This window comes from Oncorhynchus tshawytscha, linkage group LG11, assembly GCF_018296145.1.
Source record: "Oncorhynchus tshawytscha isolate Ot180627B linkage group LG11, Otsh_v2.0, whole genome shotgun sequence".
NCBI lineage: Eukaryota > Metazoa > Chordata > Actinopteri > Salmoniformes > Salmonidae > Oncorhynchus > Oncorhynchus tshawytscha.
Window position 1 is genome coordinate 33,517,564 of NC_056439.1, and position 72,089 is coordinate 33,589,652.

The following is a 72,089-nucleotide window of genomic DNA, read 5'->3' on the forward strand; positions in this document are numbered from 1 at the left end:
TATACAACAATTAGATGTAAACCTCATATCTGAGGCTATTTTATATAAACAGCGTTATGGTAATGTGGCCGCACCGTCTCCCATGAGCCTCACCAAAATGTAACAAACAGACCGGTTCATAACTGGATTCTTCACCGATCTTTTATACCTTCTCCAGAACATAAATGTTGTTCGGACCCCAAGTTCTGTGAGGTGGAAGAAATAGTAGCGAGGCTATATACAGTAGCGAGGCTATAAAAGTAGCGAGGCTACATACAGACACCGGTTCGTCAGGCTGATTGAGGTAGTATGTACATGTAGATATGGTTAAAGTGACTATGCAGCGTAAAAGAGGGGTGTTCAGGAGTCTTATGGCTTGGGAGTAAAAACTGCTGAGAAGCACAGAGCCACATCTAGTTAATCAGTTGGTCTTTAGGTCCTTCTTTTCTGTTCTCAACATACTTACAGCTGGACTTTTGATCTGGACATCATGGATATTATGGACATTTGACAACCCTGTTCTGGCCTGTTTAACTGCGAGAACTGAGGAAAATAAGAGTCCTCTAAGACTATTTAAGAGGGCTTTCGCGCAGACATTAGGAAATGAGAGGGAAAGGCCAGTAAGATCATGGGAGTGATGAGGTTTCTGCTCACTAACATCCACAAATCCCAATCTTCAATTAGAAAGACCTACGGGGCTTCACATTTCTTCTCAGACGCCTCCATATAGATGAATTTCCACATGCATTCAACGCTCTGCTCCTACACAGGGCTCCTTTGACCATCATTAGAACTTAATACGGTACTCTATATCCTAAGAATATTGTGGCATCCATCGTTTAAAATGTACCTTGTGTTAATTCTTATGCTTTGATTTGGCTCTCAGTTTCCCACTCTTCTATAGGGACTATAATGGGATATTCCCACATCTTGTCCTAATTAGTTTCAGCTCCTGTTCGTTAGATCCATCTCGCATGGATCAATTCCCTGTAGTCCAATGATACCAGTGCCGTAAATCATCAGTGTCTCCTCGCCTGCCTGCCCGCCTGCCATGCCTCAACATATAATAAATCCTACCTCCTCCGTAGTTCAACTCTCATGCTTCTTTGCTTTTTGACTACACCATCTCATGGATGGAAGGATCTTACTGTGTATGAATATGTGTTATAGTTCATATTCAGTCTGAATTAGGTGGATGACACCAGAACAATGAACGACCCACTTTCCTTTTTTTTGTAGATTCTGTTGTTATGGCTGTCTTTGGGCTTCAACATTTCAATGTAATTAAAAATGCCTTTAACACTCTTAGAAAAAAGGTATTATCTAGAATCAAAAAGTGTTCTTCGGCTGTCCCCATAGGAGAACCCTTTAAAGAATCCCTTTGGTTCCAGGTCGAACCCTTTTGGGTTCCATGTAGACCCCTTTCCACATGCAAGGCAAAAGAGTTCTACCTGGAACCAAAAATAGTTCTACCTGAACTAGGCTACATGTTTTATTTTATTTGTCATCAGTGACTTAAATACATTAAAAACATCCCATTTCCAGACACGCTGTCCTCTGAGTTTAATGAACTGTCTGTTAACTGTCCCTCTTTTTCCTTACTCAGCCATGTTATTGGAAATGATCGTGTGAGGAACCTGGGTGGGAGAATGACTGTGACTTTCCGTGAGCTGGGTGTCAAATATAAGAAAATTAACTGTCAGCAATGCTAAGCCTGCAGGCTGCACCATCTCAGACTGCTTTCTCCACACAAAGCAGCTGTAGTCAGGATTGGAACTCCTCTGCATGTGTTTGTGCAAAGGAGTTAAGAACAAACCTGGAAGCTGACGCCACAGCTAGCTTAGGCTTCCACTGGGGCACAGTGACACTGAGACTGGGGATACATACCTTTTTCTATGAACTCCAAAGACATTTGAGAGAAATGAATGCATCCTATTTGCTATGAACAGATGGAAGATATTTTCTTATTTTTAAGAGACATAATAGTCTGTGTTGGACTGTCTGTCCTCAGTAAAGGTGAAGCCAGATGATTTGATCTGAGATATACAGTCGAAGTCGGAAGTTTACATACACTTAGGTTAGAGTCATTAAAACTAGTTTTTTAACCACTCCACAAATTTCTTGTCAACAAACTAAAGTTTTGGCAAGTCGTTTAGGACATCTACATTATTCCTGCCAAAAGTAATTTTTACAACAATTGTTTACAGATGGATTATTTCACTTATTATTCACTGTGTCACAATTCCAGTGGGTCAGAAGTTTACATACACTAAGTTGACTGTGCATTTAAACAGCTTGGAAAATTCCAGAAAATGAAGTCATGGCTTTAGAAGCTTCTGATAGGCTAATTGACATCATTTAAGTCAATTGGAGGTGTATCTGTGGATATATTTCAAGGCCGACCTTCAAACTCAGTGCCTCTATGCTTGACGTCATGGGAAAATCTAAAGAAATCAGCCAAGACCTCAGAAAATAAATTGTAGACCTCCACAAGTCTGGTTCAGCCTTGGGAGCAATTTCCAAATGCCTGAAGGTACAACGTTCATCTGTACATCAATAGTATGCAAGTATAATCACCATGGGACCACGCAGCCGTCATACCGCTCAGGAAGAAGACGCGTTCCGTCTCCTAGAGATGAACGTACTTTGATGTGAAAAGTGCAAATCAATCCCATGGCTCCAAAACTGCAATAAAAAAGCCAGACTACGGTTTGCAACTGCACATGGGGACAAAGATTGTACTTTTTGGAGAAATGTCCTCTGGTCTGATGAAACAAAAATAGAACTGTTTGGCCATAATGACCATCGTTATGTTTGGAGGAAAAAGGGGGAGGCTTGCAAGCCGAAAACACCATCCCAACCGTGAAGCACGGGGGTGGAAGCATAATGTTGTGAGGGTGATTTGCTGCAGGAGGGACTGGTGCACTTCACAAAATAGATGGCATCATGAGACAGGAAAATGATGTGGATATATTGAAGCAACATCTCAAGACATCAGTCAGGAAGTTAAATCTTGGTCGCAAATGGGTCTTCCAAATGGACAATGACTCCAAGCATACTTCCAAAGTTGTGGCAAAATGGCTTAAGGACAACAAAGTCAAGGTATTGGAGTGGTCATCACAAAGCCCTGACCTCAATCCCATACAAAATGGGCAGAACTGAAAAAGCGTGTGCGAGCAAGGAGGCCAAGAATACCTGACTCAGTTACACCAGCTCTGTCATTAGGAATGGACCAAAATTCTCCCAACTTATTGTGGGAAGCTTGTGGAAGGCTACCCAAAACGTTTGACCCAAGTTAAACAATTTAAAGGCAATGCTGCCAAATACTATTTGAGTGTATGTAAACTTCTGACCCACTGGGAATGTGATGAAAGAAATAAAAGCTGAAATAAATCATTCTCTCTATAATTATTCTGACATTTCACATTCTTAAAATAAAGTGGTGATCCTAACTGACCTAAAACAGGGAATTTTACTAGGATTAAATGTCAGGAATTGTGAAAAACTGAGTTTAAATGTATTTGGCTAAGGTGTATGTAAACTTCCGACTTCAATTGTGTTTGTCTCTGCTCTTCACCACAGAAGTCTGCACCTCTAATTACTTACAGAGATCTCAGGTCAATATTAATGGGAATACAGCACGTATTATGAGAAGCAGGCTATTGACCTACAAGGAACACAAAAGATAGGAACCACATTCACACTGCTCTATTGTTCCCTTGCAAATGCAATTTCTTTCACTGATTGAGCCACCACCATCAGTGTTTGCTTTGTGGTGTGTTTCCTGTTTTAGCTTGATGTTGGAGGTTTTAGAAAAGCTACATAGCTAGAGATTGGCAATAGCTCTAAATAGAATATCAATTTCCATCAATACCTTGTTTCTAACTGGCTTTTCAGTCTGTTAAGTCTGGTTAAAATGAGAGATTCATGCCATATAGGTAGTCACAACCTCACCTGTTTACTGTGGAGGCGGAGCCTTATTGTTCTTGACCTCTGATGGCGAGGGTGTCTATCCCTTTAAGAGCAGAACCAGGCTGATTTCTACAATCAACTACCCTGCTCACGTTCCCTGACATTATGGAAGGATTTTCTTATTTTCCTATTAGACTCCCCATTCATCTCCAACTGAGAGGTAATGGCACTGTTTCCACTGGTTCACAGCTATTGTGATGAGGTTGAATAGAGAAAGTGGAATACATTTATCCAGCAAATAGTAGTCACTGTGAGCTGTATTTTCAATTATTTTAGCAAAGTTGGACAAAACAAAATGAAAACCGTCAAGTAATTATGAAAGCAGGCAGAGTGGTAGGCATAGATATAAAACAGTAGTGTATTGGTGGTTGGCTATGCCAACATTCTAGAGGGATTCAGTGACACCTAGTGGAACTTATCGCACAGCTACTGTCAGTTCCATAGCAACAAAGACAAATTAGAACCCATTGAATTAGAAAACTCACCCAACATAACTAATAGAGAATATGTCTTTATTATAACATTCATTATGACAGCAATACTGAGAGAGGACATCTTGAGAGAAATACTGGTACGATGGCACCACAATATATCATGCGCTTAGGGTATTTACATGGTATGTCATTGGTGAAACATCTAATATTATGTTAATTGCTACTATGGACAACCCTGAGCTGATGAAATATACATGAGAAAACTGTGGTTGAATGTATTCTTTCGATAAAATGTCTTACACATACATAAAAACTATTATTTGTCTATATCTACCTGTATAAAAAAATGGAACAGCTTATCTTTTTCTAGAGTTTGTAGTGTTTTAACAATAAATATGGACAGTAACATTGAAATCACGTGGATTTACATGTTGTATACAATATGCATTCTTGTTATTACCTAAGGCAGGACAATAACTACACAGTCCACCTGAATGAACTTCTCCAGTTTCCTGGCCTTTCTGCCATACTGTGTGGTTTTCTGATTGTCAGAGTCCCAAAGCCGATGGCACACTGATTGGATATGTTTTGGCTATGTTCCATGATGGCTGGTACTGTAATTTGATTGTCTGTCCTATTCAGGACGGTACTTTCATTGGTTTTGCCTCATAACCCCGTTTTGGCTGTGATTGGCTGCAACTGGTGTTAAGACTGGCTGTATATACCTTACTGTGAGCAACGGCGTCTCCTCACAGGGAGTTTTTGGTCCCTCTGTGTATCTTCTCGACTGTGTGGCACTAGGGTCCTCCAAGACATACAGTACTGTCAGTGGCTCTGGAGACAGATGGTTGAGCATCACCTGTGATGTCATAGAGTGGGTGTGTCTGACCGGCTGAGGGGCGTTCCTGGCTAGGAGGAGGAGGAGGAGTCCTCCACCACGGAGTGAAGGGCGTGCCTCTTTAGGAGTGTCTGCAGGATCTCTACCTCGCGCTGCGTCTCCCTCAGCTTCTTACGCAGCGTCTCGTTGTTCTTCTGAAGCTTCTGGTTCTCCTGAGAACAACATCATTCACTATCATTGTTTATTTGTTTGAATTGTCAACCTTATGTTCAAAACTCTAGAAATGAGAATGTAGTACATTCAATGTACACAATTGAACACGTATCAGTAACCCAGTGGTGTCTGAATCTCACCGTTTCTAGAGTATCATAGGTGGGTTTGTTGTCTTCGTCCGGCTCCTTGGGCTGTAGCACTGTAGAGACTCTGTTCTCCCACTTGGCGTAGGCCCGTCGTTTGCGTTGGGGCACCGGGCTGGGGCATGGGGTGAGGGAGGGGGGTACGGGGGCCAAGAGAGAGGAAGGTACAGGGGCCAGGAGAGAGGACTGTACTGGCTGCAGCCGACTAGGCTCTGGAGGGGGGGCAGGGGCGTGGGGTCCCTCTGTCTGGGTGCTGCGGTGGACCCCCACAGGAATGGCCAGCTCAGGGGGGAGCCTCAGATGGGAGGGGGCTGGTGAGTCAAGGCTCCAGTCCCTACATTCCTCTGAGGGGTACGGGAAAGGCCCCTCTTCTGAGCCTAACACAAACAACATCATGAAGATAGTCAGTCAAATCTGATCTGTTCAACCCATTTCAATCAGTTTTTGGGTTTTGAAGTGAATGTGTTTGCATACAGTCTGCATCCCATAAGGTTAAGAAAAAGTCAACTGAGTGATTGTCTGACCACAGAATGTTATTTTTAGTAGTTCCTGAAAGCAAATCCAGTGTTACGGTAAGTGAGGCAGGTCCTTGACTTTAGCGAGCAGTATGACAGTTTGAATCCACCTACACAGGGAAACTACCCAGGATGCTGTGCTACTTTTTCATAAAGTAGCTTAAACCTGCACTATCATCTGCAAAAACAAACTGTATCTTTCAAGTAATGATTTGGCATTTTAAAGTTCCTGTGTATTTGCACTCTATATGACCAGTGTCAACAATGGTTGCAACATTGAATGGTACAGTTTAGGCCTATCTGAAACAAAATAGGTTTTAGTTTATATAACTGTAGTAAGCACAATGAGGATGCTATATTACTTATAGGCCAACAGATGGCGACCTTCTGTGGCCTTAGATTTCTAACACAAAGCTGCTCTGGCTGGTTACTACTACACTACATGTGGTTACCACTATTTTAGATAAAGAACCTATTTAGTATGCGTGTACAGTGCAGTCATAAAGTATTCAGACCCCTTCACTTTTCCACATTTTGTTACGTTACAGCCTTATTCTAAAACTGAATAAATAAATAAAAATCCTAATCAATCTACACACAATGACCTATAACGACAAAGAGAAAACAGGTTTTTAGAACTTTTTGTAAATGTATTTAAAAAAAAGAAGATATATATCACATTTACATAAATATTCAGACCGTTTACTATGAGACTCAAAATTGAGCTCAGGTGCATCCTGTTTCCATTGATCGACCTTGAGATGTTTCAACAACTTGACTGGAGTCCACTTGTGGTAAATTTGGAAAGGCACACACTTGGCTATATAAGGTCTCACAGTTGACAGCAAATGTCAGAGCAAAAATCAAACCATGAGGTTGAAGGAATTGTCCATAGAGCATTGAGACAGGAGTGTGTCGAGGCACTGATCAGGGGAAGGGTACCAAAAAATGTCTGCAGCATTTTTAAATTTACCTTTATTTGACTAGGCAAGTCAGTTAAGAACAAATTCTTATTTTCAATGACGGCCTAGGAAGAGTGGGTTAACTGCCTTGTTCAGGGGCAGAACGACAGATTTTTACCTTGTCAGCTCGGGGATTCAATCTTGCAACCTTTCGGTTACTAGTCCAACATTGAAGGTCCCTAACAACACAGCGGCCTCTATCATTCTAAAATGGAAGAAGTTTGGAACCACCAAGACTCTTCAAGATTCTCTGGTTTGATGAAACCAAGATTGAACTCTTTGGTCTGAATAGCAAGCATCATGTCTGGAAGAAACCTGGCACCATCCCTACGGTGAAGGTTGGTGGTGGCGGCATCATGCTGTAGGGATGTTTTTCAGCGGCAGGGACTGAGAGACTAGTCAGGATCGAGGGAAAGATGAACGGAGCAAGGTACAGAGAGATCCTTTATGAAAACCTGCTCCAGAGCAGTCAGGACCTCAGACTGGGGCGAAGGTTCACCTTCCAACAGGACAATTGCACACAACCAAGACAATGCAGGAGCGGCTTTGGGAAGGCTCGGAATGTCCTTGAGTGGCCCAGCCAGAGCCCGGACTTGAATCCGATCTAACATCTCTAGAGAGACCTGAAAATAGCTGTGCAGCGACGCTCCCCATCCAACCTGACAGAGCTTGAGAGGATCTGCAGAGAAGAATGGGAGAAACTCCCCAAATACAGGTGTGCCAAGCTTGTAGCATCATACCCAAGAAGACTCGAGGCTGTAATCGCTGCTAAAAGTGCTTCAACAAAGTACAGAGTAAACGGTCTGAATACTTATGTAAATATGATATTTCTGTATTAAAAAAACAAAAAAACATTCGCTACATTTCTAAAAAACTGTTTTTGCTTTGTCATTATGGGGTGTTGTGCGTAGATTGATGAGGGAAAAAAATGATTTAATCAATTTTAGAATAAGGCTGTAACGTAAAAAATGTGGAAAAAGTCAACTGGTCTGAATACTTTCCGAATAAACTGTATGTGTGTTTGTGTGTTTGTGTGTGTGTCCCTCCTCACCTTCCGGGCCACATGTGGTGCCGGGTGTGGAGTCTGGCGTTAGTGGACCTTCAGAGGTGCTACTGCCTTTGGCATTCTTCTTACACTCAAACGCCACCTGATCCTTACACAGCCTATGGCAGTTCATACCACAGTCTGTGACCAGGCCAAGAGAATACAGACAATGTGTTAGAGCAAGCAGAGGTGGAAAGGAGGTAGTTAAACATGTATTCTTGTATGGTCTTGCTGGGTTGCACAGAGAATGCATGTTTATGTTTTGTTGTGATTTACTAACGGAACACTTCAGCACCCGACGAGCTAATGTAGCATCCATTCCCCCTCAGTAGCCTAATGCTGCTGCTCAGCCTGTGGAACAGAACAGTTCTCAGACCTTTACGTGCATGTTGCCATGAAAACAGTGTGTTTCTGACTGTTTCAAGGGGAAGAGGGTAAAAAGCAATGCTGTGGTTGTGACTGCAGACTCAAGTCTTTTATCTGTTGCAAGGTTCAGCAAGCAGTCTGCATGACAGAAACCACACAACGCAGCTTCTTCTTAAGATAGCTACACTTCACTTGCTCCTCACAGCCTCCCCAACATCGGCCTCCCCATTATCAACAACATCCGCTAACATTGTATTCTATCAACAGTACAAAGTACTGAGTACAACGTACTGAACTCTAAGCTACATACAGTATGACATGTATAGAAACACTATGGAATATTCCAGTCTAAACTCAGTGACAGTAAAAAAAAAAAAGAATCACCTCTGCATCTGTAGCCTTGTTTTATGACGCCCCACAACTGTAACGGAGAAGAGGAAGTTGCTAAGATTATTAATAGATAATACAGCTGATGCATATTTAAAAATGAGCATGTTTAAATATTGTCATTTATAGTCGTAACTGCATTGCTATTGTTGATGAGTAGTCTATAACTAAGGCCCAACGTTTTTCCTGTTCCAGTTACATGGTCTGGAAAACCTCCTGGCCCTATTAATGAGAACTACAGTCTAGCTGAAGACAGGCCAATATAGAGTAGTGAATTACAAATCCGGAGCAGTTGTCACAGAATGTGGGCTTCATGTAGGTGGTCTCCTGAAAGTTGTGGACAAAGCCAAGACCCAGTTTGGAACAGATGACACTAGCACGCATGAAATAGGCGGTGATCTCCTCTCTGCTGATGAGGCCTTCCCTGGAGCAGGACAACAGAAAGCAAATCTCATGTAAACAAACTGTCTGATAAGAAATGTTTGCAATGTGCTGTGTAGGCATTGGGAACCATTTCATAGGTCTTCATTGAAATAGGAGCAACCAAAACTAGCAGTTTTTTTCACTTCAACAGTTAAAAAGTTTGTGGTTTCACCTGTCAGTTGACCACAGTGAGAATGGCTAGCTCATAGTTCTGATGCTATTTCTGTTTCCTGTTGCTACAGACCCTGCTAACAGATTCCACTTTAGTTTCCTTTCTCTGCAGTCACAAATGTACCCATGCAGTTACAATGAACTGTCAAATGTGCCAAAGGAGAGCCCATTCACCCACAAAGAAACCATACACTCCACTTACTTCTCTTTGTCCATGACACAGAAGGAGAATGGAAAGCTAGCAGCAATTTTCTCAAAGTCCCCTTGAGAGATGAAGCCATTCTCATCATGGTCATAGTTTTTAAACACGGACTGTTGAGGGCGAGAGACAAGAAATTGTAGTGGGATACATGAAGCACAATAGATCAACTAGGAGAGGTGGCGTAAAACCACAACTTCTAGAGAAATAATGTATATAGTAAACAATAATAGTCATTACATAACAGTCATGACATAACAATAATCATAACACAATTACTTTTTTCATGAAACAGAATACAATGTGTGTGAGAATACAGTGTGATAGGTCATGGATAACTCACATCCACCATTCTTTGCACATGTTTGCTGATGGTTTTTGGGTCAGGTTTTGGGGGCACTCCTGAAGCCCAGTTCACAACCACTGGAGGTCTAGAGGGGGTGGCGGGCTGATGTAAAACAAAACAGATGATCAGAACGCTGTCAGAAGATGTACCATACCATAAGACCATGCTGATGTTAAATGGGCCGATAAAAAATAAGTTTCAGTGCTTATTCTCTTTCAATAGGTTTGTTCATGAGATGTACAACATCCAATTTCCAGACATTCAGAAATGATTCAGTAAAGCTAACTGGGTCTTAATGAGTATTATTATATGTTTTAAATTGAAAATACCCGTAGCCATAACGCAGTGAACGTGATATGGCTCGGGGTATTTTCAGTTTTTCATGTCCCCTCTTTACTCACGGGTGCTTTGCTGTTCTTGGGCTCCCTGGTGTAAGACAGCTCATAAATCTCATCCTCTGTGTAGTAGAGGTCCAGGGACAGCTGAGCAGTAGAGGACACCGGGGTCAAACAGCTGATATATTCCAACGAACACAGTAGTGTGTACTAGCCTATGAATTTGATATTTTGCACTGATATTACGATTACATGTTTGTGTCATTTTTCTATTGCAGGTATAAACGTGTCAGTGGCATTTTAAGTGTGTACTAACCGTGAGAAGGTGGACCAGGTCTTTATTGGCATCGAGCTGTGGGGTGATCTGCTGTAGCTGGATCAGCTCGTTGATGTGGTTGTACAGAGCCTGGAGCTTCTGAACATTCACCTTGTTGTCCTCTACATAGTCTGACATGGCCTCGTTGACTGAGATCAGGTCCTTGAGGTGGACCCCCAGGATGGGGATCTTAAAGCCTGCACACCTGCTGTACGCCTGACGGTAGTTGTCATAGTTCCTACAGGAGGACAGGAGGTCTGTCATCTCATTCAGCACCTGCGGAGAGAAGAGACAGCAGAGAAGATATTGTAGATGATCACCTTGTACAGTATGCATATATTGGAGATATTTGTCAACATACTGATCAATAGATCAAGTTCTGATAATGTTATAGAGAATTTACCTTGGTGACCTCGTGGGATACATGTGAACTGGTCTCTTTAAGTCTGGAGATGGAGCTGTGGCACAGGCCCCCCACCACAGCCATTAGTGTGTTGAAGTTGTGCATAAGATGAAGGCTCTGGTTAACACATACACAAACAATTAAATGAACCCCGGAGTTAACCAATAGTACACCCCACAAGTAGCACTCCAATATTGATTGCATAATGCACTCATAATACTGCCACACTTTTCTCAGTTCCTAATTGATGCTATATCCCTGCTGTGGGACACTGGAACCCATTGATGTGGAATACATTAAGAGAAGGTAGAGGAGCAGCATCTGACTAGTGCATTAAAGGGATACTTCAGGATTTTGGCAATGAGGACCTCTATCTACTTCCCCAGAGTCAGATTAACTTGTGGATACGCGTGCAGTTTGAAGGAAGTTGCTAAATGCTACCTTGCGTTAGCACAATGACTGGAAGTCTATGGTATCTTCTAGCATACTAGCAGATACCATAGACTTCATGTCATTGCGCTAACGCTATGTAGCATTGGCTTACGAAACTACCTGTAACTTCTTTCATACTGGACACAGAAATCTAAAACTGATATCCACGAGTTCATCTGACTCTCATTGCCAAAATCCTGAAGTATCCCTTTAAAGTAACCCAGAGAGATTCTCCATGCAACTTGGTCTCTCCATCCAACTCTCTCAGCTCGTCATCACTTTTCAGGACACAGCTTTGCATGTGAATAAAGTGGTAAGAGCCATAATAAATCTCAGGGAGAAATCTCAGAGACCAATTGGTAAACTCTGATTTACCACCCCAAGATATTCCTGAACAACGTCTATTTGCACCCCTACTGGATGGAAATTACAAATGTAATGGCTGTGCTCAATGCAATGGCACTTATAAATGTAGATCCATCAAACACCCACAAACAGGGAAAGAGATAACTTGTCCTTGTGGTAAAAATTATGTAGGTAAAACAAAGCGCAAATTAAAGTAGGTATCTCAGAGCATCGTAGCACCATTAGGTGTAAAAACTTTACTTATCCAGTTGCAGCCCACTTCTTGGAGGCAGGCCACTCGATTTCGTCTCTTCGTTATATTGGCATCGAACATGTCACCCTCCCTAGGAGAGGGGGTGACCTTGATCATTTATTGTTAAAAGAGAGAGGCTGCCTGGATCTTTAATTTAAAGACCCTTGCGCCCTTTGGTCTCAACGTAGACTTTGATCTGAAGCCATTCTTGTGATTATTGTGACTTTGCCATTGTAATTGTTTGTAAGCTTGTGTAGTCAAATTAGTCTATGATCGTATGCTTTCCATTTGTTGTTTGTATGCTGTTCTTTGTATGACATTTTATATTTGATTATTAACCAATGATATTAGGCCACTCTTGGCCATGATTACAGACACCTGTGTCTTTTGACACTATATAAACGAGTCATCCCGCAGTGTTTGTGATTATACCCTGATGAAGACAGCTTGGCTGTCGAAACGTTGGTAATTCAATTTTTGCATCTGAGCTCCTAGAGTGTGCGGCTCTCTTTTATTTTCAAGTTTTCTACTCCGCTAGCCAGTACCTCATCTTAATAGGTGTGCGTTTCTTTTTCTTCTAGAAGAGCCATAATAAATCAGATTTCATCAACTAGAGCCACTAGTTATGTTTTCCATGGTACACTTGCTAGCACTTGAGTGTCAGTGTTTCACCTGATAAATCTATTAGTGCGGATGGCCTGTACTTTGTTAATATTCAGAGCACACATTCTCTGTTAGCCAGCATCTTTGAGGCACTAAAAGCCCATCATGGAACTCTTGAGAGTCATTAGCAGCCCTCTTTTAATATGCATTATGTAACTACAAATGATGGTGCTTCTGCAGCTCAGCAGTAGGTAGGTCTCACTGTGCTGTATGAGATGGTAGACATGTATTCGCTTAAGCCGAGGAAAAGGCACTGGATATACACTATGAACAAACACTCTTTGAGAGGGTACAAAACATGGAACCTAAATACCTTGTATGTGGACATTTTGTTATTTTTTACACATAAACTGTAGAGAGATTGTTAGTCTATGATAGATCTGGAGGAGCAGGAATAGTTAGGGCCATACCTGAGCCACATGGATGAACTTGGTGAAAACCTCTGCTCTCAGCTGAGCTGTAGGCCGACTCAGAACCATGAGCTGCACCCACTGTGAGATACCATTACACAATGTAATGGAACGTTCCATCATGGGGTTGTCCTTCATGCAGCAACTGCGGATGTAGTTCTGGTAGTCTGCAAACTGTCAGAAATAATAAAGCATATGCTGACGCATTTTGCTAAAAGAACAGAGGTTGGGGAACACATTTGGAATGCATTGCGATACCTAAAGTAGAGCGCATGTGCTATGAGATTCTTCCCAATGTCATAGTGTTAATTGCGATCACATTCAGGCGAATTGGGACTCTACTCACTGATATTCTACAGAAGGACTTGAACTCCAGGTAGGTGAGGTGCTCAGCCAGCTCGATGGGCTCCAGGTGATCAAACAGCAGAGACACTTTCCTCTTCTTACTGCTGTTAGCCTTGATTTTCTGACTGGGCTTCTGAGACCAGTGCCTGTCATTTCTGTGACACAACATGGTGAACAACATAGACAGCAAATTTACAACTACACTACATTACCAAAAGTATGTGGACACCTGCTCGTCAAGCATCTCATTCCAAAATCATTGGCATTAATATGTAGTTGGTCCCACCTTTGCTGCTATAACAGCCTCCACTCTTCTGGGAAGGCTTTCCACTAGGTGTTGGAACATTGCTGCGGGGACTTGCTTACATTCAGCCACAAAAGCATTAGTGACGTCGGGCACTGATGTTGGCCGATTAGGCTTGACTCGCAATCGGCGTTCCAATTCACCCAAATGGTGTTTGATCGGGTTAAGGTAAGGGCTCTGTGCAGGCCTGTCAAGATCTTCCACACCAATCTCGACAAACCATTTTTGTATCAACCACGCTTTGTGCACAGGGACATTGTCATGCTGAAACAGGAAAGGGCCTTCCCCAAACTGTTGCCACAAAGTTGGAAGCACAGAATCGTCTAGAATGTCATTGTATGATGTAGCCTTAAGATTTCCCTTCACTGGATATAAGGGGCCTAGCCCGTATCATGAAAAACAGCCCCAGACCATTATTCTTCCTCCACCAAACTTTACAGTTGGCACTATGCATTTGGGCAGGTAGCGTTCTCCTAGCATCCGCCAAACCGAGATTAGTCAGTCAGACTGACAGATGGGGAAGCGTGATTCATCAGTCCAAAGAATGCATTTCCACTGCTCCAGAACCCAATGGTGGCGAGCTTTACACCACTCCAGCCGATGCTTGGCATTGCACATGGTGAATGCTGTTCATCGACTACAGCTCGGCATTCAACACCATAGTACCCTCCAAGCTCGTCATCAAGCTCGAGACCCTGGGTCTCGACCCCGCCCTGTGCAACTGGGTACTGGACTTCCTGACGGGCCGCCCCCAGGTGGTGAGGGTAGGCAACAACATCTCCTCCCCGCTGATCCTCAACACTGGGGCCCCACAAGGGTGCGTTCTGAGCCCTCTCCTGTACTCCCTGTTCACCCACGACTGCGTGGCCATGCACGCCTCCAACTCAATCATCAAGTTTGCGGACGACACAACAGTGGTAGGCTTGATTACCAACAACGACGAGACGGCCTACAGGGAGGAGGTGAGGGCCCTCCAGGAAAATAACCTCACACTCAACGTCAACAAAACTAAGGAGATGATTGTGGACTTCAGGAAACAGCAGAGGGAACACCCCCATCCACATTGATGGAACAGTAGTGGAGAGGGTAGCAAGTTTTAAGTTCCTCGGCATACACATCACAGACAAACTGAATTGGTCCACTCACACAGACAGCATCGTGAGGAAGGCGCAGCAGCGCCTCTTCAACCTCAGGAGGCTGAAGAAATTCGGCTTGTCACCAAAAGCACTCACAAACTTCTACAGATGCACAATCGAGAGCATCCTGGCGGGCTGTATCACCGCCTGGTATGGCAACTGCACCGCCCTCAACCGTAAGGCTCTCCAGAGGGTAGTGAGGTCTGCACAACGCATCACCGGGGGCAAACTACCTGCCCTCCAGGACACCTACACCACCCGATGCTACAGGAAGGCCATAAAGATCATCAAGTACATCAACCACCCGAGCCACTGCCTGTTCACCCCGCTGTCATCCAGAAGGCGAGGTCAGTACAGGTGCATCAAAGCTGGGACCGAGAGACTGAAAAACAGCTTCTATCTCAAGGCCATCAGACTGTTAAACAGCCACCACTAACATTGAGTGGCTACTGCCAACACACTGTCAATGACACTGACTCTACTCCAGCCACTTTAATCATGGGAATTGATGGGAAATGATGTAAATATATCACTAGCCACTTTAAACAATGCTACCTTATATAATGTTACTTACCCTACATTGTTCATCTCATATGCATACGTTGATACTGTACTCTATATCATCGACTGCATCCTTATGTAATACATGTATCACTAGCCACTTTAACTATGCCACTTGGTTTACATACTTATCTCATATGTATATACTGTACTGATATCATCTACTGTATCTTGCCATGCTGCTCTGTAATCACTCATTCATATATCCTTATGTACATATTCTTTATCCCCTTACACTGTGTATGACAGTAGTTTTTTTTGGAATTGTTAGTTAGATTACTTGCTCGTTATTACTGCATTGTCGGAACTAGGCATTTCGCTACACTCCATTTACATCTGCTAACCATGTGTATGTGACAAATAAAATTTGATTTGATTTGATTTGATTTGATGAACTAACTTGTCGGAAAGGTGGCATCCTATGACAATGCCATGTTGAAAGTCATTGAGCTCTTCAATAAGGCCGTTCTACTGCCAATGTTTGTCTATGGAGAATGCATGGCTGTGTGCTTGATTTTATACCCCTGGCAGCAAAGGGTTTGGCTGAAATAGCCAAACCCACCAACTTGAATCCTTATACTTTTGTATATATAGTATAAAACACAGGCATGAAACCATTACATCAGCATGAATGTTAAGCCAGAGAGATATTAATTCTGTTCAGTAAAATACTGGGGATACTTACATCCATTGAGTCTGCAACAGAGGGCACAGCCTCTCCTGGCCCTGATCTCTGATCAGATCCTGGAACTGTTCCATGGAGTCAGACAGGCTGCTGTGCAACCGGAACATTGTCCAGAACTCCTGGATCCAATACCTGAAATAGATAGAAAATAGATTGTTCACTGCAATTAAATACTATACTTCTAACTCTAAACCTCAGTTGTTTAGTTAAGAAATCAACACTGTAGTTTAATGCAAATGTAATAATAGCATGACCTAAACCAGTGTTGCCCAACCCTGGTCCTCGAGTAACTCTAACAGAACACATTTTCATTGTAGCCCTGGACAAACACACCTCATTCAGCTCTTTGAGGCTTAATAATTAGATTACAAGTTGAATAAGGTGTACTTGTCTAGGGTTACAATAAAAATGTGTACTGTTGGGATACTCGAGGACCAGGTTTGGGAAACACCCACCTAAACCATTAACCTAACTTCAGAATATTGTATAATTAGGTGACAAGTGGATTTCATAAGCTCTTTCATAAGAATGATTGGACAGTGAGGTATTGTGTGAAAGCTTTAGTGGACCCCAGCAGGCCCTGTGGTAGTGACAGGATCAGGACACCTGCACGGGGAACACACAGTTACCTGATGAAGTAGCAGATCCTCTCACATTCTGTGGACTGCTCATTCTCCACGGCGCTTTTAAATGTAACAACTCCAGTTAAGGATACATTATGATTCACTGGTATAGTAAAATGTGTGCACATTGTTTAGAGTCAGGGAAGAGACCAGGAACTGTATGTGGGATTTATTAGTGAATAAACGACCTGGATCACTATGCAGGACAAAGTGTCTATTCATTTCTGTTCATCTAAGTCACGTGTCAAACTCATTCCACGGAGGGCCGAGTGTCCACCTTTGTACTTGATCGATGAATTAAGGTCACTGATTAGTAAGGAACTCACCTCACCTGGTTGTCTAGGCCTTAATTGAAAGGATAAACCAAAAACCAGCAGACACTAGGCCCTCCATGGAATGAGTCTGACACCCCTGATCTAAGTAAACAATTCCAAATAGGTGTTTATTATATTTAGTGCAGGAAACAGATGTGATTATTTGGTGGTTTGGGAGGAGGCGATCACAAATGGTTAAAACTGGTTAGGAGCATCAGCAAATGAATCATTCTGGTGGTGTGTGGTTCCGATAGCTCATTTGGTTGAAACAGGGTTTTTATAGTGCTATGGGTTGGATTGCTTGGTTGCTTTGGATAAAAGTGTCTTAAACGTGCCCAACACACATTCACTATTCCTTCCAAAACAGACTGTGTATTACATTTGCTGGCAGAGGACCCTTTTAGTTAGTAAAAACATGTTCTCTCAACCAGCTAAAAACACAGCTTACATAATGTTACTTTTACCCCTCAATGGCTTTGAGTGTGAGAACAGTTTATTACCTAAGCTGCTGTGCCATATGCTCGGTAGGTACAGAGTGACCAGAATCCCTGGGGGATTGTATTAATCAAAATAAAAAAACATTTCCATTCTTCTTATAAAACAGGGCTAAAAATAGCCAGCACTGTAAGCCTCGCCACAGCACTCTATTGGCAGAAATCAGCTTGAAGTGATGCACATAAAAAGGCTAATTTCATCATGGGAGCTCGAGAGCCGCCTACACCATCCCAAAGCCAGATTGTGTTTACAATAAATGGCATTAATGGCTACAGGGCTTTCCCTTGTTCCTAACCTGCTCTTAACAATATTTGATGCATGCTTCGGAGACCTTGGCTCAGAACGAGCCCAGGGGTTCAAAATAGAGGGCAGGACACATTGTGCATCTTGAGGTGTGACGTAGGCTTTGGTGAGCAAGCCTCCTTGGTCAGTTGAGAGGCAGTGCTTATATCTGAAGAGGACTTCAGTCTGGGAAGATGTCATTAATACCTGAAGCCCCTATTATTGCCCTCCTCACTGGGCCAGGACTGCTGCTCCTCTAGACTTTGTGATGTCAGAGCTCTTTGTTGAATGGAGGCTTAGATTACAATCTGCTCATTTGGTCATTTTGTAAATCTATATTATGTTCTGGAACCATTACATGCACCCATCTCATTAGTATTTAATTATTAGAGATATACAAATGTTTTTGCACCCACCATGAGTCATGTGAGGTGAAATGTGTATGTTTTGTGTGTGACCTGATGAAGATCCGTTTCGGATCGAAACGTTGTCAATAAATCGGTGAATTGGGAGCTTTAACAGTGTGCGGGCCTTCTTGTTGTATACAGCTCATTTTAAATAGAAAAAAGGCTTCTAGAGTGACCTTTAGAATCATGCTTTTGGAATGGTCCTGTGTAGCTAAGATGGTCATAGAAAAAAAGTGTAAGGTACCCGGAAGACACTGAATTTGAAACAGAACATGGTGATGTGTACTGGAGTTAACAAAGACATCTAAATAATCTACAGTAATAGGAAATTGGGGTGCACATATATTGGCACTGATAGTCACATTGATTGGAGGAGTGAGGCGTCGATGACATGGCACCTTGTCAGCCAAGTTGGATCTTAATTGGCCGTTGCTACTGACAACCAAATCACAAAGCAGTGCTGCACAGCCGGTAAAGATCCGGTGTTATGTTTGGCACAACAGATTGGTCAGGTCCTTGTGCCAACTCAATAATAGTTCTGGCTGTAGTGGAGCAGCCGCAGAGCATTGGATCTGCTTGGTAAAGGATATAGGGAGGTTAGTTTCTCCAGGAGGTCACTGGAGGACATGAGGAGTCGGTGCATGGTCAGGGTGATGTTCATCAGGTGGCTGCTCCCACATACAGAGCCCTCCACGTCTGAAAGAGAGCACACAACACATGGAGCACGTCAGCAGACATTCTGTTGCACATCACAATGCCAATACTGTACTGCAGATGGTTGAGAGTTCATATGGACAAGAAAATGATTTCTGAATATCAATGTCCAATACTAACGTAGCTCTTGGGTAACAAAATCTAGCAGTCATGTCATGCAAAGAATCAATGTCAACAAAACAAGGGGATGTAGCTATTAAAACTACCTAGATTCTTTCAGCCACAAGTCTGCAAAGGCAAGCAATGACAGAAAAAGAATGATAGTAATCAACCATAAACACAATAATGTGTGTCAAATACAAATCTCGAAGTGTATCTAGTCACTAGGTAACGGACATGTATAAAAATAAATGGCATGTATGATAGCATTGTCATCTAAGTACAACTACCATTACCAATTCCCCTACTATCTGAGGTCATGCTTGATATGCTGGTATACACCATACCTGGTCGTCTCTGCCTTTCCTGTGGTTTACTTTTCTCTGTCGTGTCTCACTTCCTGTCTTTGTGACCACCTCCCCTACCTCTGCTAACGCTACAGACATCACAGAGAACTGCAGCCACTAACACTGTCATCTACTCTAACAGCTTTGTCCCCAGAGGCACTGGAGATAAAAATTTAAAAAAGGATATGACAATGTGGAAACCCACTGGGCAAAAACTGATTGAATCAATGTTGTTTCCACGTCATCAAAATCTATTTGATGACGTTAAATGAGCGTATAAAACTGATTGGATTTGGAATAAAATCATCAACGTAATGGAATTTTGTCTTTTTTTCCCATCCGACGTTTAACCTAAATCAAATGACATGATGACATTTTTTATTTTATTTCATGTTGAATTCTAGTTCGTTAGACAACTCAACCAAAACCAGATGACGTTGAAATGACGTCTGTGCCCAGTGGGAAAGATCTCAAGGAATACTTTGTTACCTGTATCCACAAAGTAGCAATGGTGGAAAAAGTACACAATTGTCATACTTGAGTAAAAGCAAAGATACCTTAATAGAAAATGAGTCAAGTAAAAGTGAAAGCCACCCAGTAAAATACTACTTGGGCATCAAAAGTGAATGTAATTGTTCAAATATACTTAAGTATCAAATTCTTTATATTAAGCAAACCAGACAGCACAACTTTCTTGTTTTTACTTATTTACGGATAGCCAGGGGCACACTCCAACACGAGACATAATTTACAAACAAATCATGTGTGTTTAGTGAGTTTGACGGATCATAGGCAGTAGGGATGACCAGGGATGTTCTCTTGATAAGTGCGTGAATTGGACAATTTTTGGTCCTGCTAAGCATTAAAATGTAATGAGTACTTTTGGTAGTCAGGGAAAATGTATTGAGTCAAAAGTACATTATTTTCTTTAGGAATGTAGTGAATTAAAAGTATAAGTAAAAAATCTAAATAGTAAAGTAAAGAACAGATACCCAAAAACGACTTAAGTAGTACTTTAAAGTATTTATAATTAAGTACTTTACACCACTGCAAAGTAAAAATTGCAGACTCCATTCCTAACGACATTAGCCTTTCTTTTACAAAAGATCTGACCTGAGAAAAGCTTTTGTTGGTCCGCTGTAACACGTTGTGCATCAAACTTGAGACCGAGAGACTGAAAAACAGCTTCTATCTCAAGGCCATCAGACTGTTAAACAGCCGTCACTAACACAGAGAGGCTGCTGCCGACATACAGACTTGAAATCATTGGCCACTTTAATAAATGGAAAACTAGTCACTTTCATAATGTTTACATATCTTGCATTACTCATCTCATATGTATATACTGTATTTTATATTACCTGTTGCATCTTGCCTATGCCGCTCTGTCATTGCTCATCCATATATTTACATGTACAGTTGAAGTCGGAAGTTTACATACACTTTGTCAAAGCTCGTTTTCAAACACTCCACACATTTCGTGTTAACAAGCTATAGTTTTGGCAAGTTGGTTAGGACATCTACTTTGTGCATGACAGAAGTAATTTTTCCAACAATTGTTTACAGACAGATTATTTCACTTATAATTCACTGTATCACAATTCCAGTGGGTCAGAGGTTTGCATATACTGTACTAAGTTGGCTGTGCCTTCAAACAGCTTGGAAAATTTCCCAAAATGATGTCATGGCTTTAGAAGCTTCTGATAGGCTAATTGACATCATTTGAGTCAATTGGAGGTGTACCTGTGGATGTATTTCAAGGCCTACCGTCAAACTGAGTGCCTCAATGCTTGACATCATGGGAAAATCAAAAGAAATCAGCCAAGACCTCAGAAAAAAAATTGTAGACCTCCACAAGTCTGGTTCATCCTTGGGAGCAGTTTCCAAACGCCTGAATGTACCACGTTCATCTGTACAAACAATGGTATGCAAGTATAAACACCATGGGACCACGCAGCCGTTATATCACTCAGGAAAGAGACGTGTTCGGTTTCCTAGAGAAGAATGTACTTTGGTGCGAAAAGTGCAAATCAATCCCAGAACAACAGCAAAGGACCTTGTGAAGATGCTGGAGGAAACAGGTACAAAAGTATCTATATCCACAGTAAAATGAGTCCTATATCGACATAACCTGAAAGGCAGCTCAGCAAGGAAGAAGCCACCGCTCCAAAACCGCCATAAACCTTTATTTAACCAGGTAGGCAAGTTGAGAACAAGATCTCATTTACAGTTGCGACCTGGCCAAGATAAAGTAAAGCAGTTTGACACATACAACAACACAGAGTTACACAATGACCATAATGACCATCGTTATGTTTGGAGGAAAAAGGGGGAGGCTTGCAAGCTGAAGAACACCATCCCAACCGTGAAGCACGGGGGTGGCAACATAATGTTGTGGGGGTGCTTTGCTGCAGGAGGGACTGGTGCACTTCACAAAATAGATGGCATCATGACGGAGCAAAATTATGTGGATATATTGAAGCAACATCTCAAGACATCAGTCAGGAAGTTAAAGTGTGGTTGCAAATGGGTCTTCCAAATGGACAATGACCCCAAGCATACTTACAAAGTTGTGGCAAAATGGCTTAAGGACAACAAAGTCAAGGTATTGGAGTGGCCATTAGAAAGCCCTGACCTCAGTCCTATAGAAAATTTGTGGGCAGAACTGAAAGAACGTGTGCGAGCAAGGAGGCCTACATACCTGACTCAGTTACACCAGCTCTGTCAGGAGGAATGGGCCAAAATTCACCCAACTTATTGTTGGAAGCTTGTGGAAGGCTACCCGAAACGTTTGACCCAAGTTAAACAATTTAAAGGCAATACTACCAAGTACTAATTGAGTGAATGTAAACTTCTGACCCACTGGGAATGTGATGAAATAAATAAAAGCTGAAATAAATAATTATCTCTACTATTGTTCTGACATTTCACATTTTTAAAATAAAGTAGTGATCCTAACTGACCTAAGACAGGGACATTTTCACTTGGATTAAATGTCAGGAATTGTGAAAAACTGAGTTTAAATGTATTAGGCTAAGATGTATGTAAACTTCCGACTTCAACTGTATATATCCTTATTCCATTCCTTTACTTAGATTTGTGTGTATTAGGTATTTGTTGTGCAATTGTTAGATTACATGTTAGATATTGCTGCACTGTCAGAACTAGAAGCACAAGCATTTCGCTACACTCCCAATAACATCTGCTAACCACGTGTATATAACCAATAACATTTGATTTGATTATAAGTAGGTGGTTCACTATCATGGTTGTCTATTGGATAGAAATAGGAAACATCTTTGCTTCACTCTTGGGAAAAAAAAGTGCTATCTAGAACCTAAAAGTGTTCTTCGGCTGCCCCCATAGGAGAACCCTTTGAAGAACCCTTTCCACAGAGGGTTCTACCTGGAACCAAAAAGGGTTATCCTATGTGGTCAGCCAAAGAATCTCGTTTGAACCCTTTTTCTAAGAGTGTAGACTTCCGATCTTTTCCATTCCAGGTACTATTAAACAATTTGCCAGTAACTTTCTGGAAATCGAATCGTGGCTAAGAGAGAACCTTGACGAAACCATTAAAATGGTGTTTAACTTTGAACCTAAACAGCTGGCATTGTCTTGATGCCACACAAGGACTCCACTTTCCATGGGTCCCCACTTATCCCATATCTCCTTGAAATACCACAGACACCATGGCAACATGTTCATTTCTAATCTTTGTTATCTATCTCACTGGGCCACTTCAGCAGGCAGCTAATCCTGTCCTCATATATCCTGCACCGCTGGTACGGGAGTGTTCTGTTTACTCGTTCAAACAATGGCTACAACACCCCAATGGTCAATGAAAAGTTACCTTCCCAGCTACAATATGACACACAGACAATGTTACTGGATAAAAAACTGGCAAGAGTAAAAAAGAAACATCTAGAAGATCAATAGGTTTGAAGCGTTATACTGTCACTGTACAGTATGTAAAAGGACTGTGATGCAAAACAAGCAAACTATCCTTCCTCTACTATAATAAACTGAACAGTGCTGTTTTTATGGTTATAACAATTGCAAGCAAATCATGCTCTAAAACAGGTGTGTCGAACTCATTCCAAGGAGGGCAGAGTGTCTTTTATTTTCTCCCTTTCAATTAAGACCTAGACAACCAGGTGAGGGGAGTTAATTCATTAGTGACCTTAATTCATCAATCAAGTACAAGGGTGGAGTTTGACACGTGCTCTAAAATGACCTAAAATAACAAGGAAGCGGTTTTGATTCACTACCAGGTAAACAATTGCTTCATCATTTTACAACACCTCCCTGCCAACCCAGACTTGGCTAATTGCTAAGGAAATCCCCTCCGTCTTACTCACTGTGGAAAGTTAGGAAAGCAGCAGCAGGCGGCACTGGGATAGGAGGAGGGATATGATGACAAACACAGCAAAGAACTGGGAGTGTTGCCCTACTTTGAGTGGTTTTATTATCATAGGCATCATCAGCAAAGCCCCGGTGCAAGGAGTCTTTCCTTGTTTTGACAGAAAGGTACAGAAACTGGGCTGGATGATCCTTTTGTTTTGCCTCCGTCAGCCTTATGCTTATCTCTACTGTACACATGAAAGAACCGGTAAGGAACGGTCTAAGAGACCCCAGAGATTTCAATTTCATTATTAGTTGCACACTTTCAATAGTTCTCTTTCTACTGAATGTACCAGCAAGCTGTAGGTTTACATGTCGAACAATACATTCCTCAGTACAGGAACTTACTTCAATACCCCCAGACAGCCATGATGCTCCGTAAGTGTACATCCATTGATTGCAATAGGCACATAAAGGTTTTTCACATTAGTGTCTACAGTACATCCGAGTCTGCAGTGGATCCTCTGACTTGTGGTTTATCTCTTTGTGACATTCACAGGTTCTGTGCCTGCATCATACATGATTTACATGGAATATGCATTTCATTAAAAATGTCTTCTACGATTGAGGCATTCAAATATATACACTGCCTATTGCTGTCCATCAACATTATGATTGCGTAGAGACTTCGGGCAATGTGGGTGAGTGGAACTGTGGAGCGTGAACTTGAGGTTGAATGATGATGTCAAACATTATTGATCCACGCCCCTTGGTCCTCTGCATTTCAAAGAGTGGTCAGCATCTGAGGAGGGCCGTTTGGAAAGCTGACCTTTGGGCTAGCAGCCGCCAGCTAATCCTTCAAATAGCTTGTGCGTATGCTCTCACATTTGAAAAAGGTGCCTGAGCCACAGGACCTGGGGGGTCAGCCTCTGATGTGAGACAGCAGCTGCTGGGAAACGTTCAGCCCTCTTAAACCCCTCTGTACTAGGTTCCTCCATTCTGTCCCTTATAATAACCTGGATTTAAAAACCCTGCCTGTTTATTGCCAGACCAGATTCCGATGAGAGGATTTTAATTTCTTGCTCTCAATTGATTAACTTGGCTGATCTTTTTTTAAATCGGAATCCTAAATGAACAGCCAGCCATTATTCTGCTATTGTTCCCCCTGACAGATAGTGTAAATGTAAGTAGGGGATGTCACTTTCTGTATTCAGTCCATTGTACCACCTCATCACTCTCACGTCACTCCATTTGTGTCTCCAAGCAACGTTAATCTGAATGCTTGCCTCTTCATAGACATAATCACCATAACTTTGAGAGCACTCCAGACAACTTCGTAGAACACATGATTCTAATTTGACAGGGTTTTTGACAGCATTGATAGTGCAGCCAACAGGGATGTCCTTAGCCTTTTGGGGCCCCTAGGCGAGATTTTCATGTTAAGTTAATGTATTACTAATGTGATATGCCTAAATCAAATTCCACATCTACTGAATCAGTACTTCAGTTGTTGCATGATTGTGTTATCTCATATTCAGAGCAGGCATAGTTGGATACACATACAATTATACAGCCTTACAGCGATTGGTATAAAGGTTTGCACTATTGCCCGGGGCAAGTGACCTGAGCAGTCGCAAACGTTGAACCTGCTCTGAGTTTTTTTTAATGATAACCAAAATTGCAGTAGTCTGGTATTTCTGGTTCCTCCCATCTGTAGGTGAAATAGCTACTTTAAATGTTTGGGCAAGTGATCATAATCTTCGGGCAACCAAAAATATTCCTGATGTGCGAGTGCCTTTCAGACCTTAATGTCAATCCCTGATTTATCTCAAAAGCAAAGATTGACGACCATGTTGTTAGACAACAAATAGAGGCTAGTTCATTTAAGTCTTCAAATATGGTCTGTTTGTGTCAACCGAGCACTATATGCGAATTAGAGATACCTTGTAAATGGTGACAGTTTAACGGAGACAGGGTCTCTTAACATCAAACAGCTAAACGCAGAGAAAAACAGGCGCTTCCAGGAAACACTCACCGTACTGATTTAAAATAAATTGAGGTTCAGCGACATTTAAAAATGATCAAATGAAGCGGATGCTTTAACCGAACAAGCAGAACTAATGACAATGATCCTGACCTGCACAACCATTTTGTACAGCTCAACAAACTAAAACATTACACGTGTTTCTAATTTTACATGCAACAAAAAACAAAAACATATTTTATTGTGATTTAACAGATGCTTTGATCCAAAGTGACTTACAGTCATGCATACATCAATTTTATGTAACGTGGTCCCAGCAGAAATGCAATCCTAGTGCCGTGCTCTACCGACTGAGCCAGAAATCATTTTCAAATAACAGAGAGAAATATGCAGCACATTAGCTACCAATAGCATTGCTGGCAGAAACTCAAAAGCAACCCAGAGCACATAGACTCACCAAAGGACTGGATACAGGCCTGGATCACCTCCTCCCAGCTGGCCCCCTTTGTGAAGTGTCCTGGCAGTGACATTGTGACCTTGCCCTGGGTCATCTGGGCCTGGTTGGGCCTGTTGAACCGCTGAGGCCGGGCAGGCACCGGTGGACAGACCTTAGATCTGGAGCCACTACCCGGTCCCGGAGAGAGACGTCTGGAGGGGCAGTGGTGGAGAGAGGGAGTGAGATAAAGCACAGCTTTGTGTGTGTGTGTGTGTGTGTGTGTGTGTGTGTGTGTGTGTGTGTGTGTGTGTGTGTGTGTGTGTGTGTGCGTGCGTGCGTGTGTGTGTGTGTTTCTAGGGGACTTTCACAGCATGCAGTGAACATTAAAATATTGAAGTATACAAAACAATGAAGTCACACACTCAAATATAATGTAGGTTAAAGTGTACCAAAAATATTGCAACTAACACAACACTTGTCATGTTCATTACACAATAATAAACGTGTTTAATACCAGGTATCCTACAGTTACAGTAGCTGTGCTATTTTTTATTGTTCTCATTCAATTCCCTTTGGGGAAATCATTGATTACCGACTTCCATTATGGGAACCACTATATCAGTGTTTGTCCAACCCTGGTCCTCCAGTCCCCCAACCGTACACATTGTTGTTATAGCCCTGGACAAACACACCTCATTCAGCTTATTGAGGGCTTGATGATTAGTTGACAAGTTGAGTCAGGTGTGTTTGCCAGGGGGTTACACTAAAAATGTGTACTGTTGGGGGTACACGAGGACCAGGGTTGGGAACCTGCACTAGATGAACAGTTAGATGGCTGATAAACAGAGAGGATGCCATGCACTTGTTCTATACACTTTCCACACTATAGGCTACATTTGTAATTAAAAACACTCAACTATGAAATACAATTCGAAAAAGAGAACACATAGGCTAAAGGGAAGCTGTTTTGAGAGTGCACATTTTGTGCGCTCTGGCCGATGCTTTTATAAATCGCACTGAATTGTTGCACTCAAGTTATTTTACGACCAAGAACCACCAAACATTTCTGATTTAAATTAGGACTACATTGGAAAAGTGTACAAGATTCAAATATATATTCGGTGTCAATAAAGGTTTTATAACTGCGTATGTTGCAAATTGACAAAACCATATTCGCTGTATTTAAACTGTGCACGTAACGCATAAACCTATTTAGTTTATTTTACAAACACAGGAAGGAGTTCGTTATAAAATAAAAACTTACGAATGTTCTTTTTCCTTTCCATTCGAGCCCACATTTTCATTTTGTCCATTTTCTTTGGATTGGCAGCCCATAGCGAGATACTGGGCAACAAGTGGTTGAACGAGACTATCCATCTGTGTCCGTTTCGATGAGAGCAACATTGCATGCTTGGTTCAGTGTGCGGCCGTGCGCCGGCGGGGAGCTCACCATCGTCCTGACTTGTCAAAGAGAACAGCACAAATTATGCATCGTGCTGTGGCTGTGTGGGCGTTAACGCACTTGAACAAAAGTTATTTTGGTGATGCGCCCAATGTCACTGCTCAGTAATTTATGCATAGGGGCACATCCGAGCTCAAATGAGTAGAATGAGTAGGCCGTCTGACCTATTTCTTTATTAGTCTATTGCCATTGTATAGTGATTTGACATTAAAGCATGAGTCACGATTAAATTGCCATTTTTTGATATTACCAATTAACTATCAGAAAATGTGTTGTTTCATAGATTATTAGAACTACAAATGGATAGAGTTTTAAATCAATTTTATCACATTTAAGTGTGCAATAACTGCAATAACTGCAATAAATGGATTGCAGCAATAGGGTTGTGTCAGTCTGCTAATAAGAGTTGGCAGGTTAATTCACAGTTACAGGTTAATACTACGCTGTATGCCAATCAAACCATGACGAGTGTCTTCAGGTTCCCTGGAATTACACTGCCACCATGACCACAGCTCCATGTGTTGCTGTATTGCTGTGTCTGCAGAAAAGTAAAGGTGGGGCCTTCCTCTCCGTCAGAGCTCTCTACTATACAGTAGAATTTAGACCCCGATAAAGATGTTTCTGTGAGCCTGTTGAATTCCCGTAAGAGCTACACTATATACACAAAAGTCTGTGGACACACCTTCAAATTAGTGGATTCAACCGGTCAACTATAAGTGTTGTTATTGTGAAGTGGAAACATCTAGGAGCAACAACGGCTCAGCTGCGAAGTGGTAGGCCACACAAGCTCACAGAACAGGACCGCTGAGTGCTGAAGCGCGTAGTGCACAATTTTTTTTTTTTTGCAGCACTCACTACGGGGGCAATGGAAGCAATGTCAGCACAATAACTGTTCGTCGGGAGCATGTGAAATGGATTTCCATAGCCGAGCAGCCACACACAAGACTAAGATCGCAATGCGCAATGTCAAGGGTCGGCTGGTGTAGTGTAAATCTCGCCACCATTGGACTCTGGAGCAGTGGAAATGAGTTCTCTAGAGTGATGGATCACGCTTCACCATCTGGCAGTCCAATGGACAAATCTGGATTTGGTGAATGCCAGGAGAACACTACCTGCACAAATTCATAGTGCCAACTGTAAAGTTTGGTTGAGGAGGAATAATGGTCTGGGGGCGTTTTCATAGGTTGGGCTAGTCCCCTTAGTTCCAGTGAAGGGAAAATCTTAACGCTACAGCATACAATGACATTCTAGACGATTCTGTGCTTCCAACTTTGTGGCAACAATTTGGGGAAGGCCCTTTCCGGTTTCAGCATGACAATTTCCCCGTGCACAAAGCGAGGTACATACAGAAATTGTCAAAGATCGGTGTGGAAGAACTTGACTGGCCTACACAGAGCCATGACCTCAACTCCACCGAACACCTTTGAGATGAGTTGGAACTCCCACTGCGAGCCAGGCCTAATCGCCCAAAATCAGTGCCTGACATCACTAATGCTCGTGTGGCTGAATGTAAGCAAGTCCCTGCAGCAATGTTCCAACACCTAGTGGAAAGCCTTCCCAAAAGAGTGGAGGCTGTTATAGCACCAAAGGGTGGACCCACTTCATATTAATGCCCAAGATTTTGGAATGAGAAGTTCGACGAACAGTCCACATACTTTTGATCATGTAGTGTATGTTAGGACTAATCACACATGTCCAGACAGGGGGATAAGTAAACTGTTAATCAAAATATACATGTTGATATTAGTTGTCAGGGGTCTTTACTTCAACATTATTCTGTTTGTATTTCTAATACCTTTTAAGACTTTTTATGCTAGATGTTTTTCTAAGGCGTCTTTTCCATCTGTTTGACCAGAAATCAAAGCCTTTGCTTATTCTTTTTTTTAGGGTGGAAAATGGTAGAAACTTTACTTTACTGTACTGTGCTCTACTGTGCTGTCCAAACTTGTGAAACATGATTGGTCCAGATTTGGTCCGTTCCAGACTGGACTGGACGTTGAAATCAAGGCCAGGGCGGACTGACCAAATTTCAACTACTTTTCGACTTCCATGGATATCCGGTGTCGATCAGTGCTCAGTGGGTAAGGAGAGAGAGAGGGAGGGGTTGTCTAGACTGTTTTCACACTTGCTTTGACCACCAGAGGACAGTGACATGAAGTAAACAGGATCTTCATTTGAGCCAGTTTGCCACAGCAGTTAAATAATCTTGCAGCAACAGGAAATGTGAATTATTATGTGGATTATAATGAATGAAATACACAATATCTTCCTTTGCATAATTCCATTACTGATTTTAATTTACAGATTTGGTAAGATAATTTGAGTTTTAATCACTTCATATTTCATAAACCAATTAGTAAAATCAGTAAAAACACGATAACTAATTGGTAAGTCTACCTTTATTTGTTAATTTTGTGAACTGGTATTATCCTCCCACCTCATGAGGGAGAGAAATAAACACATTTTCGGTTTCAGTAATTGCTTTCAAAGACATTGGGAAGTAGCCTAAGTATTTGGATATATATACATATATATTTTTTAAACACAAGTAGTTTAATGTTGGAATGTTTTTGGAAATACACTTGGAAAGTATTGGCATGCACTGTATATGACAACACGCATTTGAACCCATGTCTGTTTGATATTTAAAATATTGTATTTGGAATATTTTTTAAACAGTAGGCTTTTTATAGGAAATGATTTGAAAATACTTTCAAATACTTACAACAGAAGTAGTTGATTCTGTACATATTATTTGAAAAAACGGAAATACACAGAATATATGTATTTAAATAACAAATAATAAAATACACATGTATTTGGACCCTGGTCTGCATCTAATATAGAACTAACTATGCATGTGTAATTTGTTATCCAATACTTTTTATTTGTATCTTCATGGAGACATTGGTTGAGTATGTTCTGCGGAAGCAGTCAAACATGACACAACCCGGTCCTCATGTTGACACAAGCACTAGTCATAGCATCGTGTGGTCATAGACTGTGATACAAAAACAAAAACGAAACTCCTGAAACTCAGAAACTCATGTTATCTGTGTGCAACTCCCCTGGCCTACTTCCATTACTCAGAGACTTCTTTCCCCCATCCACCCTTAACTGTGTGATATGGATTCTACCAGGCTGATATGGATGGAAATACTATACTCCCTTGTCTTTCTGCATTAGGCAAGATGGACTAAGGGTTGTTATCTAGTATAATTGCTAACACTGTAGGGCTTGCACTTCCTTGAAATCAGTTATTTTTTATGACTGAGAACATCATTCAACCATTTGCTCTCTGACGTTTGGCAATGGGTTAGATTCACTGTTTACTTTTCTCACAGGGCTACATTCCGTAATATAATAAAAGGCCCAAAATGTCTCAAATCTGCCGCCATGTGGTTGTAGTCAGCACACGTTAAAGTATTTACCAGAATCTTTGTCATACATTCTAAACACTACTGAGCATGTTCCATCTATAAAATAAATATTTGACATGTTAGCAGATAGCTCAAACCTAAAGGAACGTTCTCCACATTCTACAGATAATCAATATTCAAAAAACACATAAAACAGCCATACAAATGTGATACCTTCCTACCTTCTAAGTCAACTGTTCTATTTTATGAACTATCCAAACGTTAAAATCTTCACACAGACTGGTTAGGCTATGAAAGTGAATAACTTGCAGCTATAATAATTCCCTGTGCATTCTGTAACCCCACACCCCACAATGCCTTTGTGATGTTTGTAGTAGATTCGATTGGACTGTGGTTTAATGTGTGATATATTGTAAGGAAATATGTACTACTGTTTCAAGACAGTAACTTCCTGCTGTGGACAAGGCATTAGGAAACATAAAACCATTATAAAAATAACCCAAAGCAACTCTGTGCAAGCCACAATGGCCCAGTGCACTTTGTTTCAGCTGTCTACTTTATAAACTTCACAAAACCATTACTCAGAAAAAAAGCATTATATGACCCAACCATAATAGACTCATTCTATTTGGAAAAATTGGAAAGAGTATGGCACTCATTATATTATATTTTAAGGCTGCTTACCAGATAACTCTCCAGTTGAGGAACTTTCTGTCTGCCTGCAGCAATTTTGCATACAGTGCAATCTTTATTCTAAATGTACAGTCTTCTTTATGCGCACACCATGCAGTGACAATAAAGATTATTCTCAAATATCATGCAAGGTTATGATGATGACGTCTGCCCCCTCCAACCTCCCACGCTCCACCCCTTTCCATCAATCATTATGAAGTCCTTCATTTCGCCCACCTTCTTTTAGTGCTTTGGTCAAGGCAGCAAATGCTGGTAAATATCAACCTAAATGTATTAGCTCTCATTACTAGCTACGTTGTTAGCTTCAACTTGGCTTTGATATATTGCAACAACAAGCATTGCAACTCTTGTTTAGCAAGATTTTCTAAAATATTTTTTATTTTTTTATTTATTGTTTAGCAAGATGGCCATGGACGACTTCTAATATATGGACAGCTTCAAGAGAAAGCGCATCAAATTGACCCTCAAGACTGCGACTTTCCTGTATTGTTCAGCGGATCAATGACAATAAAACTGTGATCTTAGAGGAAGGTAAGAAAAAATGAATGCACATTATCTTGAAAAGAGTTGTTGCTCAGTGTTTCACATGCTCATGTATTTGCTCTAAATCTGCACAGTAGCTGATCACGATCAGCTCAGCTAATTTGCCAGCTAGCTGGCTACTAGTAGCTAGCTAATTATAGTAGCTACTGGTAGCCGGCAGAAGCTACATCCTGGTCGTCAATAGTTACCACAGCCACAGTCATAAACTCCGCCTATTTCAAACATGTATCTTCTTATAATGTGATTTTAAACTGAACCGTAAACCCAATTTTAACCACACTGCTAGCTTTATGCCTAACCCTAACCTTAAAATTAAGACCAAAAAGCACATTTTTAGGATATAGCCAATTTGGACTTTGTGGTTGTGGTAACTATTGATTACCCTGCCTCCTGGTAATCTATTCATGTGTGCCAGTTACTGCCCTGTGCTGCCAGTGTGTATTGCATAAATTAGTAATCTGCAATGTATGGGTCTAATCTGTTTCAGTTGTGGATAAGAATGGAAGGAATTAAAGTTTTGTTTGGACATGATATTCTGAATGGTATCTGCACTGGCCGTGCTGCTGCTCCAGTTTAATCTGTTCTGCCTGTGGCTATGGAATCCTGACCTGTTCACCGGACATGCTACCTGTCCCAGACCTATTATTTGACCATGCTGGTAATTTATGAACATTTGAACATCTTGGCCATGTTCTGTTATAATCTCCACCTGGCACAGCCAGAAGTGGACTGGCCACCCCTCATAGCCTGGTTCCTCTCTAGGTTTCTTCCTAGGTTTTGGCCTTTCTAGGGAGTTTTTCCTAGGCAACGTTCTTCAACATCTGCATTGCTTGCTGTTTGGGGTTTTAGGCTGGGTTTCTGTACAGCACTTTGAGATGTCAGCTGATGTCACGCCCTGGTGCGTTCGGGAGTCCGCACCTTAGGGGGGGGTTCTGTCACGCCCTGGTCAAAGTATTCTGTGTTTATCTTCATGTATTGGGTCAGGCCAGGGTGTGGCATGGGTTTTTGTATGTGGTGTGTATATATTGGGATTGTAGCTAGTGGGGTGATCTAGCAAAGTCTATGGCTGTCTGGAGTGGTTCTCAATCAGAGGCAGGTGTTTATCGTTGTCTCTGATTGGGAACCATATTTAGGCAGCCATATTCTTTGAGTTTGTCGTGGGTGATTGTCCTTAGTGTCCTTGTTCCTGTCTCTGTGTTTTCACCAGATAGGGCTGTTTCGGTTTTCGTTACGTTTCCACGTTTGTTGTTTTTTTGTAGTTTTTGTATTGATTCGTGTTTTACGTTTGTTGATTAAACATGGATCGCAATCTACACGCCGCATTTTGGTCCGACTCTCCTTCACCAAAAGAGAACCGTTACAGAATCACCCACCACAAACGGACCAAGCAGCGTGTCAACAGGCAGGAGCCACAGGAGAGGCAACAGAGGCAGCAGCAGCAGGAGCAGCAGCAGCTGCAGTGGGAGAGGCTGCACTACCTGGAGAAATGGACATGGGAGGACGAACTGGACGGTAAAGGACCCTGGGCTCAGCCTGGAGAATATCGCCGCCCCAAGGAAGAACTGGAGGCGGCAAAAGCTGAGAGGCGCAGGTATGAGGAGGTAGCACGGCGAAGCGGATGGAAGCCCGAGAGTCAGCCCCAAAAATTTCTTGGGGGGGAGCTCACAGGGAGCATGGCGACGCTAGGTAGGAGACCTACGCCAACTTCCTGTGGTTACCGGGGGGCTAGAGAGACCGGGCAGGCACCGTGTTATGCAGTGGTGCGCACGGTGTCCCCAGTGCGGGTGCATAGCCCGGTGCGGTATATTCCAGCTCCGCGTATCGGCCGGGCTAGATTGAGCGTTGAGCCAAATGCCATGAAGCCGGCTCTACGCATCTGGTCCCCAGTGCGTCTCCTTGGGCCGGCTTACATGGCACCAGCCTTGCGCTCGGTGTCTCCGGTTCGCCTGCATAGCCCAGTGCGGGCTATTCCACCTCACCGCACTGGCAGGGCGACCGAGAGCATTCAACCAGGTAAGGTTGGGCAGGCTCGGTGCTCAAGAGCTCCAGTGCGCCTGCACGGTCCGGTCTATCCAGTACCACCTCCACACCCCAGCCCTCCGGTAGCAGCTCCCCGCACCAGGCTTCCTGTGCGTGTTCTCGGTCTAGTACCACCAGTGCCAGCACCACGCATCAGGCCTACAGTGCGCCTCGCCTCTCCAGCGCTGCCAGAGCCTTCCTCCTCTCCTGCGCTGTCGGAGCCTTTCTCCTCTCCTGCGCTGCCGGAGTCTCCCGCCTGTTCAGCGCAGCTAGAGCCTTCTTCCTCTACAGCGCTGCTGGAGTCTCCTGTCTGTTCAGCGCAGCCAGAGCTGCCAGCCTGCATGGAGCTGCCAGCCTGCATGGAGCAGCCAGAGCTGTCAGTCTGCATGGAGCAGCCAGAGCTGTCAGTCTGCATGGAGCAGCCAGAGCTGTCAGTCTGCATGGAGCAGCCAGAGCTGTCAGTCTGCATGGAGTAGCCAGAGATGCCAGTCTGCAAGGAGCTGTCAGTCTGCAAGGGGCTGTCAGTCTGCAAGGGGCTGTCAGTCTGCAAGGGGCTGTCAGTCTGCAAGGAGCTGTCAGTCTGCAAGGAGCTGCCAGTCTGCAAGCCGCCAGAGCTGCTAGTCTGCAAGGCCAGAGCTGTCAGTCTGCATGGAGCAGCCAGAGCTGCCAGTCTGTGGAGCAGCCAGAGCCGCCAGTCAGCATGGAGCAGCCAGAGCTTTCAGTCTGCCATGGAGCAGCTTCCAGATCCGCCAGTCAGCGACTCTTCCAGATCCGCAGCAACAGAGCCTTCCAGATCAGCATGGAGCAGACTCTTCCAGATCTTTCAACCAGTCTTCCAGATCCGCCAGTCAACCAGACTCTTCCAGATCCGCCAGTCAACCAGACTCTTCCAGATCCGCCAGTCAACCAGACTCTTCCAGATCCGCCAGTCAACCAGACTCTTCCAGATCCGCCAGTCAACCAGACTCTTCCAGATCCGCCAGTCAACCAGACTCTGCCAGAACTGCCAGTCGGCCAGGATCTGCCAGTCAACCAGGATCTGCTGAAACCACCAGCCAGCCAGGATCTGGTAGATCTATCTACCTGCCTGAGCTTCCTCTCACTCCCGAGCTTCCTCTCACTCCCGAGCTTCCCCTCACTCCCGAGCTTCCCCTCAGTCCCGAGCTTCCCCTCAGTCCCGATCTTCCCCTCAGTCCCGAGCTGCCCTTCAGTCCCGATCTGCTCCTCAGTCCAGTGGGGTTCTGGGTGAGGACTACTAGGCCATGGTCGGCGGCGAGGGTGGACTATCCAGGGACGCGAGGAGAGGGGACTAAGACATTGACTGAGTGGGGTCCACGTCCCGCGCCGGAGCCGCCACCATGGACAGACGCCCACCCGGACCCTCCCTATTGTTTTGAGGTGCGTTCGGGAGTCCGCACCTTAGGGGGGGGTTCTGTCACGCCCTGGTCGAAGTATTTTGTGTTTATCTTCATGTATTGGGTCAGGCCAGGGTGTGGCATGGGTTTTTGTATGTGGTGTGTATATATTGGGATTGTAGCTAGTGGGGTGATCTAGCAAAGTCTATGGCTGTCTGGAGTGGTTCTCAATCAGAGGCAGGTGTTTATCGTTGTCTCTGATTGGGAACCATATTTAGGCAGCCATATTCTTTGAGTTTGTCGTGGGTGATTGTCCTTAGTGTCCTTGTTCCTGTCTCTGTGGTTTCACCAGATAGGGCTGTTTTCGTTACGTTACCACGTTTGTTTGTTTTTTTGTAGTTTTTGTATTGATTCGTGTTTTACGTTTGTTGATTAAACATGGATCGCAATCTACATGCCGCATTTTGGTCCGACTCTCCTTCACCAAAAGAGAACCGTTACAGCTGATGTACGAAGGGCTGTATAAATACATTTGATTTGAATGGTAGGTGGCCTTAATCATGGAAACTTGCACTTTATTTCAGTCATTATTACTAGAAAGCTATTCAAATAGCAGATGACCAGATTATATTCTATGTAACTACTAGCTACCCTTAGTATATCTTTCAGTGAAATTCCCAAATTTAACAAAGACTGACCCTGGGTAAGTATCTAATATGTTCGATATTGACATAACATTAGTTGATCTTTCACCCATAATGATAACTATGGACAGTGGTGTAAAGTACTTAAGTAAAAATACTTTAAAGTACTAATTTAGTAGTTTTGGGTATCTGTACTTTACTATTCATATTTTTACAACTTTTACTTTTATTTCACTACATTCCTAAAGAAAGTAATGCACTTTTTACCCCATACATTGACACCCAAAAGTACTTGTTACATTTTGAATGATTAGCAGGACCGGAAAATGGTCCAATTCACTCACTTATCAAGAGAACATCCCTAATAGACATGCTTAGTTTGTAAATGATGTCTGAGTGTTGGCGTGTGCCCCTGGCTATCCGTAAATTAAAAAAACAAGAAACTGGTGCCATCTGGTTTGATTAATAAAATACATTTGAAATTATTTATACTTTTGCTTTTAATACTTAAATATATTTTAGCAATTACTCTTACTTTCAATACTTAAAAGTATTTGGCTTTAAATATACTTAACTTCCTTACTTACTCAAGTAGTGTTTTACTGGTTGACTTTCAATTTTACTTGAGTAATTTTCTATTAAGGTATCTTTACTTGTTTTTGTCTACTTTGCTCACATTGAAATTAATGTCCTATTAGTATTGCATGTAATAATGCAAGAAACGGACCCTGTATTCAATTTGTGGCACAGATAACTCTAGTGACCACAGACCTGAAGGTGACCTGACTGTGGCAGTTTCAGCCATACAGGAAGAATCTCCTACTGAGTTAGTAACCTCATGTTTTATACTCTATTGTGCACATTTAGCTAACTGAAGCCAAAGGTTTGCATCATTAGCTTTTTTCATTAGTTAGCTAGCTATATGATTGATGTAGCTCAACAAATAGATGTCTCCCTTCCTCAGATGATAAAGAAATTGATGAGAGCCATGTCAACATTGTGGTCATTGATGAGCTCCATGAGAAGCTTGGTCCTGCTGTGAGTACCTAACCCTCACAATCACTGTTTCATTTCACTTCGCCCCCTGTGCGTACGCTTCACTTTACATAGCCTATTGGCATACAGATGGATAACATCTCTGAAGAAAATGAAGCTGTAATGAGTCTAAGGAGGTGTGTGCCCTTTGTCCTGTGGGTGTACGGAGTGATCTCTAGTACCTTGCTTGATCATGCTCTCTCCACCTAGATGATGCACATCCGGAAGCAGCAGGTGATCGAGAGGTGCAGACGGGGTTGGGACGTTCCAGCACGAGAGAGTCTGTTGGCTGCAGGTGAGGAAAGAGAGACAGAGCTCTTAAGTAATCCTACCTAGGCTTTTGGATATGAATATGTTACTGTTACTATTACTTGTCTTGAATGGAAATTTGAACTGCTGAACTATATCCAATCTCCTTTGTAGATTGCCACTAAGAACAAGGTGTACCTCTTTGACATCCTGATGCTTGAAGCCCGGGCCTTCAAGAACAGCCTGTCCATGATCCTGGAAAATAACCACATTTTAAAGGTGAGTAATATAGACAGGATATTATATTAATCCATTTGACTTCTACCTTATGTAATTTCACCTCTGTCTGTGTATTTATCTTATTCAGGTCACCTATAGCTGCCAGAGGATTGACGAATGTCTGAGGGCTCAGTTTGGAGTGAATCTCACCAATGTCTTTGACACGCAGGTACTGTATTGTAGAAAATGTATGATCCTAGAGTGTGCAGCCGAAGCTTTGTTGTTCTATGAATGTATTCTTACTGCCCTGTAGGCATAGACCGAGTGTTACCCTCCCAGCCTTATCACTGTGATGTGTTTGGGTTATTTCTCCATAGGTGGCAGATATCCTGTGCTTCTATACAGAGACAGGTGGCTTCCTGTTAGCAGATGATGAGCCTACATCTGAAGATGCCCTCATCACGATTCTCCTCTCTCAAGATCAAGTCTCTGCTCACCAAGGTACATAAAGCAGGGAACATAGCACAAAAGTATGGATGTGGTCTGTGTGTGTGTATCTGCATTGTAAGACTTGATTTTGTGTGTCTGTACTAGAGGTCGACCGATTAATCGTAATGGCCGATTAATTAGGGCCTATTTCAAGTTTTCATAACAATCTGTAATCGGCATTTTTGGACACCGATTATGGCCGATTACATTGCGCTCCACGAGGAGACTGTGTGGCAGGCTGACTACCTGTTATGCGAGTGCAGCAAGGAGCCAAGGTAAGATGCTAGCTAGCATTAAACTTATCTTATAACTTAACATATATCTTAACATAATCACTAGTTAACTACACATGGTTGATGATATTACTAGTTTATCTAGCTTATCCTGCGTTGCATATATTCGATGCGGTGCCTAGTCCGATGCGGTGTTAGTTTATCATTGAATCACAGCCTACTTCGCCGAACGGGTGATTTAACAAGCGCATTCGCAAAAAAAGCACGGTCGTTGCACCAATGTGTACCTAACCATAAACATCAATGCCTTTCTTAAAATCAATACACAAGTATATATTATTAAACCTGCATATTTAGTTAATATTGCCTGCTAACATGAATTTCTTTTAACTAGGGAAATGTTGTCACTTCTCTTGTGTTCTGTACAAGCAGAGTCAGGGTATATGCAGCAGTTTGGGCCGCCTGGCTCGTTGCGAACTGTGTGAAGACCATTTCTTCCTAACAAAGACCGTAATTAATTTGCCAGAATTGTACATAATTATGACAAAACATTGAAGGTTGTGCAATGTAACAGCAATATTTAGACTTATGGACACCAGACGTTAGATAAAATACATAACGGTTTCGTATTTCACTGAAAGAATAAACGTTTAGTTTTCAAAATGATAGTTTCTGGATTGGACCATATTAATGACCTTTTTGTGTGTTGTGTTATTATATTATAATTAAGTCTATGATTTGATAGAGCATGCTGACTGAGCGGTGGTAGGTAGCAGCAGGCTCGTAAGCATTCATTCAAACAGCACTTTCCTGAATTTGCCAGCAGCTCTTCGCTGTGCTTCAAACATTGCGCTGTTTATGACTTCAAGCCTATCAACTCCCGAGATTAGTCAAAGGTATATGAAATACAAAGGGTATAGAGAGAAATAGTCCTATAATAACTACAACCTAAAACTTCTTACCTGGGAATATTGAAGACTCATGTTAAAAAAGGAACCACCAGCTTTCATATGTTCTCATGTTCTGAGCAAGGAACTTAAACGTTAGCTTTTTCACATGGCACATATTGCACTTTTTCTTCTCCAACACTGTTTTTGCAGTATTTAAACCAAATTGAACATGTTTCATAATTTACTTGAAACTAAATTGATTTTATTGATGTATTATATTAAGTTAAAACAAGTGTTCATTCAGTATTGTTGTAATTGTCATTATTACAAATATATGCAAAAAATCGGCCGATTATTAATCGGCACCGGCTTTTTTTGTTGGTCCTCCAATAATCGGTATCGGAGTTTAAAAATCAGTCGGTCGACCTCTAGTCTGTACTATACCTGTAGGAGGACAAAGAGGTATGGTACATGCGTCCCTGCCCTGCGTCCCTGCTGAAGGTCATGGCCCTGTCGGTGATCCATCTGCAGCCTCTGAGGCTGGCTGACCACACAGGCCTGGTGGACTCCTACCTTAGCAGCAGTCATGAGGAACCTGTCCACACCAAGTCAATGAGCTACACACACATGACCCAACACACAACCGCCCAGATAAATAGAGGACTTACATCCTCAAACATCCAGACTCACTTACTCATTACTGTACACATGTCAAATGGCAATGTTGACGGAAAACGTTGTAATAGAGTTAGTGACATAAAAAGAATAGATCTCAATGACAGTTATTATCTGAGATATACATGTCCCAGTGTGTTGAGATGCTATAGATGCTTATGTGCTGCTTTGTGTATCTGTCCACAGAGCAGTGTTCTGGAGCTGCCTAGGGCGCTGCGGGAGTTGAAGCACATGCGGCAGGAGTGGGCCATCGACCGTTACCCTGTCTCTGAGCAGGGCCTGCTGGAGCGCTCCAACCCCAGACCCCTACCCCCATCACAGGATGGGCAGGGCCAGAACATAGCCACCCAAAGACAACCTGACCCCCCTGTCCCCACAACAGGGGAGCCTGTAGTCCCAGGACCAGTACCAGGGCTGCAGGCCCCAGCAGAGCAGAGACCCCCTGTCCCAGCAATACCCCGTGGGCATCTGACCTCCATGCTATGCCCAGTGCCCTGACCCCAGAGGTCAAGCAGAGCTCCAGGAAACAGCCATCTGGAGACGTCAGCCCAGCGGCTCCATCAGGATCAGGAGAACCAGGACTCATGGAGATAGTGATGGTCACAATGGCAGGCAGAGGGAGGTCTCTGATGAAAGATGCAGCACCACCAACCCTCCCTGCCTTCCCTCCCTGCCTTCCTCTTCCTGGGAAGAGGCCTGGTTTTCCCGATACCAGCGGCCCAGGTCCCTAAGGAGAGCCCCAGGGTTCTAAAGACCCAGGCCCCAGTGGGTAGGGTAGAGGTGCCTGTCCACCCAGGCCCAAGACTCAGCCCACTACAGTGAGCTGTGCCCCAGCAGGCTGCCTTTTGTCCTGCCATGCCTGAAAACATCCCTGGGGCAGAGAGAGGCCTCTTCATCCAGAAACCCCAAGGTCTCACCTCTCCTCTCCGTCTCTCCCTCATTTCCTTTAGAAAGACTTAAGAGGACCACCTATGGTTGTGAAGGGTTGGTTGAAAATGACTTGTGCAATTGTTTATTCTACAAAGACCACTAGATGGCAGTAAATTGTCCATTTTGTTTGCAAATGTAAATTGCATCAATGTTTGGGGGGAAACAGTCATGTTTCAGTTAAATGGTTTTCTATTTCAAATGGAAAAACAACAGATTCACATCAAATTAAAATCGGATGAGAGATATTTTGATAATTCTGTATCATGGCGACTAGTTTACCTTGTGTACATGGCTTAATTTGAGTACCTTTTTAAGTTTATTCAAATTGCTGTTCACACTTGTTACAAATGTAAATTAAACACCAGTTCAGTACTCTGCTTATTGTGATTCTGTGTTTCTCTCTTTCTGGCCTGATTTGCGTGAGTAATGGTACATTCTGAATATGTTAATTGCAGTCATTTCACTTGGTAATAGGGTCCTCGGCGTACAGTGATATTCTGCTGGGTTACAGCCCAATAATGTCCAACTAATTCCTTTGATATGACTACATGCAGTGGTACTTCACCCATCAATGCATTCCAGCCGTCGAGGAAGACCATGTATGCAGCACTGGCAGAATTATTCTAAATGTTTCTTCAAAGGAAACCTCATTATCAGTTAATTGTGGAAATAAAACTCATTTTTATGGTGTTAATCACTTTTTTTCTCCTGAAAAGTCCAATGAAGTTGTGTTGGGACATGTTAGAACAAAACACCCAAAAGCTAAATGCATTTAGCTTGTGATGATTGATTACCTAGAAACTTGGCTTCTTGGCTGCTATTAATTGAGGCTGAAAGCTAAGGAAAGCATTGATGGATTTGCTGTTAATTGAGGGAAAACATTGTTTATGGAAGGTTCCTTTGATTACAGATGACTGGAAAACCATTAGAGTTGGCACGGAATGAATGCAGGACGTTGACATTATTAAATTGATATTGCCTGTCTGCAGCACTAATCACTCAAGTTCAGATGGTGATGATCACAAGTACCCAACACCTGCCATGTTTTACACAGCAAACAAAGCCTTGTCTTATCAATCTACTATCGGTTTCCTGAATAAGGATCCTGCAATGCGGATATTACACAGATGTTCCACAAACAGCCTCTTTGAATGAATTTTCAGAGGTACGGTTTGGGAACAAAACAGGATATTAAGACAAAACAACGTGTTCAAACAGCAGCAGGGTGCGCGGTACAAATGGGGCCCTCATTAATCACATCTTATTGCCATGGCTATCTAGATATAGCAGCTTGGGCCTGTGCCAGGACCCCTTATTGAAAGCATGAAACAGATCAAGTAGGCTTTTAATTAACTAGGAGGGAGCAGAGCACAAAGACCCATCTCTCTTAGCAACCTCAGCTCCTGCTAGGGACTGGATGGATAGATCCTGGATCCTTCTCATATGCTTCACCTCCTAGGCCTTTCGATCTTATTTTAGATATCAGAATCATCTTTATTCACCAACTACAATTTTCCTTAGTGAGAAAGAGCTACCAGCAAGCAATAAACAATATACAGAATACTTAGTGTATATTCTGTATGATGTCTAAGAAGACTATCACAACAGTCTTGTTTCAAGTGATGCAAATGAAAATACAAATCCAATCAATTTAGCATTGAAACACTGACAGGGGCTGTAAATGCAGGAGCGTGCCCTAAGGGTTTCTCGAGGCTCTCTTCCCTGTTGGGTTGTGTCAGTCAGTCAGTATATGTGAAGTGTACTGTATTTGGTTGGCAGAAATCACATGGCCCAGTCCATTGTGTGCCATACTCGTCCTGTTCCTGAAATTGCCAGTCTGTCATTGCCTTTGGTCATAAAACACTCAACATTCCCATTGTTTATCCATCATTTTCTATAATACACGATGATGGGATGTAGATTTGCAGGTTATGACTAAACACTCTGGTTCTCGTTGTTCTGTTGGCTATATTGTTACAGTAATGGACATGCTCACCCCAGTCTCTGCTTCTTGCTGACGTGAAGAAAGAAAGAGGTGCGGTAGGAGAGAGGTCTGCCACAGGGATATAGAGGGCAGGGACCTGTCATTGACAGGTAGAGAGGGACCTTATTTTAGAGGACACTGCATTTCCTGTCCGTCACAATAATGCATTATGAGCTCCGCTTCCTGTTTCTCAGGCCTGGGAGGAAGGAACAGGGCGCTTGTCACACGGTAGTCATGGCTTCCTACCTCCTCCCCCCTGGCCCCTAACTTCAGACAGTCTCTTTGCTTTTGAGGGGAGATGACTACACCTTGAACATCGCAGCAGGATGTGTATGGTTACTTTTAGTGTTAGGTCGAGAAGGTAGGACACAGACATAAACATAAACTTTAGAAATACCCGCTGTGTTTATTGGTTACAAGAAATTGTTGTTTCAATGTTGTGCCTCTTCTCCGGAGGAACGTGGAGTGGTCTACTGTTTGCTCATCGTGTCTAAATGTGGGTCAGAACAAACAATTCCTTCCACAGTTAAATAAACAACAACCACACAATGAACTCCTTCATACAGTTACTGTATGCTTTACCTAAACTATAAACTCCATACACAACCTTCAAAATAACTAATCATAATATAATGTGAATTGATTACATACAGTTGAAGTCTGAAGTTTACATACACCTTAGCCAAATACATTTAAACTCTGTTTTTCACAATTCCTGACATTTAATCCTAGTTAAAATTCCCTGTCTTAGGTCAGTTAAGATCACCAATTTATTTTAAGAATGTGAAATGTCAGAATAATGATAGAGAGAATGATTTATTTCAGTTTTTTTTTTTTTTCATCACATTCCCAGTGGGTCAGAATTTTACATACACTCAATATAGTATTTGGTAGCATTGCCTTTAAACTGTTTAACTTGGGTCAAATGTTTTGGGTAGCCTTCCACAAGTTTCCCACAATAAGTTGGGTGAATTTTGGTCCATTCCTCCTGACAGAGCTGGTGTAACTGAGTCAGGTTTGTAGAACCTCCTTGCTCACACATGCTTTTTCAGTTCTGCCCACAAAGTTTCTATAGGATTGAGGTCAGGGCTTTGTGATGGCCACTCCAATGCCATCTATTTTGTGAAGTTCACCAGTCCCTCTTGCATCAAAGCACCCCCATAACATGATGCTGCCACCCCCGTGCTTCACGGTTGGGATGGTGTTCTTCGGCTTGCAAGCCTACCCTTTTTCCTCCAAACATAACGATGGTCATTATGGCCAAACTGTTCCATTTTTGTTTCATCAGACCAGAGGACGTTTCTCCAAAAAAGTACGATCTATGTCCCCATGTTTTGGAGCAGTGGCTTCTTCCTTGCTGAGCGGCCTTTCAGGTTATGTCGATATAGGACTTGTTTTACTGTGGATATAGATACTTTTGTACCCGTTTTCTCTAGCATCTTCACAAGGTCCTTTGCTGTTGTTCTGGGATTGATTTGCACTTTTCGCACCAAAGTACGTTCATCTCTAGGAGATAGAACACATCTCCTTCCTGAGCGGTATGGTGGTTGGGTGGTCCCGTTGTGTTTATACTTGCGTACTATTGTTTGTACAGATAGACGTGGTACCTTCAAAATTGTCATGTTCAAGTTCCATCCATGAAATATTGGAAGGTAGAAAAAAAGTGTACAATAGGGGTGGAACAACAGTCCTATAAATCTACCCTAATTCTCACTAATCATGGAACTGTATGATAATGGTCCAGTCATCTTGAACCATATGCCAGGATCCAGTTTTAACCTGTGTGAGTGGTCTGACTTCCATAATGACTCAAATAGACTACATGACCCAAATTATTGCACAACCGTAGCCTAATATGATCCAGTAAAGCAAGCGACCCTCTGGAACAACTACAAGGACCTGACAAAGGAAAGAAAGGTAAATGGAATGGAATGATGCAAAATGGAAGCTACAAATTGAAGAAAACGAACACTAAAGAGACAATTATAAATGTATGTGGGTATTACTGATGGTGGCTCCAGATAGTGGCTAATATTTAACATGATACAAATTGTAAAATAAAACGGAGAGAAGTCCGGGCATAGGCTATAATTAAAACATTCTAAAGTGCATAGATTAACTCTGCAGGTACAGCCCCACAGAAGCCTATAGTTTAGGTGTCCAAATTTCATCCACCCAAAAATATGAGGGAACACTATTCAATTTCAGAATAATGGCACCTGTGGATAAGGGGCTGCAATACATGTGTCACGACTCCCACCGAAGTTGGCTCCCCCGCCTGTTCGGGTGATGCTTGGCGGCCTATTAGCCGCCACCGATCCCTTTTTCTTTTCGGTTAGTTTTGTCTCATTTGTTACACCTGTTGCCATTTTGTGTGTGCTTGATTTGCTTCCCTATTTAGCGTGTGGAACCCGCCCCTTTGTTGTGCGGGATTATTTTGTGTCTCCTGGCCCCTTCTGTCTCAGCCTCCAGTATTTATGCTGCAGTAGTTTATGTGTCTGGGGGCTAGGGTCAGTTTGTTATATCTGGAGTACTTCTCCTGTCCTATTTGGTGTCCTGTGTGAATCTAAGTGTGCGTTCTCTAATTCTCTCCTTCTCTCTTTCTTTCTCTCTCTCGGAGGACCTGAGCCCTAGGACCATGCCCCAGGACTACCTGACATGATGACTCCTTGCTGTCCACAGTCCACCTGGCCGTGCTGCTGCTCCAGTTTCAACTGTTCTGCCTTATTATTATTCGACCATGCTGGTCATTTATGAACATTTGAACATCTTGGCCATGTTCTGTTATAATCTCCACCTGGCACAGCCAGAAGAGGACTGGCCACCCCACATATGCTCTCTCTAATTCTCTTTCTTTCTCTCTCTCGGAGGACCTGAGCTCTAGGACCATGCCCCAGGACTACCTGACATGATGACTCCTTGCTGTCCCCAGTCCATCTGACCGTGCTGCTGCTCCAGTTTCAACTGTTCTGCCTTATTATTATACGACCATGCTGGTCATTTATGAACATTTGAACATCTTGGCCATGTTCTGTTATAATCTCCACCCGGCACAGCCAGAGGAGGACTGGCCACCCCACATAGCCTGGTTCCTCTCTAGGTTTCTTCCCAGGTTTTGGCCTTTCTAGGGAGTTTTTCCTAGCCACCGTGCTTTGCTTGCTGTTTGGGGTTTTAGGCTGGGTTTCTGTACAGCACTTTGAGATATCAGCTGATGTATGAAGGGCTATATAAATACATTTTATTTTATTTTGATTTGATATTTTGATGTTCACGTTGTGCCGTTGGTGTTGTTTGTGCTCTGGACCGTGTTACCCGTTGTTTTGGGTTGGTCAGTGTTTTGCGCCCTGCGTGTTTGTGCATTTACTTTTGTTGCCGCATTAAAGTGCATCTTTCCCCTGGACCGCTCTGCTCTCTGCTCCTGATTCCTCTCTACACACCTAGCCACCTGTGACAGAATCCCGCACCTGTACAATGGAATCAGCTGGAGCAGCCACACCTCCTCTCCCATCGATGGAGGAGAGGGTCCTCCATCACACCACCGTTCTTCACCGGATTGAGTCCACCATGGATCAGATGATGGAGAGGATGGACCGATGGGAGAGCAGTGGCCTTCCCACCTCATCTCCAGTGCCCCCTCCACCAGCACCACCTACCCCTGCTTCAGCATCCGGCTCCGGGACCCTGCGTCCCAGGGAGTATGATGGGACAGTGGCTGGGTGTCAGGGGTTCCTCCTCCAACTGGAATTATCCCTAGCTACCGTCCGTCCGACTCCCTCAGGGGAGGAGAGCGTGAGCGTCCTCGTCTCCTGTCTGACGGGGCGAGCCCTGGAGTGGGCCAATGCAGTGTGGAATGGCCCAGACTCGGCGAGGGATCGCTACCCCGAGTTCCACAATGGCTGTTCCACCTGCGACAGGAGATGAGGCGCAGGACTTTGCCCTGGAGTTCCGGCCCTTGGCCGCAGGAGCAGGGTGGAACGACAGGGCTTTGATGAACCACTTACGTTGTAGCCTCAGGGAGGATGTCCGCAGAGAGCTACTTTGTCGGGACACTACTATCTCATTGGATGAACTGATAGACATGTCCATTCGTCTGGACAACCTCCTGGCTGCCCGCGGGCGTCCGGAACGGGCCCTGTTGATTCCACCCACAGGCCCTCCTGCTCCCATCCCCATGGAGTTAGGGGGGGCTGCATCGAGGGGGACCGGAGGAGGAGTTTCCTCCTGCACCAGTTGTGGTCGGCGAGGACACACGGCCGACCGGTGCTGGGGGAGATCGTCTGGGAGTTGCGACTCACCCAGAGCTTCCTGTCGGCCATATGTTTGTGCTAACCTCTTTCCCTGGATTTTCTCCCTCTCTACAGCATAAGGCGCTAGTCGATTCAGGCGCAGCTGGGAACTTTATGGATCATGGGCTCGCACAAAGGCTAGGGATTCCCCTGGTGTTGTTAGACCAACTTTTCTCCGTGCACTCCTTAGATAGCCGACCATTAGGGTCAGGGCTGGTGAGGGAGGCCACTGTGCCACTGGACATGGTAACGCAGGGGGGTCATAAGGAACGGATTAGTCTATTCCTTATTGATTCACCTGCGTTTCCGGTGGTGCTGGGAATTCCGTGGCTAGCTCATCACAACCCGTTGATTTCATGGAAACAGGGGGCTCTTTGAGGGTGGTCAGAGGAGTGTTCAGGCAGGTGTATAGGAGTTTCCTTAGGTGCGACTACGGGGGAGAGTCCAGACCAGGTTTCCACCGTGCGCATTCCCTCTGAATATGCCGATTTGGCTATCGCCTTCTGTAAGAAGAAGGCAACCCAATTACCACCCCATTCTTGAGGGGACTGCAAGATAAACCTCCTGGAGAACACTGCACTTCCGAGGAGTCATGTGTACCTATTGTCCCAGGAGGAGACAGTGGCTATGGAGACATTTGTCACTGAATCTCTGGGGCAGGGGTACATTCGGCCCTCCACGTCACCCATCTCCTCGAGCGTCTTTTTTGTGAAGAAGAAGGAGGGAGGTCTGCGTCCGTGCATTGATTATAGAGGTCTAAATTCAATCACAGTGGGGTTTAGTTATCCACTACCTCTCATCGCTACAGCGGTGGAATCATTTCATGGGGCGCGTTTCTTCACAAAACTGGACCCGAGAAGTGTGTATAACCTGGTGCGTATCCGGGAGGAGATGAGTGGAAAACCGCATTTAGTACCACATCTGGCCATTATGAGTACCTCGTCATGTCATATGGGTTGAAGAATGCTCCAGCCGTCTTCCAATCTTTCGTAGACGGAATTCTCCGAGACCTGCACGGGCAGGGAGTGGTACTGTACATCGGCAGGGTAGCCTAGTGGTTAGAGTGTTGGACTAGTAACCGGAAGGTTGCAAGTTGAAATCCCCGAGCTGACAAGGTACAAATCTGTCGTTATGCCCCTGAAGAGGCAGTTAACCCACTGTTCCTAGGCCGTCATTGAAAATAAGAATTTGTTCTTAACTGACTTGCCTAGTTAAATAAAGGTAAAAAAATAAAATAAAATTATTGATCTATTCTGCCACACGCGCCGCGCACGTGTCTCTGGTGTGTAAGGTACTTGGGCGACTGCTGGAGCATGACCTGTATGTCAAGGCTGAGAAATGTGTGTTCTCCAAACATGCCGTTTTCTTTCTGGGTTTCCACCTCCGGGGTGGTGATGGAGTGTGACCGCGTGAAAGCCATGCGTAATTGGCCGACTCCGACCATGGTGAAAGAGGTGCAGCGGTTTTTAGGGTCTGCCAATTACTACCGGAGGTTTATCCGGGGTTTTGGTCAGGTGGCTGCTCCCATTACCTCACTGCTGAAGGGAGGACCGGCGCGCTTGCGCTGGTCAGCAGAGGCGGGCAGAGCTTTCAGTCGTCTGAAGGAGCTGTTCACCAATTCGCCAGCGTTGGCGCATCCGGACCCCTCTTTAGCCTTCATAGTGGAGGTGGACGCGTCCGAGGCTGGGGTAGGGGCCGTGCTGTACCAGTGCTCGGGCGCACCACCAAAGCTCCGCCCTTGTGCTATTTTTTCGAAGAAGCTCGGTCCGGCAGAGCAAACCTATGACGTGGGGGACAGGGAGTTGTTAGCTATAGTCAAGGCTCTGAAGGTGTGGAGACATTGGCTTGAGGGGGCTAAGCACCCTTTTCTCATCTGGACTGACCATCGTAATCTCGAGTATATCCGGGCAGCGAGGAGAATGAATCTGCGTCAGGCTAGATGGGCCATGTACTTTGCCCGGTTCCGCTTCACGTGCCGCAGGGTGTCTGTGACAGGCTGATTCATTGGGCTCATACTCTACCCTCCTCGGGTCATCCTGGCATCGGGAGGACGGTGCGGAGTCTTAGGGGGAGATACTGGTGGCCCACGTTTGCGAAGGACGTGAGGTTTTATGTCTCCTCCTGCTCGGTGTGCGCTCAGAGCAAGGCTCCTCGACACCTGCCTAGAGGGAAGTTAAGTTAGGTGGAGCGAGTAAACCAGGATGTGGGCAGGTTTCTGCGGTCGTATTGGCAGGACTGGCCAGGGGAGTGGGCGAGGAATGCTCCTTGGACAGAGCTCGCTCAGAACTTCCTTTCCCACTCCTCGACTAACATGTCTCCATTCCAGTGTGTGTTGGGCTACCAGCCGGTCCTGGCCCCATGGCATCAGAGCCAGACCCAAGCTCCTGCGGTGGAGGAATGGGTGTAGCGCTCAAAGTGTCACGGCTCCCGCCGAAGTTGGCTCCCCCGCCTGTTCGGGTGGTGCTCAGCGGTCGTCATCACCGGCCTACTAGCCGCCACGATCCCTTTTTCTTTTCAGTTAATTTTGTCTCATTTGTTGCACCTGTTCCCATTTTGTGTGTTCTTGATTTGCTTCCCTATTTAGCGTGTGGAACCCGCCCCTTTGTTGTGCGGGATTATTTTGATGTTCACGTTGTGTCGTTGGTGTTGTTTGTGCTCTGGACCGTGTTACCCGTTGTTTTGGGTTGGTCAGTGTTTTGCGCCCTGCGTGTTTGGGCATTTACTTTTGGTGCAGCATTAAAGAGCATCTTTCCCCTGGACCTCGCTGCTCTCTGCGCCTGATTCCTCTCTACACACCTAGCCAGCCGTGACAACATGTCATGTTTATATGAGTTTCAGTTTGTTTCCATATGGCTGTTTTCACATTCATCTCCAGGGATCATAAGGAAATATAATCTAAAGCAATTGCGATGTGTATTTACAATCCCCTTCTCCAAACGGCTTACTCATTTACCTAGTTCTTATCAGCTCTTATCGATTTAGAAATTACAGTGCATGCAGAATGCTGTTATTTCTATTGGAAAAAATAAACTTGATGCTTTTCCCACTTTGAACCGGCAGGTTTGCGTGACCTTATTCATGGTTTCCTCGCGCGTAAAGGTGTTGGTATTATCAGGGTGTTTAGACAAGGTCAGAATACGGCTTATCTGTAGACACACCTCTGCCACACCTTCATTTCTTAGATCTCCACCCTGAACGAATAGTGGGTGAATAGCATGCTATTCTCATGCTTAAACTCAAGGTCAGAATACGGCTTATCTGTAGACACACCTCTGCCACACCTTCATTTCTTAGATCTCCACCCTGAACGAATAGTGGGTGAATAGCATGCTATTCTCATGCTTAAACTCAAGGTCAGAATACGCATAGAGAGACAAGTGCATAAAAAGGGAATAATGTTCCATTTACACGAGCTTAACTCGGGTTGGGGCCTATCTCTATACACATGCTAAGGCAGGTTCAGTGGAGGAATGCCTCAGATCCCAGAGGCATCCTGACACAACAGACACAACTGCATTATTGATCACGAGGCTTGTATCCAGTTTGTGACAGGAGCCAACACAACTGTTATTGTCGTGGCCTGCTTTATTTACTTTCTACTGTATTACCACTATCCTGGGGAGGGTCTCATTAACAGCAACAATAAGGTGTAGTATTTAAAATGGGTCAATGTTCCTAGGCAACTAGCATCCCTCATGACTAGTGTTTGGTTACAGATTGGTTCATATTTAATAGGTTTTCATGAATTATTGACCATAGAGGGGGGATAAATTATCCCACCCTCTCCTTTTCTTTTCCTCTCCTTAGAACTGTCACTCCATTTGTTGATTGGCTACAATCTGCACACCTTGGCCAAAACCATCATTAATATTCACACTTGACTTAAGCTCTCCTGGGCAAGCTCTTATCTTGTCCACAGCTCGCCTGTCATTATGTAGATTCAGCAGAAAAGAGAGAGGAGCTAAGAGCGGTGTTCGGGTCATTCCCTGGATCATCGCTCTCCCTGTGTGTGTCAGGTCTTGATCATCAGGTCTGAGTGATTGTGGCTCCCCAAGAAAGCACTTCTCTGCTGTCAGGTGTGATAAGGTGTCAGCGAGAGCTTTGCTGTTGGCAGCCATCATCTCTCCCATGTGTGTCTGTGCTTTTGCCTGAGTGGCAGAGTCAGTCAGAGGTGGGTGATTTAATTGCCGTAGTGTTGGGGAGTTTTGATTTGTCAATCTTACCTGAGCACTGAGGCAAATAGGCGGAGATGAGCATTAGCTGGCACTTCTGGTCTGCTTCTCAAATGTGAAAACAAGAGTTAACTAATAGTCTGAACTGCATTATCCCTGTCCACAGGGACATACACATCATCAATCATCAGCTTCTACATTCTACAGTATTTGCCTTCCATCTGTTTGTACAAAACAAATACACTAATCTATTATCATAAGACCCATGTCATACATCCTACATATAGTCCCTCTCTTTCTCTCCCTCATTCTCTCTCTCTAGAGTAACACAATTAGCTCCCACTATGCAGCACTGGTCGTATTCAACAGGGGAATGAATAGTTAACGTGAGAACAGCCAAGCTGCCCAGATGGCCACTCAGGTTGGTAATTTCTTTTTACAAAACACTGCATTAATATTTCAGTATGTTCTCCTGAAGGAATGCTGTGTTTCCCTGTGATCACTAGTCAGGCTCCACAAGGACAAGATGAGAGCTGTGACCAAACCTAATGACCAGCTCTCAGACATAAGGGCCTTAGAGGCAAAAGCAGCTTAATCTTGTAAATTCGGCTTTGATTGCTTCAGCCCTAACCTAAATGCTGATTCTATATCATGCCTGGGACCTTGAATGTTAATATCTGCACATGTTTCTCTGTAGGGCTCTCTTCCTCTCCTCTCCTCTCCTGTGTACACAGGGAGGCAGCAGGCTGGAGACTAGGCTACGCTGGCTGGGGCCTTTGGAGGGTTCTCTCTCCACCAGAAGCCCACCGCCATATTGTGACCTTCAGCCAGAGCAGACTGAATCAGCAACAGTAGGAACAGATTGAGTGACAGGTGAGTAAACAGATGAGGCGTGTGTAACCGGGCAGAGGGCAGGCCCGCGGAATACCACACAAATGCCCCTGTGCCAATCTGTATAACTGGCATCAAATGGACTGTTTGAGGGCACATTCACACCCAGGCCTTTAAGCTCCATCAGTATGTTGTCCTGGCTTCGGTTCTGTGCAACGCTCCAGCTCTCCCTGGCTGCATTTACAGAATGCATTACATCCATTTATTGAGTGATAAAAATAACTTAAGAGACTTTGTGACTTGGCTTCATTTACGTATGTACATGGTGAGAGAATGAGGAGGTGGCTCTAGCCTTAGGGGATGTGAGAGGACAAGAGAGGAACCACCCATGTCTGTCACCCTGCCTGCTCTGAAGGGTTGGAGCGTGGGGTTTCACTGAGCCTTGATGATGAACCCCATGGCATAGCACAAAGACACTCCAGCACTGGAGGACTAGTGGAAGCCTTCCCAGCTCATCCTGTGCCCAGGGTAGAGGCCAGGGACACAGTGGGACGTCAACAGAGAAGATCTAGAACAATCAGAATGCCAGATTAACGCTTCAGAGCATTTTGAACATGAGTTTACCAACCGCTGACTAACTGGCCTCATTGCAGTCCCTTGGGTTCAGAGTCGTGTTCTTAACCACATGGGGGATAATGACAAAACGAGCAGGACATTAATTATTCACAAAGATGAACATGGACATGTGTCAAAGAGATCCATGAAAATGAATGGAAACTCCACTTGCTGTTCCACACATCTTCAGTACAGCAACCAGAGACAGCACACAAATTCATCTCAGCATCAATGAAGATGCAAAGGCACATTTCTTAGTGAGGTTTTGTCCCTTGCTGCCTTTGAGAGCCTCATAGGCTTTGCGGTATCGAGAAGAGGGTAGTGCTGGTCAACAGAAGAAATTATGTTTATTCTCCAGATTCTCTGGTAATAAGACATCTGGATATTGGCACCATCATCTGTTACAACTGTATTTGATTAAAAAGATGGGAGATTAGGTTCTGGCAAGTTTGGCATAATTAAGGCTGATGTTGGGGGATGTGAGTCAGTTAGGTGTGTGTGTGTTTTTGTGTGGGAGGGTTGGTTATAGCCACAGGGAAGGGCTTAGGGGTGGGAGAAGGGCTCCCTGTGGCTGGCTGAATTAGTGCCTGCTGGTTTGGCCTGGCAGCTGGGCTCTGGTCCTGGCACACTGACAACCTGCCTGGCAGGATGATGCCATGTTGCCAGGGCCAACCAGCAGTCTGCCTGGTAGGCACCAACACTAGGCACACCAAACACAAACTCCTTCAGTCCCTCCGCCAAGCTTTTACTCCAAACCTACTCACCATTATATTTTACTTGTGGCAATATTATTGGATTAGTGGTGGATCATGTTTGGCAATTAAAAATAGCAAATTTGATTGATCTCATGTGGGACATTGTCAGTGCCTCTTTAAGCCTATCTGCCATTCAGCAGTAATGAACAATTTCACCATACAGTATTCTTCACACCACATTAATTTGTTCCAAGACAGATTGGTGCCAAGATATACCAATTAGTTATGCTCTGTCCTTCACACCACGTACAGCTGAACGTAATCGTAATGAACATGTCCTTATGATTCAATAAAAATGTACGTTTAATTCAATGTTAGATGCTTTCCTTTGTCAGGAATGCTTAACAAAAGCTCTAAATGGGAACTCAAATGTGATACAGAAAGGAATGCCATCTGTTTTAAAAGCTGTTTATAACACAGTTGTATTAATTACCACCCATCTGTACCTACTGTTTCATTGAAAAGAAATGAGAGAATGGAAAATTGTCCTTTCACTTTATGGCAGGATTCAAGTTTGCTACCAGCTAGTGAAACAAACACACAACGTTTCTGTGTACAGTAGTGTCACAAGTGACTTCCTGTGTCAGCTGACTGGACCCTAGAGGTGTCTGATTGAGTCTTTGACCTGCTGCGTGTAAAAGTTGTCAGCTATGGGGTTTGGGGAGCCTGGGCCAGGCAGGCTGGCTGGCCGTACCATTGGCCCAGATGCAGGGGCTCCTGTCCAGGGATGGCACTGGGATATCAGCAAGGCCCAAACGCACCAGCTGCTATCTCCCCGTCACAGACAGCTGTGTCTGAATATTCATAAAAAGCACAGATTAATGTGTGTTTGTTTGGCCCCACCTGGTGTGCCTTCAAACAGGCCGGTGGACACTGTGTGCGGCTGCCCAGTTCCAGAGTAGACAGCCATAGTACACCACATACTGCATGGGCACCGCAAGCATAGATGTCGTCAGATCAACCCATAACACTTCTGAGATGGAGGGACAGTTACTGTGTTGCAGGAAGAACCAGAATGAAGCCTTGAACAAAGTGGCAGTGTCTAACTGTCTATACCAGGCACTGGCACAGTTAGAGTGGTAGTTCACCATCTGAAAGCTACGGACAGTTCCCCATATGAGCCCAGCTCATCAACTAAAAGTTTGTATTCCATTGAAGGCCAGTTCTAAAGCTGAACAATACATCCCAAGCCCAGCCTGCCCATTAGCTGTGTAAATGTTACTGCCCATTCCAGGCCTGGCGATGGGAAGAGAAGAGCAGCTGCCTGTCATGGCTGGTCCAGTGACACTGATGGCTGTGACCGTGCGCTGTCCAACTCTCTCTGCTGATGCCTTTCATTCTGCGCCAGTAGGAGATGAGGCATCAGAGACTCCCTGGCTCTCTCTCTCTCACACACACACACACACACACACACACACACACACACACACACACACACACACACACACACACACACACACACACACACACACACACACACACACACACACACACACACACACACACACACACACACACACACACACACACACACACACACACACACACACACACAGAGAGGAATCCCCAATAACAGTCGCTTGACCAACCTTGGCTCCCATTAGGATAAATGGTTCCTGTGAGAGAGGGGGTATTTGGTCAAGCAATCTACTGGCCAATGGTAATGAAAGCGGTAAATGTGACTTGGGCAAAGGGAGGATTTTGAGGTGGGGTTGCTGTCTGAAAAGAGCAGATGGTCTTTACTTTCCTGCCTGAACAAGTTGAATGAACTAGTGAGCACACCAAGACAGATTTGTGGGTAAACTGTTTTACCTCCCCTCTCTTTTCTTTGTATTTGTATTTATTACAGATCTCCATTAGCTGCTGCCAAGCTGCTTCATGGGGTCCAAACAAGATTATGGCACTTACATACAAAATAAAACAGTACATTGCACAACACATTATTACACACTACTTTACCACAACATATCTACAATACAAAATTCATAATACAGCAATGCAACAATATTACAATGTACGTATGTGTAGAGTGCGTGTGTTAGCATATGTGTGCGTATGCGTGTGTGTGCCTGTGTGTGTCTCTTCACAGTCCACACTATTCCATAAGGTGTAGTTTATCTGTTTTCTTTATTAGATTTTACTGCTTGTATGAGTTACTTGATGTGGAATAGAGTTCCATGTAGTCATGGCTCTATATAATGTAGTACTGTGCATTTCCCATAGTCTGTTCTGGACTTGAGGACTGTGAAGAGACCTCTGGTGGCATGTCTTGTGGGGTATGCGTGGGTGTCTGAGCTGTGTGCTAGTCGTTTATACAGATAACTTGGTGCTATCAACTTGTCAATACCTCTCACAAAGACAAGTAGTGATGGAGTCAATCTCTCCTCCACTTTAAGGAGAGATTGACATGCATGTTATTGATGTTAGCTCTCTGTGTTCATTTAAGGGCCAGCCGTGCTGCTCTGTTCTGGGCCAAATGAAATATAAATACAAATAAAATGATTTGGGGGGGGTAGATCAGCTTTAATATTGCATATAGATTGTAGCTTCCATCAATGTAATTGTCTGCATCACTTCCAATCCACCATATATGTTTTTGCAAAAATAAAAATAAATAAGAAATATATACATTTTTTATTTCACCTTTATTTAACCAGGTAGGCTAGTTGAGAACTGCGACCTGGCCAAGATAAAGCAAAGCAGTTCGACACATACAACAACACAGAGTTACACATGGAATAAACAAACATACAGTCAATAATACAGTAGAAAAAATGTCTATATACAGTGTGTGCAAATGAGGTAAGATGAGGGAGGTAAGGCAATAAATAGGCCATAATATCGAAGTAATTATAATTTAGCAATTAAACACTGGAATGGTAGATGTGTTGAAGATGAATGTGCAAGTAGAGATACTGGGGTGCAAAGGAGCTAGATAAATAAATAAATACAGTATGGGGATGAGGTAGTTGGATGGGCAATTTACAGATGGGCTATGTACAGGTGCAGTGATCTATGAGCTGCTCTGACAGCTGGTGCTTAAAGCTAGTGAGGGAAATATGGGTCTCCAGCTTCAGTGATTTTTGCAGTTCGTTCCAGTCATTGGCAGCAGAGAACTGGAAGGAAAGGCGGCCAAAGGAGGAATTGGCTTTGGGGTGACCAGTGAGATATACCTTCTGGAGTGCGTGCTACGGGTGGGTGCTGCTATGGTGACCAGTGAGCTGAGATAAGGAGCCAGTGGGTTTGGCGACGAGTATGATGCGAGGGCCAGCCAACGAGAGCGTACAGGTTGCAGTGGTGGGTAGAATATGGGGATTTGGTGACAAAACGGATGGCATTGTCATAGACTGCAACCAATTTGTTGAGTCGAGTGTTGGAGGCTATTTTGTAAATGACATTGCCGAAGTCGCGGATCGGTAGGATGGTCAGTTTTACGAGGGTATGTTTGGCAGCATGAGTGAAGGATGCTTTGTTGCGAAATAGGAAGCCGTGGATCAGAAAATCACCATCAGCAAGAGCGACATCATTGATGTTTACAGAGAAGAGAGTCGGCCCGAGAATTGAACCCTGTGGCACCCCCAAAGAGACTGCCAGAGGTCCGGACAACAGGCCCTCCGATTTGACACACTGAACTCTATCAGAGAAGTAGTTGGTGAACCAAACGAGGCAATCATTTGAGAAACCAAGGCTGTTGAGTCTGCCGATTAGAATGTGGTGATTGACAGAGTCGAAAGCCTTGGCCAGGTCGATGAATACGGCTGCACAGTATTGTCTCTTATTGATGGCGATTATGATATCGTTTAGGGCCTTGAGCGTGGCTGAGGTTCACCCATGACCAGCTCGGAAACTAGATTGCATAGCGGAGAAGGTACGGTGGGATTCGAAATGGTCTGTAATCTGTTTGTTAACTTGGCTTTCGAAGACCTTAGAAAGGTAGGGTAGGATAGATAGCAGTTTCTGTCTAGAGTGTCTCCTGCTTTGAAGAGGGGGATGACCGCGGCTGCTTTCCAATCTTTGGGAATCTCAGACGATTACGAAAGAGAGGTTGACCAGGCTAGTAATATGGGTTGCAACAATTTTGGCAGAAAATTTTAGAAAGAGAGGGTCCAGATTGTCTATCTTTTTAGTTTCCTGAGGGGGAATATAGTGGGTTTATCGGTGGTGACAGTGTTTCCTAGCCTCAGTGCAGTGGGCAGGTGGGAGGAGGAGCTCTTATTCTCCATGTACTTTACAGTGTCCCAGACATTTTTTGAGGTTGTGCTACAGGACGCAAATTTCTGCTTGAAAAAGCTAGCCTTTTTAGCTTTCCTAACTGCCTGTGTATACTGGTTCCTAACGTCCCTGAAAAGTTTCATTTCACGGGGGCTATTTGATGCTAATATCTCAAATTTGGACTCATCAGACCAAAGGACAGATTTCCACCGCTCTAATGTCTATTGATTGTGTTTCTTGGCTCAAGCAAGTCTCTTCTTCTTATTGTTGTCCTTTAGTAGTGGTTTCTTTGCAGCAATTCGACCATGAAGGCCTGATTCACGCGGTCTCCTCTGAACAGTTGATGTTGAGATGTGTCTGTTACTGTGAAGCATTTATGCGTGCTGCAATTTCTGAGGCTGGTAACTCTTCCCAACTCTTTTGAAATCTAAATTGCAAGCTGTCCATTTTTTGGTTCCTTAAAGTAAATTGGGAAACGTTTTATACACTGGTAGACTGGGTCAACTGTAATTTGCTTATGTCCCTCTTCGTGGCACTTGACCATATGACTGGGCAATAGTCCAAGTGCGACAAAACTAGGGCCTGTTGGACTTGTTTTGTTGATACCAATGTAAAGAAAGCAGAGCAACACTTTATTATGGACAGAACTCTCCCCATTTTAGCTACCGTTGCATCAATATGTTTTGACCATGACAGTTTACAATCCAATGTTGCACCAAGCTGTTTATCTCCTCAACTTGCTTAATTTCCAAATTGTTCATTACAAGATTTCGTTGAGGTTTAGGGTTTGGTGAATGAATTGTCCCAAATACAATGCTTTTAGTTATTGAAATAATTAGGACTATCTTATTTCTTGTCACTCATTCTCAAGCTGACTGCAACGTTTTGTTAAGTGTTGCAGTGATTTCACTTGCTGTGGTAGCTGACGTGTATAGTGTTGAGTCATCAGCTTTTCTCAGTGCCAGTGGCAGGACATTAGTAAAGATTTTTTTTAAAGTAAGAGGCCTAGACAGCTGCCCTGGGGAATGCTGACTACCTGAATTATGTAGGATAGACTTCCATTAAAGGACATCCTCTGTGTTCTGTTATACAGGTAACTCTCCATCCATTATATAGCAGGAGATGTAAAGCCATAACACATGTGTTTTTCCAGCAGCAGATTCTGATCGATAATGTTAAATGCTGCACTGACAAAACAGCTCCCACAATCTTCCTATTATCATGTTTAGTGCCCTTCCTATAAGCTTGCTGAAAGTATGTTGTTAATTGACTTTTGCTTCCCTCCAGGCCTGAGGGCACACACTTTCCTGTAGGCTTAGATTGAATGGATGGCAAATAGGAGTAGAAATATACATCGTTATAATCCTCAGTAATTTTCCATCCAGATTGTCAGATCCAGGTTTCTTGTCATTGTTGATAGATAACAATAATTTGTTCACCTCTTCCACACTCACTTTACGGAATTCAAAATTACAATGCTTGTATTTCATGGGTGTGTAGGTTCAGAATGTGTTGTTGATATGTCATGCCTAAATGAGCTAATTTGGCCAATGAAAAAATAGTTAATGTAGATAGCAATATCAATTGGTTTTGTGATGAATGAGCAATCTGATTCAATGAATGATGAATCACTTTTTTTGTTGAAAATGTCATTTAAGGTGCTCCAAAGCTCCTTTATATAATGTATATTTCTTTTATAGCACAGTTTCAGAGACAGTCAGTATATGAATGTCATCTGTTATAAGCAAGTTATTGATTTGATTAACCTTGTTTCTTAGGCTGGGGCGGCAGGTAGCCTAGTGGACTAGTAACCAAAAGGTTGCAAGATTGAATCCCTGAGCTGACGAGGTAAAAATCTGTCGTTCTGCCCCTGAACAAGGCAGTTAACCCACTGTTCCTAGGCTGTCATTGAAAATAAGAATATGTTCTTAACTGACTTGCCTGGTTAAATAAATAAAAAGGCTGATGTGGGCCATTTCTGACACTTTTCTGCAATGCTTGATTGTTTTTATTGTTTTCCTGGGAGGTTTATTAGAAGAAGACATGATAGTGATATTTATGTTTGAGCTGATAGTACAGGTTGATTACTGCTGACATTTGCTTTTGGATTCCCCGAGTCATTCAGGGGAGTTAGAGGAACATAAATGAGGTTACTTACATTATAACTGCCAACACCCATGGGACAATGTACATTTGCAGCAGCACTACGACAACTCAGCGACACGATGGTAGGGATTATCTGAGCAGGGCTTGGGTAACTGAACCAGTTGACACACCAAGGCAGATTTGTGGGTGAACTGTTTTACCTCCCCTCTCTTTGATTTTCCATGGGGATGGCAAAATGGCTTCTAAATGCTGGGGAACACAATGACTGAGGATACTGAGATCACAGTGTTTTGGTGCTGCAGGTATAATGAGGATGAAGTGGTCAGGCTAATTATTGCAAGTCATCTGAAGTCGCTAGGGCCCAACTGCATCTGCAGTCACCAACATGAGTCCATGCTGCTTGTTATTATTTGATTACCAAATACGTCACATTGGCCAAGGAAGAAATATGTTTTTGAGAATGGCGAAGGTAGATACTCAAAGAGTCGTTGTCATTTACTCCCATGTCTTAAATGGAAAAAAATCTATCTAGCCATTTCCCAGACAAAGTCAATAAATCAGCTCCAAAAGCAGAGCTGGACTACATTTAAGAATTTAAGGCTATTAAGCATGTCTTAATGTGTAATTTGAGTCTTAAGCTATCTGAGCAAACTCCTATCTTCATAATCATCAAAGTAAGCAGTACACTGGGAACTCGGAGAGAAGAAGAGTATGACTGATAGTAAATTGAGTGCTAGTTGTGAAAGCCTAGACACCCTGAAAGTTATGGTTCTTCAGCCAACCCTTATCACACATCTACAGTCATAACCTCACCTCCAGACATCCGACCACCCAACCTCATCAGCAGAAAAAAACATAGGCGGGATCAGAAGAAAGCCCCGCCAACCCTGCAGTCCTTGGTAACTTTCTCAGTTCTCCATCACAATCACAAGTCTCTAAATTAGCAGAAGGCTATGAGCAAAAAACAACTAGTCATTTTGACCATACAGTCACAAAGCACATGCACAGGACATTTCGAAAACTCCTGATGAGGATCTCGTGTGGAAGTAGAGCAATGTTCTTCTCTATAGCGTACAGACTACATTGCTGTCAGCAGAACAGATTGAGCACATTTAGGAGATGTTTTTGGAGTGTGCTCTGCTCATTAAGGAAACATGCTTTAACACAGACTGATAGGGTATCTTATCACTGCAATAAGTGGCCAAGGATAATCCATCTCCATTTGCAGAGGCGTGTAAGCCTGAGGTAATTTGCTGACTGTTTATTTGAGCAAGCTGGTGCAAGCCTTTATCTGACGCTTTCAGTCTGTACCCTCACCTGAGACTATGTCTGGCCGAAAACAATACTTGATAAGAAACACCAGCTTTAAAATCACAGGTTGATGAAGCTAGTGCTTTGTTTTACACTATTTTATTTATTTAGCCTTTATTTAACTAGGCGAGTCAGTTAATAAGAACAAATTCTTATTTACAATGACGGCCTACACCTGGACGACGCTGGGCCAATTGTGCGCCGCCCTATGGGACTCCCAACCACTGCCGGTTGGGTTACAGCCTATTCACTCTGACGAGGGACAGTGTGACTGAAACGTTAGCCCTATCACTGAGGAGGAGGAAGTGGTGGGTGGGAGTTCTTCTCTCATTACTCCCCATGTCCTCCTCTTTCCTCTCCTCCACTGCTGGAGCCCTGTCTCCCAGGTCGGATAACGTCCTCAGTGTTGAGGCTCAGAGGGGCTGCCGAAGCCAACCACACACAACCAACCACACTGTAGATGCATATCAGACTAACTGAGCTGAATGAGTTGTAACAAGCCCAATTATTTAATTTTTTTTTCAAATCTGTGATGGATTGCATCTGGCTCCACTGTAATGATTATATTATTGTCCATTAATGAGCTGGATTTTAACAGGGTTCCATTCCCCTAACAACAGAACATGATCTCTGCTAGTTGATTATGGAGGAAATCCATGGAGCTGTAATCAGCAGATCCACATTGAACTATGGGTGCTTCTCTTACAGATAACCAGACAGAATCAGAAACACTTTTATTCGCCCAGTACATTTACACACACCCAATTGATGCTGCCAGCAATAGACAAATGTACAGACAGTATACAGACAGAATAAAGACAGAGGAATTTACACAAAGTCAACATACAATGTAAATAGAGTAAACATGAAACATACAACTCTAGGGTATGGGCTGATTTACATTGAGGACATACAATTTACAATGGGGATATACGTCTCTACTGTATATGCAGGAGGGATGCTGCAATGACATACTGTATATACAGTGCATACAATTGATGTGCCGGGGTGTACAGTACATAGTGAAAATACAGTATAGTGCAGTTATTAGTTTAGCAGTCAATGACTTTTATAATACTGTCATAATACATCTTGGATCCCATCTTTAATCTGAAGTTGTAATTCCCTGTCAACTCCCGTAGAGTTTTGTATCGACTTCTCACCCCTAGTTCCCTCAGGCTACAGGGGCCAACCCCATCTCTGCACCTGATGCACCTGTCTGACTGAAGCCCCTATACCCAAATGTGCCAATGTGAGCATTAACGTGCCAGCCTTCCCAGTGTGAAAACAGGTTTGAATTAGCACTCTTACTCTCATGCACCTGTCACCAGTGTGTTTATATCCATTTTCTAAATATGTAAAAAAAAAAGTAAAGTCTAGAGGATGTAGAAGGACACTGACAATCTGTAAGAGTTGACTTGTATTCGCAAGCTCATTCTCATTCTCTCAAAGTACATAAATACAGATAACACCCACATCATATTCCCTTATTTTAACTTGTTGCAACTTGCATTTGAGAGTGTGGGTGTACTGTGTTCACGCACATAGAGCCCTAAAAGGAGACATTTCTTATCTGTGACACAGTTTCCCATAAGCTCTCTGCCTCTATTCCCTGTTGCAGCAGGGCCAGACCACTTTCCCATTATTATGAGGAGGAGAGAGGGAAATTGGAAGGCACACGGTTTCCAGGTATTACTTTAGTCAGGCTGGGGGAACAGTGAGAGGCAGGCCAATCTGAAGTGGAGACTGTGGGAACACAGGGGAACATGGGGGGAACACAGGAGGAACACGGGAGGAACACAGTGGGAACACAGGGCGGAACACTGGGGGAACATGAGGGGAACACAGTTGGAACATGGGGGGAACACGGTTGGAACATAGGGGGAACACAGTTGGAACATGGGGGAGAGGGAACTGGGACCCAGAAGGGGTGGGCCGTGACATAATAACATCACACAGAATGAGCTCTTCCTTGACTTTTCCTTCTTGAACACACACGAAGAGACACACGAACGCACACACACACACACACACACACACACACACACACACACACACACACACACACACACACACACAGACACACAAGCACAGGTTGAAGTAAGTCTATGCGTAAATATTGACAATGCCAAAACATTGTTGTAATTGCCATAAGATGGAGAATTGTTTTTTGTTCCCATTAAAACTCTATAGTAATCTTCAATTGTAGTACATTTTTCTCTGGTTGTCAGCCAGGGGCACCAATGAGAACAATGGACATTGTACTCCATGAGAATGACAAAGTCCTGTGATTCTATGAATGAGTCGGACCGGGAGATGATGGGGGAGTGGGTGTAGGTCAGGGGGGGAAGTGACACGGCTTTCCAGATTAATTGATTGTGTCATGGGTGAATACAGGAGCACAGGCGCTCAAAGATTGGTCAGTGTGTTTCATGTCATGTGGTCCTGTTCGTCAAGGTGCACTCTTAGAAAAAAGGGTTCCAAAAGGGTTCTTCAGCTGTCCCCATAGGAGAACCCTTTTTGATTCCAGGTAGAACACGTTTCGGTAAATGGTAGAACACTTTTGGATTCCATGTAGAACCATGTAGAAAGGGTTCTACCTGGAACCAAAACGGGTTCTTCAAAGGGTTATCCTATGGGGACAGCCAAAGAATACTTCTAGGTTCTAGGTAGCACCTTCTTTTCTAAGAGTGTAGGGGATTTGTCATCTGACAGAGTTGTTACACATCATAACCACCATAGGGGAAACAATGATGTGAAAACATTGGTCATTCAATTAATGCTGACATTTGAAATACCAAATAGCTTCAGACAATCAACCAAGCTGACCGTGTGAACTGAACTTTTGCATTTACAGTAACCATTAGTCCATAGGCTATAGGCTCCCACCCTGCACGCTCCATCTAGTTGCAGACCCACATTGTTTGAGAAGGCACAATGCACTGTCAGACGACAGCCTTATTGTCTGATGAGGAGCCATGTTGTCTAGTGACGGTCCCATTCTACTGTAGTATACAGTGTGTACCTTAATAGGTTTAACAGCAGCACAGAGCCCCCTCTCCTTTCTCAAAGGACAAACAGGAACTGGCCAGAACATGGAGGTGATGCTTATCTCCCTTTCACAAGCAACCCTGCGGAGGGAGGGAGAGAGAGAGAGCTGTGGTGGGGAATGAAATGAGAGCAGACATAATGCAGTTCCACAGCAAATCATTTAGATGTATAGGCAGAGATAGGAAAAAGAAGATAGAGCTGATGAGATTACAGTCAAGCTCCATTTTAGAGCAAATGAAAATCATTGCCTAAGAACGATAGATGGCTACATTTAAGAAGCTAAATAACACCAGAGGATTTGCACACAAATAATAATCTGGCAATATGTCTATTTTTGACACTGGTCAAATGAAAGACTCTGTTATAACTGCCAATATATTCACATGAAAATAATTAACAATGGGCTGATGCTCTCAATCTAAACAATAAAAACCTGGATTGTAAAGTGTGATTTTGAACAAGAACCAACAGAAAACCAATCAAAAGCTTTTGTTGATGTGATTCTTTTCTTGCCCTTAATTGCCTTGTCTTTTGTTGCATGTGCAGTGTTTCTGTTATTTGCCCAGATCTGAGGCATACAGACAACAATCCACATCGCACGCTCAGGCTGTCCGGCATGCACCAAGCCAAGCTCACGCTTCTGTTTCATTTGAATCTGTTTGTTTTCCCCTAGACACACCTGCAGAACAAGGAGAGGAGCCAGCAAACATCTACAGCTTCCAACATCACACACAAAACAACAACCCTTTAATATTGTCCTCCTGCCATCATTCCCCTCTCCCAAAATACACGGTGCCATGGTAATGGTGCACTCATGGTTCCACTGGTCTAAATGGAATCTTTGGGACATCCCAACTATGACATCACCCCATTGAAGTTGAATTTAAAATGGTTAAAGTTAGGGTTAGGGTTAGGCTAAGGTTTGCACACATCTCACCAAATGTGGATCTCCCGTTTGTCTACCAACTGTTCAGCGTGCTGTTGATGTTTAACTGCAGACATTTTCACTCGATTCTACATGTAAAATTGGATTGCACTCGGTTCGCAAGTACTCTCGGTAGGCAAATGCTATTGCTGTGTTCAAGCCCTTAGGATTAGGAACTTTATGTTCCTAGGGTTAGGGCACAGAGTTTCTAAACCCAGAAGCGCAACATCGAGAGACTTCCGGGAAAACTTGCGAAACAGACTACAGTAGGCTTGAGTTTGGGGTTTAAAAAGTCAATGAGACTTTTAGTTGCTAATTTTCTTGAAATCTAAAGGCACAACTTAGATTCGCTCCAATGTCTTAAATAGTTGTTATTAATTACTCCAACCTCGTGAAAGTGACAAACTGACACGTTTTCATTTTCGGCAAAAACAACTTCATATCAAAGGTGCCTTTGATGGCCTGCACATGTGCAGTTCGGCGCGAGACGACCGTTAGACCCGATGACGTGTTTCTGCGTATGAGCTTAGCTAGCCAATGTCGCCATGACATCGACTACAAGTGTGATCTGGGATTTCTATTGGAGAAGAAGTTTTAGCCTATCTTCATACTGTACTGTCTTTGGTATAGGATAGGGATGTCCAAAGGATCCCGGATAGCACTAACCCTAGGCAGAAGGTTGGGAACAATATTTGCCTGCCCTGGTCAGTCCCCATCCATATATACAGTATCTCTCTCTCATACAGTAAAAGTCAGAAGTTTACATACACCTTAGCCAAATGGTTGGGATGGTGTTTTTCGGCTTGCAAGCCTCCCCCCTTTTTCCTCTAAAGATAACAATTGTCATTATGGCCAAACAGTTCTATCTTTGTTTCATCAGACCAGAGGACATTTCTCCAAAAAGTACAATCTTTGTCCCCATGTGCAGTTGCAAACCATAGTCTGCCTTTTTTATGGCTGTTTTGGAGCAGTGGCTTCTTCCTTGCTGAGTGGCCTTTCAGATTATGTTGATATAGGACTCGTTTTACTGTGGATATAGATACTTTGTACCTATTTCCTCCAGCAACTTCACAAGGTCCTTTGCTGTTGTTCTGGGATTGATTTGCACTTTTCGCACCAAAGTACGTTCATCTCTAGGAGACAGAAAGTGTCTCCTTCCTGAGCGGTATGATGGATGGGTGGTCCCATTGTGTTTATACTTGCATACTATTGTTTGTACAGATGAACGTGGTACCTTCAGGCATTTGGAAATGAATCCCAAGAATGAACCAGACTTGTGGAGGTCTACAATTTTTTTCTGAGGTCTGGGTAGATTTCTTTTGATTTTCCCATGATGTCAAGCAAAGAGGCACTGAGGGTAGGCCTTGAAATACATCCACATGTACACCTCCAGTTGACTCAAATGATGTCAATTAGCCTAACAGAAGCTTCTAAAGCCATGACATAATTTTCTGGAATTTTCCAAGCTGTTTAAAGGCACAGTCAACTTAGTGTATGTAAACTTCTGACCCACTGGAATTGTGATACAGTTAATTATAAGTGAAATAATCTGTGTGTAAACAGTTGTTGGAAAAATGACTTGTGTCATGCACAAAGTACAACTTGCCAAAACTATAGTTTGTTAACAAGAAATTTGTGGAGTGGTTGAAAAAATGAGTTTTAATGACTCCAACCTAAGTGCATGTAAACTTCAGACTTCAACTGTAAATATGTAAAATCAGGGCTAATCTCAAGGTTTAGGCTCAACTTTGTCCCAGCTCTGTTTTACATGGCATGAGGTAGCTAGCAGCAGAGAGGGACCCAGCTGGCTCAGCTATAGTGGGGCTGGGCTGGGGCCCATGTGTGACCTGTCAGCTCTGTCCAGGGGGTACAGGGCCAGTTGGGCGTAGAGGGAGGCGGGGTGGGATTCCCATGTCAGAACCATGCTAATGTTGTGGGTTTGCTTTATAGCATGTTGTCCTTTTTGCTTCTCTGTCTGGTCTCGTGGATGTTTTTAGACCTTTATTTTCTCGTCAGGCTCTGCTCTGTGTCACATCCTGACTCCCAGGGGTCAGCCCCATCCATGGGAACATTGGCTATGGTCACATTGGGAACACAGTGGACGTACGCAACACAGGGAAGATGAGGCTGACAGAAAAGCTGAGGAAGGCACAGGCTACTTTTAACATGAAGAATGTTCTGCAGCAGCCAAACTGGAGAGAGGGAGGGAGGCCAAAGAAGACGTGGGGCATGGACACTTAACCTGGGACCCTATATGGCAAGGCCATGTGTGGGTGTTTGTTTAGGAGGAATAGGGAGTAGTGACTCAGAAGGATGTGCGACCCCTCTCCGAATGGTGTGACCCCTGTGTGACCTTCACAGCGGAGGTGAGACTCCCTGTGTGCACTGATTAAGGGCCAGGATATGCGTGGACATCCTCTGATGTTTCAGGAATTTTCTCATTAAAGAAGTTCATGCCGATGGTCACATAGGAATCAGTGACAGAATAAACAGAGGAGAACTCCACTGGAGCCAAATAAACATGGGACTCATTCATCATACAGCATGTACGTTCCCAGAACATTCGTTAGGTTGCTCCCTCGTAACATAAAAACTGTTGAGGTGCACTGACGATTATGCAATATTTGGATAAAACATTTGCCTGGTGTTGCAAGAACATTCCCAGAACACATTTTCTTATTACATTTCCAGGAAACCTAATAATAACCTTAGGGGAATGTTCTGTGGTGGTTGTTACAGATGTTGTGTCCCAGGAATGTTCTGTGGTGGTTGTTACAGATGTTGTGTCCCAGGAATGCTCTGTGGTGGTTGTTACAGATGTTGTGTCCCAGGAATGCTCTGTGGTGGTTGTTACAGATGTTGTGTCCCAGGAATGCTCTGTGGTGGTTGTTACAGATGTTGTGTCCCAGGAATGCTCTGTGGTGGTTGTTACAGATGTTGTGTCCCAGGAATGCTCTGTGGTGGTTGTTACAGATGTTGTGTCCCAGGAATGCTCTGTGGTGGTTGTTACAGATGTTGTGTCCCAGGAATGCTCTGTGGTGGTTGTTACAGATGTTGTGTCCCAGGAATGCTCTGTGGTGGTTGTTACAGATGTTGTGTCCCAGGAATGTTCTCAGTTTTCTGGGCAGTCACCAATCAAAAGCGTAAATTCAAAATACATTAAAGGAATGTTCTTTGGTTCTGTGAGATGTATAAGGCAAATAATATTCAATCACATCATTCAGTAGTACTATGCATTAATGAATAGTGCCATTGTAAAAATGTGTTTACCATGCAGTATATCAGCTGCCTGGACTGGGCTAGGGGACTGAACAGCATTGATACATGACAGAATTTTTGCAAGTGTCTCAGGGGACGATAAATATAGAAAATACCAAACATATGGCATTCACTACAAGTAACGGTGTCAAACATTCTCATGGAGGTATAAAATTAGAAAATTCCATTAAATTAGCCTATATTTCAGGGCTCTGGATAATGTTTTCCTTAATGGCTTGAAATGGGGCAATCAGAGTGGCTATTACCATATCTGAGAGGTACGATTAAACGGCAGGGGTACATCAGGGTTCTGTTCGTATGTTATTTTCTCTCTCTTTCTCTCCTCTACCCCCTTCTCATGTCTGACAAATCGTTTCCAGCTCATTTACGATGCTCAGAGTGTGGGAGAACAATACCCCTCGGACGTAACATAGCGCAAGCGCCACACCATGTCCCACAGAGGAGAGAGGTGCTCTCAGGAAACACTTGCTGAGATAACAAGATAGTAAGGAAAGCAGGGCCGCTGAAAGGCCACGGAGCGCTCCACATAGAGGAAGAGGGCAAGAGGGGTGGGCCAAAGGGAGAGAAGGGTGGACCAGCAGGAGAGAGGGGTCAGCCAGGGGGAGAGAGGGGTGGGCGAGTGGGAGAGAGGGGTCGGCCAGGGGGAAGGGAAGTGTGCATGCTGAGTGGACCAGGAAGGTGGTGTCTGTTTGTGACAGTGTGCTCAGCTGTGTCCTGTACTGGCTACAGAGGGGCAAAATGAGTGACTGTAGACCAATCGGAAAGGTACTGTATACCTGTAATCTTTATGAGTGACAACAATCAACCATTTACCATCATCAATTACACCAAACGGTTTACAACACGGACTAACAGCTCTATAAATACTATGCAATTACCTTTCCCATAAATGGTACTACTTTTCATTGAGAGAAAAGAGACATCAGATTCTTATCAATGGTACTGTATTGCTATAGACTGCCACGAAACCATTCACATTTTGGGACACAAAGCCACATCGCTGTTAAAATCACTGCAACTGGGTAAGGGTTGAGCAATACAGCTGCCAAGTGGGGGCACACAGAGCTCAGGGCTATCATTCAGCCTGATTAATGAGTTTGCTTGTTTTCACTGAGCCCAAGTATAGGGAAGAAGCGGTAAAGGGAAGTCGTCTTCAAGGCCCTTGTGTTTACCTTCTGAGGACAGAGGCGAGAGGTCGCACGGGGCTTTAGGAGAAGAGCAGATATCCATTAGCAAGTGGAAAGAGAGCCAAGGGATGTGGAGAGGAGGTGTAGGGGCAGGGGGTTCAACTAATACCCCTCCTCTTTCTCCAAACCTCTCTCCCTACAGCCAGTACGGTGGGAAAAGAGAAGCAGGGAAGTGCAGAACTCTCTCAAGATCAATGAATGTGGTGGAAAAAGGAGTGGCCCGGGGCAGCCAATGAGGGCCAGGCCACTGGGAGCAGTGGGGTTAACGTAAACAAGGAAACCACCTGATGTGAGCGGGGTCAGATAAACGCACAGGCCGCCACACGGACAGATGCTTCCTGAGTCCTGCACTCTCAATCAGTTCAACCTCTCTCTCTCCCTCTCCGCCTCATCTATCATTGATGTAAACCTCTCTTAAAAGCAGGATGATGTTGAAAACACTATCAAAAGCAAAGTGCATTGGCCATATGGTTGGAAGTGAAGGGGTGAGATTTCTGGAAGGCAAATTGTGATAGCTATACATTGATATCATGTAGTGTGGTTTCCTACCACCACTAGAGATAAGAACAGCTTGCCGCTACCTGCTTGTCCTACTAGGGTTGCTTGCACCACTAAAATGGCAAACACAGTGTTTGTTGATGTCTGTGCTGACTGATAAAGGGATAACACATTTGTTGTGACAGTGTCAGGTGGATGCAGGAGATTGCAGAGGCGCTTGGTGTGTTTTCAGCTACTGATAAACTGTCTGCCCAGACTGATAGCAAACCTCTCTATCGCCACCTCTGTGTCCCTCCACCCCTCTCTCTCTCTCTCTTTCTCTCTGCTCGGCTGGCCAGTCTGGGATTGTTTTGTGCTGTCCAATGAGGAAGGAAGCCGGTGTGAGAAAGTGCCTGTTTTTTTGGGACCAACAGGAATTGGCCTCATCACAAGCAGTTCCTTTTTTTGCTGCTGGAACAATGCAGTGGCGTCACACCCCTCGACTGGACCTCAGCATTTCACATGGAAAAATGTTCCCAGAATTCCGCTCCCAGGCTCAGGCTGAGGAGGGGCGGGGGGTAACGGTTGTGAGGGTAGAGAGTGACAGGAGCTGACCAATGGACACTTGTTACCATAAGCACTGTGCTGTGTCTATGGAAACACATTTACTCCAAATGATATTTTTAGAGGGCATAAATGCCTAAATTCATCACTTTTAGTTTAATGCACTGGGCAGATTAAAGTTATGAAGCCCTAATAAAGCCTTTATAGTTCCTCATACGTTTTAAATGAGAGTTTAATGTTGAGTAGCTCAAACACTTCATCCATTGGGGCCTTCATGCTCTCACTACTGTATATATTGGGAAGTCATAGAAGCAACTCACCATGACATAGTGATGGTGACATAGTGACTACAGAACATGTCAGTATGTCAGTTATAGTTCTACATCCAGCAGGGTGGACTAGCCGTGGTCTGGCCAGCCAGACTGACCAGATGAAAGTGTGTGTAAGACAGGCAGGCCAGTGGTCCTCTGGGACAACATAAGCGGCTCATTGCTCTGTGTTTGTAATTACCGTGAGAGGGTAGGCACTGCTGTTCTCTCAGCCTTATCAGCATCAACATATCATACAAAGTTTGGAGCTGCACCAAATTACACGGCTCCATTTGGACCTAGCAAAATGCCGTCTTCCACCACAAAGGTGGAAGACGGCATCATGCTGCCATGCGTTATGTTGATGGGGAATTGGGTGGGTGTATGTTGAGGGCAAAGTGAAGTCCTGGTGTCAGTGACCTGCAGATGAAAAGAAAAACAGTAAATAAAAGGCCCCTGGTTAGGACTCTATAAAGAGCCCTTTAATATAGACTTACCTATTGTAAGGTAAAAGCAATTTACTATTTGGACAGGCAATTCTATGACTTCCCAGGAGACTTCCAGAACACCCACTTTGTAGCCCCTGCAGTTACAAAACCCAGGGTCTATCAGTGCAGAGATGGCTTCCTCTCTGAGTAAAACCCTCCCAGGCCAGCCATACCTAACACAGTCCACCTCCTCTAGAGAGGTCAGGAAAGGGTAGGTTAAACTAAATAGAGCCACTTCTCCTGGGTAAGAGAACTACATGGCTGACTGGTGAAGGGGACAGGGGTTCAATGTGCTAGCTCTGCACTTACAGTCTCTATGTCATTTATCACTAGGGATAATAAATCACACAGGTTGTATGAGAAAGTTGGTCCTGCAGGAAAATGAATTAGCACTGTGTGGTTTACTTTGCAACTCCAGCCATTAGAAATAGTGCCATTTAGTGTGAAAACATCAACAATGCACACGTTTGGATTGAAGTGGAGCATAGTAGGAGTCTAG

General features: G+C 43.7%; 1 protein-coding gene across 2 annotated transcripts; it reads right to left on the reverse strand.

Annotated features, from left to right (window-relative positions):
* Nucleotides 1-4,449: 4,449 nt before the first annotated feature.
* Nucleotides 4,450-31,842, reverse strand: LOC112233152 (RAS guanyl-releasing protein 1-like). 2 transcript variants are annotated; one of them, XM_024400574.2, is made up of 18 exons: nt 31,750-31,836; nt 27,488-27,684; nt 26,245-26,435; nt 18,893-18,998; nt 16,811-16,873; nt 16,182-16,313; nt 13,497-13,650; nt 13,151-13,324; nt 11,048-11,164; nt 10,645-10,920; nt 10,395-10,475; nt 9,991-10,095; nt 9,651-9,760; nt 9,134-9,278; nt 8,852-8,888; nt 8,108-8,242; nt 5,577-5,956; nt 4,450-5,435 (listed from the first exon to the last, which is right to left on the reverse strand). In XM_024400574.2, exons 2-18 carry the CDS (start codon nt 27,625-27,627, stop codon nt 5,295-5,297), a joined length of 2,487 nt encoding a protein of 828 aa, XP_024256342.1. In that variant the 5' UTR covers nt 27,628-27,684; nt 31,750-31,836; the 3' UTR covers nt 4,450-5,294. The 2 variants fall into 2 exon arrangements, with proteins under 2 accessions (XP_024256342.1, XP_024256343.1); XM_024400575.2 differs by lacking the exon at nt 27,488-27,684 and having other exon boundaries at nt 31,750-31,842.
* Nucleotides 31,843-72,089: the final 40,247 nt, after the last annotated feature.

What these genes read in the sequence shown, in the direction of transcription:
- LOC112233152 (XM_024400574.2), bottom strand. Translation starts at nt 27,627, where the DNA reads ATGTTGCTCTCATCGAAACGGACACAGATGGATAGTCTCGTTCAACCA. An exon ending in AGTTCATCCATGTGGCTCAG is followed by an intron (nt 11,165 to 13,150) that starts GTATGGCCCTAA and finishes TGTGTTAACCAG; the next exon opens with AGCCTTCATCTTATGCACAA. An exon ending in GTGACAACTGCTCCGGATTT is followed by an intron (nt 8,889 to 9,133) that starts GTAATTCACTAC and finishes TCTCCGTTACAG; the next exon opens with TTGTGGGGCGTCATAAAACA.